The following is a 60,948-nucleotide window of genomic DNA, read 5'->3' as shown; positions in this document are numbered from 1 at the left end:
TCCTTTTACTGCAACAGTTATCCGCTCCTCAGGCAATGGGCAATAAGGATGAGAGGAAAACTAGAAAATGACTGTCTTCCTTTACTAAACATCCCACATGTAGGCGCACACATCCTGATTGACATATCCAGAGACCAGCCTCTGCGCATTGTTGGCCAATAGCGGCGCAGAGCTGGGTCGAGCCTTCAGATCCAACCTCTTATTTTAACTCATATAACACACACACCAGAAGTCATGTGACCGTAATATAGTACAACTCTGCCTCGCTGCTAGTCAGTCTGAACGGTGCTGCATGGTAAGTCTCAAGGGCAAACCATGCATTAGAGAGAGATTCCCCATCGAATGCAAAGGAAAAGTAAATGCATTGGAATTAAACAGGGATTTGTACATGCTCGACAGAATAAGGTAAGATCAGAGATTTCGTTTTCCCCACATGTTTTCCTTAGGAATAGGTTCTGCAAGAGAAATTGGGCGTGCGTTTCTCCTCCAGCCTACGGCCATATGCCGCAGCACGCTGCTGGACAAAAACATGTTTACGTTGTAGCGTTGGAGCTGCGCTTTCTTACGCGTTCTATAGCTGCTGGGATAGGCAAAATGTGTGCTCGTTTGCTTCAAAACTAGAATACATCTGTAGATTATGAGTTATGATCAAACGAGACAAGGAAATGTTTAAAAATATGACTTTTCTGCCAATAGTCGTTTGAGAGGTAAGGTGTTTAAATTGATTTTCAATTGATTTACATTTCATTGAAATTTAGGCCAATAAGCTTATTTTTGTTAAATCTTGTTTTATACTTTTCTTATTAGTATGTTGTAATTATACAGTGTTTATTATTGCAATAGCAAGTCATTGCGTGAATATAATTTGCACATGCGGGTTTACTAGGCAATACCAGGGGTGTCCTGTCAAACATATATATGGCCTGCTGGCCAGATTCGGCCTGCAAGGGGGTCCAATCCGGGTCCAAACACAATATATTGAAAAATGACTAACACGAAATCGAAACAGTATAAAAATAATAATGGACCTACATTCATACAGTGTATTGACTGTGTCTAGCTAATAATCCAATAATCACTGAAATTAAAGCTACAGTCAGGGAGCATCGACAATTCCAAAAACGATGATAGAGGACTATTATTTGCAAATTCTGACTGCTAGGAAATATAACACATTTTCAGTGCTGCCCCCTGGACCTCATTAAAGACTGAATGAGGCTGGGGGGCAAAATGAGTTTGACACCCCTGAGAGATTATAAATACATTTGAATGTATCTAGGTGAACAAGATATAAATGGTCAAGCAGAACAGATGAATGGAGTAATTATGCACTGGATTTGTCGCAATAATTGTGTGTCATTCCACTTCAAGTGCATTTCCAGTGATTGGAGTTGATTTATTGCGTTTTGAGTGTTCTGTAAATAGCTTGCATGTGATTTATGCACTTTTGGGATTGCTCGGTGCTCTTGGCTGCCCCACGCAGTGCTTTTTGTTAATCCTTTGACAGTTCCTTTGGTGGGTTACTGTCGGTCACTGAGTCAAGAGGCCCCGAGAAGGCGAAGGTGAAATATCCGGGCTCAGCTTTGCCTTACCTTCGCCTTTACTTGACACAGTGTTGCAAGGTTGTTGCAAGTTACAAATGACAATAAAGAAAATCCTTGCAATGTTTATAATTAAACAATTATAATTATTAACTATAGTAAAACATTTGTTAAAATTAAAGAATATCCAATAAGTTAATTCAATAAAAAAAATGCACTAAAAACCAATGTGTGCTTTGTCAGGAATAATTTCCATTGCGTATGGTCATAAAGTTATTTTAAATTATGTTTACTCCTGAAATACAAGTAAAGGAATGTGATAGCCAATAGCTGCATAGCTCTCTGGAAGTCGCTTCATCTCTCATGCCAACTGCTTCATCGCTCACACCAACCGCGTTCGAACTCGAAAGGGAAACATGCACCGCATTCCATATTTTTCACGTCAAGCTAGGAACTGAGTGGCTGAAGATCATTTGGTTCACAGATGGTGCATTGGAGATTCATGACTTGTGATTAGGTCTTGGCTATCTGTTATTTTCCCTGTAGGCTCTTGTCTGTGTGTTATTACAGTGAACATCAGTTTAGTAACCTTTTCTCTCTTCTTCTTTGCTTATTTATATTTATAGATATACAGTGTCTGAGCTGGAAACCTTTTTCTACCCAAGCTTATTTTTTATCTTGAGAGAGAGCAACAGGTGTTCTCTATCTCTCTGCGAAGCACGACCTTGCTGTGGTGACCTGTTCGTGGGTTTATTTGGTCCCAGTTTCCCAACAACAAGAGGAATAACCCTAACAAACTGCTGTATCAGCAAGACAATTTTCAACACAAAGTGGGAGACATTCTCTTGGCCCCTAGCCAGGAATGGTGGATAACTTCCTAGTGAGCGGTGAGGACACTTTTTTACCGTACGGTGGCTCCCCACCGGCATATCGCCTGTCGGACATGGTGACTGATGGGGGGACCTACCAGGTGATGCCCTCGCCCTTCTCCGAGGATGACCTGAGCGAGTCGTCCAGCCCTCGCTCCTGCTCCAGCCCCGACTCCCAAGTGCTCAGCTCCAGCTATGGCAGCAGCTCCAGTGCCGAGAGCTCAGACAGCATCCTGGACCTCCTGCTGTCCCAGACCTCCCTAGGCGGGGCAGGGAACGGTGCGACCATCCCCATGTCACTGCCCACCTTTCTGTGGGACTCACGGAGGGATGCGCCATCCCACCCCCACCCAGAGGCTTTGAAGGAGGAGAGCGTGGACTTTCCGGTCTGGTCCTTAGTGGACATGGAGGAGCCGTCCTTCCAGCCCACCTTAGAGGAGATAGAGGAGTTCCTGGAGGAGAACATGGAGGTGGTGTCGTCCATGAAGCAGGAGGCCCGGGAGGGGGCGTTGGGGCTGGGCCTGGAGGAGATCTTGGGGCTGGGGGTGGGACTGGAGGTGTACAGGGAGTCCTCATCCCCAGGGCCAAGGCCGGAGCCAGAGGCCAAGCATTCAGACCAAACTGTGCCGACCGCGAATGCCGCCACCATCACCGATACCAAAAGCACACCAGCCACATCATCACAGGAGTACAACGAAGGCCCGCACGACAACGGGTTCAAGAGTGGTTCATTATCCAGCAGGCCAGGTTCAACACAGAGCGGTGCAAATGGTGGCAGCGCTGGGATGCCGGTCATCCTGCAGCTCCAGCCCATTCAGATCAAACAGGAACCTGGTTCCACGGTTACTCCTCCTCCTCCCCCAGTCGTCCAGCCTCCTCCTCAGCTGGCATCAGACATCAAAATTGCCCAGCTGCTGGTCAACATCCAGGGGCATACCTTCGCCCTGGTGCCCCAGCTGCTTCCCTCCACCAGCCTCAACATCTCCTCTAAGTTTGTGCGCATCGCACCGGTGCCCATCGCGGCCAAACCTCTGGGCCTCGGGGAGGTGGCGGTCGGGGGCCAGGGCCATGGGCTGCTGGTGGGGGGTCAGAAGTTCCAGAAGAACCCGGTGGCGGACCTAATCAAAATGCACAAATGCACTTTCTCTGGCTGCACCAAGATGTACACAAAGAGCAGCCACCTGAAGGCCCACCTGAGGAGACACACGGGGGAGAAGCCCTTTGCCTGCACCTGGCCGGGCTGTGGATGGAGGTGAGTGGGTGCTCATTGACGACAATGATGATGATGATGATGTATTACTTTATGGATTTTCTATGTCAAAAAGCCTTCAGACATTCAACGTAGTAGACATACAGTGGCTTGCGAAAGTATTCACCCCCCTTGGCATTTTTCCTATTTTGTTGCCTTACAACCTGGAATTAAAATTGATTTTTGGGGGGTTTGTATCATTTGATTTACACAACATGCCTACCACTTTGAAGATGCAAAATATTTTTTTGTGTGAAACAAACAAGAAATAAGACAAAAAAACTGAACTTGAGCGTGCATAATTATTCACCCCCCCCCCCCCCCCCCCCAAAGTCAATACTTTGTAGAGCCACCTTTTGCAGCAATTACAGCGGCAAGTCTCTTGGGGGTATGTCTCTATAAGCTTGGCACATCTAGCCACTGGGATTTTTGCCCATTCTTCAAGGCAAAACTGCTCCAGCTCCTTCAAGTTGGATGGGTTCCGCTGGTGTACAGCAATCTTTAAGTCATACCACAGATTCTCAATTGGATTGAGGTCTGGGCTTTGACTAGGCCATTCCAAGACATTTAAATGTTTCCCCTTAAACCACTCGAGTGTTGCTTTAGCAGTATGCTTAGGGTCATTGTCCTGTTGGAAGGTGAACCTCCGTCCCAGTCTCAAATCTCTGGAAGACTGAAACAGGTTTCCCTCAAGTATTTTCCCTGTATTTAGCGCCATCCATCATTCCTTCAATTCTGACCAGTTTCCCAGCCCCTGCCGATGAAAAACATCCCACAGCATGATGCTGCCACCACCATGCTTCACTGTGGATATGGTGTTCTCGGGGTGATGAGAGATGTTGGGTTTGTGCCAGACATAGTGTTTTCCTTGATGGCCAAAAAGCTCAATTTTAGTCTCATCTGACCAGAGTACCTTCTTCTATATGTTTGGGGAGTCTCCCACATGCCTTTTGGCGAACACCAAACGTGTTTGCTTATTTTTTTCTTTAAACAATGGCAAGGGGGATGAATACTTTAGCAAGGCACTGTACCTATAGCAAACTTCCACCATTGACCACATAACATGATGATTCTTCACAGTATATTGAAATAGATGCAATAATCTCATCACACTCGTTATCATAATTGTATTCGGCAGGTGTCAGGGTTTTGAAGCTCAAGAATTTAAGACGCTTTATCTCGAGGGATTTGGACAACGTTGCTTTATGGTTATGGCAGGTTGTATAAAGAATGCTTAGGTGGTTTTGAGTGAGAGACCAGTCAGTGAGCACAAGCTTTGACAATCATGTGTGAGATATGGATTATAGATTATTGTTACCGGAAGGCCTTTCTGGACGCAGTGAGGTAATTATATGTCTGTCCACTATACAGTACACGCAGGATGTCATGTTCCTCAATGGAAGGAAGCCTTTGCACCACAGACCGTGACTGGCACTTGAATTGACCTGTCTGATGAGGTCATCAATTAGCGCCAGTGAGGGGCTTAAAGTGAGACTTCACAGGATCCACAGGCCCCATTACTTATTAGTAGAGACTCATTCTCTCGCAGCACCAAGCTATCAGATGAGGCTCAGTGTTCATGGTGCTAAACATGGAATTGAGTTGCTTGTTTCCTTGTGGCTATGTGGCTGTCACTCAACATGCTATTCCTTTATTGCAGTGCCACAATTCATTCCCCACAGTAGCAGTGCTGTGAATCATTATACATGTCTAGCACTTAGTGATATTTCCCCTTGTGGAAAAGTTGGATAACACTTCAAATGAAGAAAAAGTATTCAAGAAAGGAACGCATTTGACTTGCAGAACAGCCCACCATGGTCATCTACAGTATAGTCAGAAAATAGAAAGCGAGGAAGAAATGTATTTCAAATCATTGTTTGCTTTCTTTCTCTTCTCCTCATCAGCTTTTCCAGAGCTCTTGCAATCTTAATGGCTGTCAGGCTGCATTCAAAGTGTTAATTGGAGGGTTGTCAAGAGATATAAACGTGTTCTCTCAGATTGACACTTTTTTCAGGCACCGAGATATCTGGGACATGCCTCCTGTTCTGACTCGACAGCTGTGCAGTATTGTGCATGAGTGTGTGTTTGTGCAAGAGTCTGTGTGTGTGTGTGTGCGAGAATAAGTGTATGCGTTTGTGCGAGCGTGTGTGACTCTTGGCCCTCAGTACAACTGGCTGATTTCCTGAGGACACAGGGTCAGGCGGAGAGAGTGACAGGATCGGGTGAAATTGGCTTTCTAAGCCAGGGGGAATGTTATTCATATGCCCTACACAGACCTCACTAAGTACAAGTGGCTAGAAGAGCAGGGACAAGCCAACACATGGGCAAAGTAGGGATCTGTTAGTGGTGTGTGTGTGTGTGTGTGTGTAACAGTGTGCATTCTGTTCTGCCCTGACCAGGGATCAAACTAGCAACCTTCTAGACAACATCACACGCAATTCAAAGCCAACCATCTTAGCCAATAGAGCAAAAGACTAGTTTGTCATTGCGTGAGCGACAGTTGCCTTTAGATCTCAGGGAAGGTGTGATGTCACCAATGTATTCCAGTCAACATGCTACAGATTACTTTCACATCTACTACACGTACGTGCGTGTATGTGTGTATACATGCATGTCTACACTCTCCATACAGCATATTAGTTTGTAGTGCTGAGCGATTAGTGCTTTTTGAGGTCGGTTCGGTTTCAGTTAGATTTAAAAAAAATTATCATGGTTTTCTATTTCGGTTTCAATAATGTTTTTTAGGTTGAAGGCTGTAACAACACAGAATAAAACAATTAATAAAAGTCCAATGATGGTAGTGACTGCCCATTACTGCTTATTATACTGCTCACTTATTAACCATAATTTATTCACATTATTTTAATAAAATATTTTAGTTGTTGTGTATATTACATTTGTTTTATTTGATTACTTTATTATTTAATTCCAAATCATCATCTCATTTTTATAGAGCTGATGCCTATGCTGTATGACAAAATATAATATATAAATCAAAATTTTTGTAGTTCTTCAAAGTAAATAAGGCATACTTTAATGACTGCTGAATACCAACTATCAATCACTTAGATAATGATTTGTTTCAGGTAGAGATACCTCGCGAAGCAACTGCTCTCTATCCCTCTCAATCTCACGTTCTTCTGTCTTCCCTCCCTCTCCCTCTCCATGTCTGGCCCACACAGACCGGACAAGTAGGCGCGCGCAATGGGTTGTCATTGTAGTTAATTACCAAGTTTTCTGCACTAAACTATATAGAATATTGGCCTGTTGGAAACTACAACTCCCTACTACATTGTACAGTTCGGGCTTGATCCGATTTCTCTCTAGAGAAACTGCACATTGAGCTCGCAGACAAAAAAACAAATTAAATGGAATTCAAATAATTGAACTGATGTCAGTCAATTAGTTGTTTAAAAAATGAAAAATAACAACAATTTCGGTTAATCACTCAGCACTATTAGTTTGTATAGAATCATCTTTTTTTTAATTTTTTTTTACATTTTAGTCATTTAACAGACATTCTGATCCAGAGCGACTAGGGTAAAATACCTTGCTCAAGGGCATAACAACAGATTTTTCACCTAGTCGGCTCGGGATTTGAACCAGCAACATTTCGGTTACTGGCCCAATGCTCTTAATCGCTAGCCTACCTACCTCGTTCCCTCCCTGATATGCTCAATCATTCATGGACTGCAGTCCACTTCTTCTCCACTTACGCACACTGAGCAATCTATATTCCTGAAAAGGCCACTGCATCAGTCAATTTATTTATGTTGACTTTGGCACCAACTTGGCAACCCGCCAGCGGCCGTGTATTTGTAATGCTGTTCCAGTAGATGAGCTCGGCTGCAGCAGAAATCTCTCTAGTAGTTATCCAGGCAATGCATCTCGGCCCAACAAAGGGGGTCTTGTCTGTACACAAAAGACAGGATTTAGTTAAGAGTGGAGGCAAGACGATGGGTTGGATGAAGGGGGGGGGGGGGGGTGTAGAGAGGGAGAGAGATATAGAGAGAGAGTGGGCGAGTGAGAAAGCATAAAGAGAGTGAGAGGGAGAAAGAAGGTAGAGCAAGAAAGAGAGAGTGTATGAGTGAGGGGCCTGTTTCAGTTTTGCACACAATCAGACTGAGGGAAACTGGTGTGGAAGTGAGACGAACAATGGCTAAGCACTGAATAGTTACCATGACTGTGTGATAGGAACGTCTAGGCTGGCATACTGCTTGAAAAGGGAGAAGGATCGGTGTGAGGTTTCTGTGCTAAGGCTGACACTCTTAGAAAAAAGAGTTCCAAAAGGGTTCTTTGGCTGTCCACATAGGATAACCTTTTTGATTCCAGGTAGAACCCCTTTTTGGTTCCAGGTAGAACCCTTTTGGGTTCCATGTAGAACCCTCTGTGAAAAGGGTTCTTCAAAGGGTTCTCCTATGGGGACTGCCGAATAACCCTTTTTTTCTTTCTAAGAGTGTACAGTCACACGTGCAAACAGGTAAGGGAACGTTGGGAGCACACACAAACACATACACACACACATGCATGCACACCTACAGTATACACCCTCACGTACACACAGTCTCCCAGTGTTTCTGTCTTTCTCCTGCTCTCTGTCATATGTCTTATATGTGTACACACAGCAAAATCTAATTAATCCTCCACATATTTTCTCTGGAGCTGACATTGCTATCATAGCATCACAAGGCCAGGGGCACACACACTCCACACTCTGTTATTCCTGTGCTTCCAGTCAGTCAGTCAGAGGAATGAAGCAGGGGGACTCCCTGGAGAGGAAGGGGGGGGGGGGGGGTTCTTCTCAGAGTATTGTGCCCACACACGAGGAGTATCATGGTTCAGGAGAAGACCCAGATGCAGACAGTTTCGAAGTAACACAAGTTTATTACAAAAACAGGGGGGCAGGCAAACAACAGATCAAGGGCAGGCAGAGGTCAGTAATCCAGAACAGAGTCCAAAAGGTACAGAACGGCAGGCAGGCTCAGGGTCAGGGCAGGCAGAGGTCAGTAATCCAAGGCGGTGTCACAAGATACAGAACGGCAGGCAGACTCAGGGTCAGGGCAGGCAGAATGGTCAAAACCGGGAAAACAGGAACTAGAGAAAAACAGGATTATGGGAAAATGGTAGGCTTGACGAGACAAGACAAACTGGCAACAGACAAACAGAGAACACAGGTATAAATGCCCTGGGGATAATGGGGAAGATGGCCGACACCTTGAGGGGGGTGGAGACAAGCACAAAGACAGGTGAAACAGATCAGGGTGTGACAGTTGGGTCGGGGTCCGAGGGTGTAGCCGCGGGGCTTTAGCGGTGTGACAGTGCATCCGGCTTGATATTCTTGGATCCCGGTCGGTAGGAGAGGGAGAAGTTAAACCGGCTGAAAAGCAGGGCCCACCTAGCTTGCCTGGAATTGAGATGCTTGGCGGTGCGGAGATATTCCAGGTTCTTGTGGTCCGTCCACACAATGAACGGATCTTTCCATTCATCAATTGGCCACTGCACAGTTTGGATTGATTGACTGATTTTATTTGTCAGTTAAAAAAATACATATATACACAAAGATTTTTTTAAGTGACCGGGATTGCACAAGTCGGGGACTTATTTCCATTGTGGTTCCTATTTTGTACATAAATACATATACAATTACACAGATACAGACATTACATAGATACAGACACGTTACAGAGATAGAGATGGAACAAATGCTCAACCTCCAGATGAGTATGAGGGGGGAGTTTAAATACTATTCTTACAAGCTTGTTTGGCTGGTAGCTTATTCTTTAGATGTTTGGGGCTGCTGGTGAACCATGATGTGCAGGCATAATTAAAGTCATACTGGACTGGCGCACTTGCCAGAGTCTTTAGGGTGTCTATAGGTAGGTTTCCAACCAACTGGCGACAGATTTTCATGTGAATATTCTAAAATCTTCATTAAAAATAATATGCCATTTCAGTTTCCTTTAGGAAAATTTGGCGCCGGACAACATGACAGGGAAGATTTTAATTTACAGGACATTTGAGAAATGTAATGGACATCCATATGCATTCAGATCCAACCTGGCGCAGCCAGCGCCATCAATACATGAGGGATGTTGGCCAAATGAGCCACATTTAAAAACATCCTATAACAAATTACAAAAACACTATTCTTTGTGTTTCGATGTGTAGCAGACACAAAACTTTATAGCCTGTATATTTTTGGGTGGGAGGGGGTGGGGGGCTACTTTCCGAAAAAAAAATGTGTCCACTTCACGGTTCAGCTGTCAGAGATTTTAGCACTAAATGTATCAGGGTATTGCATGCATAGGCCTATAGGCTTAGGTGTCCACTGTATGATATTAATATTTGAATAAATAAATATACAGTGCCTTCGGAAAGTATTCAGACCCCTTGACATTTTCCACATTTTGTTACATTACAGCTTTATAATACACACAATACCCCATAATGACAAAGCGAAAACAGGTTTTTAGAACTTTTTGCAACTGTAGCTCAGTTGATAGAGCATGGCGCTTGCAATGCCAGGGTTGTGGGTTCGTTTCCCACGGGGTGCCAGTATGAAAAATGTATGCACTCACTAACTGTAAGTCGCTCTGGATAAGAGCGTCTGCTAAATGACTAAAATGTAAAATGTAAATTTACGTAAGTATTCAGACCCTTTGCTATGAGACTCAAAATTGAGCTCAGGTGCATCTTGTTTTCCATTGATCATCCTTGAGATGTTTCTACAACTTCATTGGAGTCCACCTGTGGTAAATTCAATTGATTCGGAAAGGCACACACTTTTCTATAGAAGTTCCCACAGTTGACAGTGCATGTCAAAGTAAAAACCAAGCCATGAGGTCAAAGGAATTGTCCATAGAGCTCTGAGACACGATTGTGTCGAGACACAGATCTGGGGAAGGGTACCAAAAAATTCTGTAGTATTGAAGGTCCCCAAGAACACAGTGGCCTCCATCCTTCTTAAATGGAAGAAGTTTGGAACCACCAAGACTCTTCCTAGAGCTGGCTGCCCAGCCAAACAGAACAATCGGGGGAGAAGGGCCTTGGTCAGGGAGGTGACCAAGAACCCGATAGTCACTCTGACAGAGCTCTAGAGTTCCTCTGTGGAGATGGGAGAACCTTCCAGAAGGACAACCATCTCTGCAGCACTCCACCAATCAGGCCTTTATGGTAGAGTGGCCAGACGGAAGCCACTCCTCAGTCAAAGGCACATGACAGCCCGCTTGGAGTTTGCCAAAAGGCACCTAAAGACTCTCAGACCATGTGAAACCTGATGAAACCAAGATTTAACTCTTTGGCCTGACTGCCAAGCGTCACGTCTGGAGAGAACCTGGCACCATCCCTACGGTGAAGCATGGTGGTGGCAGAATCATGCTGTGGGGATGTTTTACAGTGGCAGGGACTGGGAGAATAGTCAGGATCGAGTCAAAGATGAACAGTGCAAAGTACAGAGAGATCCTTGACGAAAACCTGCTCCAGAGCGCTCAGGACCTCAGACTGGGGAGAAGGTTCTCCTTCCAACAGGACAACGACCCTAAGCACACAGCCAAGACAACGCAGGAGTGGCTTCGGGACAAGTCTCAGAATGTCCTTGAGTGGCCCAGACAGAGCCCGGACTTGAACCCGATCTAACATCTCTGGAGAGACCTGAAAATAGTTGTGCAGAAATGCTCCCCATCCAAGCTGACAGAGCTTGAGAGGATCTGCAGAGAAGAACAAATACAGGTATGCCAAGCTTGTAGCGTCATACCCAAGAAGACTCAAGGCTGTAATTGCTGCCAAAGGTGCTTCAACAAAGTACTGAGTAAAGGGTCTGAATACTTATGTAAATATGGAAAAGGTCTGAATACTTTCCGAAGACACTGTATGTAGCCTATATAAAGGAAGAGAAGCTTAGGCCTAACCCCAGAGAGATAGAGATATGCCAGTGGCATGCTACGACAACGACATATATTCATTTATGACAGATGGCTACTGCGTCTGATGTTGATGTACAGAAGGAGGGTATTTCGTACATTTTCTATCCAAATATTTTGTATAAAGATAAGCATTATATTGTTAGATTATAGGAGAGGAGTTACTCTGGTAGGCCTGAAACAGTCTTCCTCACTTCAAGTTCATCTGTCGGAGTTAGTTGGAGCGCCGGGGCCCACTGCCTTCATATCATAGGCCTGTAGTATCTAAAGCTTAATAATAGCCACACCATACCAAATCTTAACAAACGTTTTATTAGGGTAATAAGTAAGTCAAGCCATTGTTCATAGGGAAAATACAACCAGAAGAGCGAATATAAACACCTCCCTCCCCCTGTGCCCAATAAAAAAACACACAACTCTCCCTAAAGCTAAAAAAATAGTTTTACAACCCTCCCCTATTTTGGACCACCCCTACTCTTAGTAAATTTCGATCTGTCCCTTAGCTTAGCCTTAGCCATGTGTTTTAAGCTAATTATTTTGCATTGTTAGCGTTACTTTAGGGTTCATCCATGTACTTTAAGCTAGCTGTACAGTAACTATTCAGCAATGACATATAGTCTGGTGGTCTTTGTCAGGGATGTTACATAACTAGCGAGGCTTGGTGAGATGCAGTAGGTCTTGCAAGAAAAGGGAGAAGCCCAGATTTACTGCAAAATAACACATTGGTTCAAGCAGACGTGTTGTAGCCAGTCACTTATTATCGGATACACTGCCCCAAGACTGCCAAAGTCAAAACGTGTCAAGCTACTTGCTGTAAAATGACTTTTACCATCATGACTGTACACAAATCTGTATATCCTACCATTTCGGAATCACTGTCTTAAACATTTGACAATAATATAGAATTAAACTAAAAGCAAGTTCTCTTGTATGTACAAAAATGTAATATTATGGAAACAATAATGTTTTATTCTATTCTAAAATGATTGACATCTCTCTCCTATCTGTGTGTGTCTCTCCCAGATTCTCACGGTCGGATGAGCTGTCGCGGCACCGGCGGTCCCACTCAGGGGTCAAACCCTACCAGTGTCCCGTGTGTGAGAAGAAATTTGCCCGCAGTGACCATCTGTCAAAACACATCAAAGTCCATCGCTTTCCACGAAGCCGGACACTGCGCACAGCAAACTGACCCCATCTGGATCACTCTTCAATGGACATAGGCCAAGGGAGCACAGAGAGTGTGTGTGAGATGGAATTTGTGTGAATGTGGATGTGTGTGAGAGTGTTGTATGAGAGAGAGAGAGAGAGAGAGAGAGAGAGAGAGAGAGAGAGAGAGAGAGAGAGAGAGAGAGAGAGAGAGAGAGAGAGAGAGAGAGAGAGAGAGAGAGAGAGAGAGAGAGAGAGAGAGAGAGAGAGAGAGAGAGAGAGAGAGAGAGAGAGAGAGAGAGAGAGAGAGAGAGAGAGAGAGAGAGAGAGAGAGAGAGAGAGAGAGAGAGGGTTTATGTGTGTGCCTTTTAGAGAAATCTTGTGCTATAATTTATTGTAGAAAGCAAAAACATGCAACAACCAAGTGAAACCAATAAATGACACTTACCATCTTCTTAGTAATCAACATTTCTTGAGATTCTTGATTCTTGTTGCTGTTGGTGCTGTTGTATGTTGTACTCTTTTTATTTGTTTTTCTGTTCTGTCTTTGTCTTCTATTTCAATGAAAGATAAGATAAGCTTTTTTAATTTGAGGTGAAATGTATAATTGCTTCAGTAACAGCCTTCTATTTTACCTGGATATGACTGCCTTTTATCATTTTAAGAGCCAATGTATTTGACATTCCTCATCTGTCAGGTTAAAGTTTTCCTGGAAACTTTCTCCAAGTCAGGTTGAAGTTTCCCCAGAAACGTTGTCCTTGTTTTTTTCATTGTCACTCATAGCTCATTGACAGAGAGGGTAGAGAATAGTTTACTCATTCAGCACACTGTTTATGCAAAGGGAGGGGCAGAGCCTATTTTCAATTCTGTACATGAACTACTGATAACAAATAAGAACACATCACTATAAGCTACTGGGACTCTCTCAAGTTTCAGAAAAACTTCACCGGCTCAGATTCTGATACAAGGCGGGTGAAAGTAAAAGAATGGCAGAGAAAATGCAAATCGAAAAGCAAAAAAGAAAGAATTGTGCACAGTAATGATTGTTTTATGTCTAAACAGGCCTTCCAATCAGTTGTGTATTTGTTGGTATTTTTCGTGTCAGTGGCTCAAGCCATTTGTTGGACACTTGTCTGGCCTTAATCCACCACAGCATCCTTACCAGGGGAGCAAATAGTAAAATGTCAAGTTATTCATCACAGTTTTATGGAGAAATGGTGATATGGTTTGAGACAATGAGGAAAGGGAATTGGAAATGTATCATCCTTTACTCGCTCAGCATTCACATCTATTTTGCTCTACTTTTTGCTGTTGACACAAAATCTGCCTGAACTCAGCTATCCAACCTGATCTGTTACTGGAATACACACAAGCCTATGTTGGCGTGAGGTCATCATGTATGTGGATACTACTACACCATGGTGCTGAACACCCGGAAGAACTGCTTTCTGGGAACTGTAGTCACAACACTTATTGAGGCCATGACACAGTCATTACTTTTGATGTTCTGTATGCTCTTGAAACTTGTTTGTTATATATGTCATACCCTGTTGTGAATATGTATGGTGTGAGAGATACCGTCAATGCAGAGTTCATGTAATGTTTGCAGATTAAAAAGCAGGGGTACACTATATTGTACATCATTCCTTTCATTCAATTTTTGAATTTTTAATACTTGTTTAAACACAGGTGTTTTATCGCATCCTATGAATGTATGTTAATACGCAGGAGTGTGCATAGCTGCATCCATGTGGAAGACACAGAAGACTATAATAACATATCTTAAGTCTGTGGTTGTGAAGATTTCTAGTGGAACCCCTAAATGTGTACATAACCGAACGTTTCAGTACATATGAATATATTATATATTTTTTCTTTGTTCTACCCAAGATGCATTTACAAATAAAAATCGAAATGATCCCGTGTAGATGACTCTATATTATTTCTTCACATTTTCTCATGTGACTTTATTACAGCAATAAATCATCAATGTTTGGAGGCAACACATCATTGTTTAACAAAATATATATGTGTTGTATCATTATTTTGGGTCAAAGTTTCTTGACCAGAGCTAAATATCCTTATGAATGTATTTACTAACACAAATACATGTTTCTATATAAACTATTTATTAAAAGTGTCAATCCTGTTATCATATACAGTGGGGTCCGAAATTATTGACACCCTTGATAAAGATGAGCAGAAATTACTGTATAAAATAAATAATAACAATACTGAGCTAAAGTATTTATCCCCCTTGGCATTATTTTGTTGCATAACAACCTGTAATTTAAATTTATTTTTATTTGGATTTCATGTAATGGACATACACAAAATAGTCCAAATTGGTGATGTGAAATGAAAAAAAGAACTTGTTTCAAAAAATTATAAAAAATAAATAACTGAAAATTGGTGCGTGCATATGTATTCACCCCCTTTGCTATGAAGCCCCTAAATAAGATCTGGTGCAACCAATTACCTACAGAAGTCACATAATTAGTCAAATAAAGTCCACCTGTGTGTAATCTAAGTGTCACATGATCTGTCACATGATCTCAGTATATATACACCTGTTCTGAAAGGCCCCAGAGTCTGCAACACCACTAAGCAAGGGGCACCACCAAGCAAGCGGCACCATGAAGACCAAGGAGCTCTCTAAACAGGTCAAGGACAAAGTTGTGGAGAAGTACAGATCAGGGTTGGGTTATAAAAAAATATCAGAAACTTTGAACATCCCACGGAGCACCATTAAATCCATTATTTAAAAAATGGAAAGAATATGACACCACAACAAACCTGCCAAGAGAGGGCCGCTCACCAAAACTCACGGACCAGGCAAGGAGGGCATTAATCAGAGAAGCAATAAAGAGACCAAAGATAACCCTGAAGGAGCTGCAAAGCTCCACAGCGGAGATTGGAGTATCTGTCCATAGGACCACTTTAAGCCGTACACTCCACAGAGCTGGGCTTTACGGAAGAGTGGCCAGAAAAAAGCCATTGCTTAAAGAAAAAAATAAGCAAGCACGTTTGGTGTTTGCCAAAAGGCATGTGGGAGACTCCCCAAACATATAGAAGAAGGTACTCTGGTCAGGTGAGACTAAAATTGAGCTTTTTGGCCATCAAGAAAAATGCTATGTCTGGTGCAAACCCAACACCTCTCATCACCCCGAGAACACCATCCATGGCGCTAAATACAGGGAAATTCTTGAGGGAAACCTATTTCAGTCTTCCAGAGATTTGAGACTGGGATGGAGGTTCACCTTCCAGCAGGACAATGACCCTAAGCATACTGCTAAAGCAACACTTGAGTGGTTTAAGGGGAAACTTTTAAATGTCTTGGAATGGCCTAGTCAAAGCCCAGACCTCAATCCAACTGAGAATCTGTGGTATGACTTAAAGATTGCTGTACACCAGCAGAACCCATCCAACTTGAAGGAGCTGGAGCAGTTTTGTCTTGAAGAATGGGCAAAAATCCCAGTGGCTAGATATGCCAAGCTTATAGAGACATACCCCAAGAGACTTGCAGCTGTAATTGCTGCAAAAGGTGGCTCTACAAAGTATTGACTTTGGGGAGGGTGAATAGTTATGCACGCTAATACAATTGTTCAGAGAAAGAGATTTTGTTTAAAACGTTTCTTTTTTTTATCTCCAAAAAGTAGGGGTCAGAATTATTGACGCCCCTGTTTTCAATACCTTTCAATACCTCACCTTGCGAGGATAACGGCACTGAGCCTTTTTCTAAAATGTTTTATGAGTTGGAGAACACATTGGGAGGAATTTTAGACCATTCCTCCATACAGAATCCTTCCAGATCTTTCATAGCCTTCGTCTGGGTTTATGAACTGCTCTTTTCAATTCAAACCAATAAGGGATCATACTGTACCTTTCACCTGGATTCACCTGGTCATTCTATGTCTAGGCCTCCTGTAGCTCAGTTGGTAGAGCATGGCACTTGCAACGCCAGGGTTGTGGGTTCAAATCCCACGGGGAGCCAGTATGAAAAATGTATGCACTCACTAACTGTAAGTCGCTCTGGATAAGAGTGTCTGCTAAATGACTAAAATGTAAATTTGGGGAACGCCTTAGCTATATTCGTCAAAATAAATATTTACTATGTTGATTTTTTTTTTTAAATGGTCCTCTGTAGCTCAATTGGTAGAGCATGGCGCTTGTAATGCCAGGGTAGTGGGTTCGATCCCAGGAACCACCCATACGTAAAAATGTATGCGCACATGACTGTAATTTGCTTTGGATAAAAGCGTCTGCTAAATGACATATTATTATTATTGTTATTATAATGTCATGGAAAGAGCAGATGTTCCTAATGTTTTGTGCACTCAGTGTATGTATTTATGTGATTTCCATTTTGATCAGCGTTTACGCCTATGCACGCCCTGACATATACAAGCAGCGGTCGAAAACATCTAGCGTTCCATGTCCAAAATGTGCTGACTCACCCACCATCAGGAGACCATCAAAATGTTGTTATGGACCGGGAGCGATGAGGAGGGGGGTCGGAGGACTTTAAAACGCTTACACTCGCCCAGGAACCTGGGTCTGGTTTGCTGAGTTGGGGAAAAAAAGTTATGGTGAGTGTTGAGGATGTACTGTATAGGGATATTTACAGTATGTAGTGTGTGTGTGTGTTTGTGTCTGTGTGTGTTTGCGTCTCTTTCTCTGTCTGTGTGTATGTGTGTGTGTGTGTGTGTGTGTGTGTTGTGTGTGTGTCCATGTCTATTGGAGGTACTGCTCGGGGGGTAAGGTATGATCAGAAGGAGTTGGAAGGTGGGGCAGTCAGGGTTGCAGAAACAGCTAATTCATCCCACATGTTGTGTCCCTCTTTATGGTAGCATTTACCTTGACATCGTCTTATGCTGATTTAAGAGTCTACATCCTACACTCCTGGTGGGTATTGTGGAACATCCCAAAGTCCAGGCAGGTTGTCGCAGTCTGGACCATACCACTTTATTATTTCCTCAGTTAAGTGGAGGATACAGGGATGCAGGGATTCCTAGACACTTGACAAATGCCTTCTCACAGTTAGCTAAGAGTGTTCAACATAAAATATCTACATCTGTTGTGAAGTCAATAAAATTGAATACTGGGACTGCTGATCCATTACATACAGTTGAAGTCGGAAGCTTACATACACCTTAGCCAAATACATTTAAACTCAGTTTTTCACAATTCCTGACATTTAATCCTAGTAAAAATGTCCCTGTCTTAGGTCAGTTAGGATCACCACTTTATTTTAAGAATGTGAAATGTCAGAATAATAGTTGAGAGAATGATTTATTTAAGCTTTTATTTCTTTCATCACATTCCCAGTGGGTCAGAAGTTTACATACACTCAATTCGTATTTGGTAGCATTGCCTTTAAATTGTTTAACATGGGTCAAACGTTTCAGGTAGCCCTCCACAAGCTTCCTACAATAAGTTGGGTGAATATTGGCCCATTCCTCCTGACAGAGCTGGTGTAACTGAGTCAGGTTTGTAGGCCTCCTTGCTCGCACACGCTTTTTCAGTTCTGCCCAAATATTTTCTATAGGATTGAGGTCAGGGCCTTTTGATGGCCACTCCAATACCTTGACTTTGTTGTCCTTAAGCCATTTTGCCACAACTTTGGAAGTATGCTTGGGGTCATTGTCCATTTGGAAGACCCATTTGTGACCAAGCTTTAACTTCCTGACTGATGTCTTGAGATGTTGCTTCAATATATCCACATAATTTTCCTTCGTCATGATGCCATCTATTTTGTGAAGTGCACCAGACCCTCCTGCAGCAAAGCACCCCCACAGCATGATGCTACCACCCCCGTGCTTCATGGTTGGGATGGTGTTCTTTGGCTTGCAAGCTCCCCCTTTTTCCTCTGAACGTAACGATGGTCATTATGGCCAAACAGTTCTATTTTTGTTTCATCAGACCAGAGGACATTTCTCCAAAATGTACGATCTTTGTCCCCATGTGCAGTTGCAAACCGTAGTCTGGCTTTTTTATGGCGGTTTTGGAGCAGTGGCTTCTTCCTTGCTGAGCGGCCTTTCAGGTTATGTCGATATAGGACTCGTTTTACTGTGGATATAGACACTTTTGTACCTGTTTCCTCCAGCATCTTCAAAAGGTCCTTTGCTGTTGTTCTGGGATTTATTTGCACTTTTCGCACCAAAGTATGTTCATCTCTAGGAGACAGAACGCATCTCCTTCCTGAGCGGTATGACGGCTGCGTGGTCCCATGGTGTTTATACTTGCATACTATTGTTTGTTCAGGCATTTGGAAATTGCTCCCAAGGATGAACCAAACTTGTGGAGGTCTACAATTTTTTTTCTGAGGTCTTGGCTGATTTCTTTTGATTTTCTCATGATGTCAAGCAAAGAGGCACTGAGTTTGAAAGTAGGCCTTGAAATGCATCCACAGGTACACCTCCAATTGACTCAAATGATGTCAATTAGCCTATCAGAAGCTTCTAAAGCCATGACATCATTTAGTCACAGTCATTAAGCACAGTCAACTTAGTGTATGTAAACTTCTGACCCACTGGAATTATTATTATACAGTGAATTTTAAGTGAAATAATCTGTCTGTAAACAATTGTTGGAAAAATGACTTGTGTAATGCACAAAGTAGATGTCCTAACCGACTTGCCAAAACTATAGTTTGTTAACAAGAAATTTGTGGAGTGGTTGAAAAACGAGTTTCAATGACTCCAACCTAAGTGTATGTAAACTTCCGACTTCAACTGTAAATATTTGACTATAACTGCACCATTTTAGATTAAAAGAGGGGACACTGTTTTCGCATTTCCATTTGCTGAGAGAGCTACTTATAAATTACTACAAACGAACAACAATTGCACACGTTATTTCTATTTGTTTTTAACGTGACAATATTTAAACTCGGTTTCAATCAATAGAAGATTATGGTGTCCATATTAGGACAACCTCAGTCTCGGGAAAAACCAACAGTAGGTATTCTCAATTCAAATGAAACTTTTATCCCCTTAGGGCAATTACTAGCTTCAGTAATTGATTCAGACACATACAACAAACAGTCACAGAGACAATACATAGACAAGAAACATGAAAGACAATGACTTAAAAGTGTGAGTTATATTATCTCAGTCAAAGGACACCAATGTTTTTGTGACCTCATTTATTTTTGATAACATTGTGTACACTCGCGAACATCTGGCAATGTCAGGAAGACATGTGTAACCGTGCAGTATCTTATCAGTGTTCCCATTGACTTTATGGTGTTCAGACAACCTCAAGGTTAACCGTGTATGACAAACATCAAGCGCTTTCTGTCTGAAATCAGCTCACTAGCCCCAGCCAAAGGACACTGATCTAGTTGATTGGTTTTGTATTGAAAGAGCCCAAGAGGGGCCTCCTGAGTGGCACAGCAGTCTAAGGCAAGGCACTGCATCGCAGTGCTTGAGGCGTCACTACAGACCCGGGTTTGATCCCAGGCTGTGTCACAACCAGCCGTGACTGGGAGTCCCATAGGGCGGCGCACAATTGGCCCAGCGTTGTCCGGGTTAGGGGAGGGTTTGGCTGGCGGGGCTTTACTTGGCTCATTGCGCTCTTGCGATGGGCCTGGTGCTCATTGCGCTCTTGCGATGGGCCTGGTGCCTGCAGGCTGACTTCGGATGTCAGTTGAATGGTGTTTCCTCCGACACATTGGTGCAGCTGGCTTCCAGGTTGGGCAGGTGTTAAGGAGCGTGGTTTGTCGGGTCACGTTTCGGGGGATGCATGACTCGACCTTCGCTGTTGGGGAGTTGCAGCGATGAGACAAGATCATAATTGAAAAAGGGGGTAAAAGAAAGAGCTCAAGAGTAGGGTGAAATCTCTCTCATCTAAAGTTGTTTAAAAATACTAGTAGTAAAAATAGCTAATGGAATGAGACATGTATGAGCCACTTATAGTTTGGTTGTGTCCAACAGAATAGGCACTTTTCCCTTCAATTAGAAAGACAATATATCCAGGTGTTGACATTTCCTGTTTGGGAGGAAATGATGCAACAAAGTGTGGCTCTGACACAAAATCCCATGCTCTCCTTTAGGCACCTCCCTCTCCATTAGTGGAAATCAGCCAACCACCACACACAATCACATCTGCATATTCAATTTACAGCCAAGCAATAAATGAATGTCACATTAATTAAACACAAGTGACAAAGTTAAGTATGATAATGGAATGCTTGCAACAACAGCAACATTCTTCTTATGCTGTGATGTTCAACTGGATCGCACCGCTCACACCAAATGAGGATAAGGCCAGGCTAAGGTTGCATCATCACATGCTCCAAGAATGATAACTCACATTCAACAAAACAATGTTTACAGTCTGGAAAACAAGAAACAAACATCTGTTTATTCCAATGCACAGCTGTCATATTGTGCACAAAGACTATTATTTGGACATCTCATAGAAACCTGGGTCCTGTTCAGAAGGGTGCAACATTGAAGAATGTTCAGATAGAAACAGTTAATGTAGAACCAGGAATTGCATCAAATCTATTAATTACATGTCCACAACGTTCTTAATGTTTCATCTCACAGAATATACCCAGGTCATTGGTGTTGTTGTTTTACCATAGGACCCTTAAACCCCCAAAAAACTAAAACATTTGGAAACAGGAAACATTTGGAGTGAGAACCTAAGAGAGGGAGCTTCATGTTCTATGTTCCCATTATCTTCCTCTGTGTTGTTGTCTTCAAGTCCAAGAAGACTTCTGACAGTAGGCCATGTGCCAACATATTAACTGTTAAATATTAACTGATGCACTCCTACCTATTTTCTCTGTCCAGGAGGACTCTGTGTTAACATTTAATTAACTTTTTTCGCTGGTTGTCATGGAAATCTGAGAACCCTTTGAACCATGGTTATAAAGCAAAAAATGGTAGCTCACGAAAGCTATACCATGAATATGAATATTTCAAATGAGTGAAAAGAGAGTTTCTCATTCACAGTATCTATGGTGTTGTCTGTTAAAAAATGTGGCAGTATCGATACTATGGCTGTCCAAAACTGCCCCTGTTCTTTATCATATACTAAATATTATCCCTCATGCAAATAATTGTGCCCATGCAATCATGATGTTACCCTGTGGATATTTAATCTCTTATAAATCAAACCATATCCTCTGTAATTACTGCTATGTAGCCTCGTGTCTAAATTCATTCTCTAGAACATTCTTTATTGTGTTCTAGCGTCAGGAAGACTGGGCTTATACTTGGATAATGTTCTCATATGGGGCCTGCTGTCTCTCTGCTATTTGTTTTGTGCTGTCTTTGTGAGGGTTTGGCAGGTACACCAAGCAGTCCATCAGGATATCCTTTTTGGAGAGCTAAACTCTTCGAACACATCTGTAGGCCATTACCAGAGTGTATGCCATTGTAAAACTTCCTCCCCATGCACTATGTCAGAGAGTTGACCTGTAAGAAGAGATGGAAGCCAGAAGCACCCCCCTTCTTTCTCTCTCTCTCTCTCTCTCTCTCTCTCTCTCTCTCTCTCTCTCTCTCTCTCTCTCTCTCTCTCTCTCTCTCTCTCTCTCTCTCTCTCTCTCTCTCTCTCTCTCTCTCTCTCTCTCAGATTGTGTTATGATATGGACTGGAAGTGTGGAAATAAATGATTAATTGGGTGTTAGTACTCAGGAAGTCCCAATAAGACCAACAGTGTATTTTCTCTTGAGAATTGCTGATTAAAGCCAAACCAGCAAATACATCTGCAAGTTATGGTAAGTCAGCAAAAACGCCTCACACAGTCAGAGGCTCATTCAGTTGACTAATCAAATAATGTGTTAAAATTGATAGCCTCACGGTTAAATAAGTATGTTTGTTCTATATTGCATGGAAACCCTTAGGGTTACTTTTCAGCTCACATGCATTGAAAAATAAACTGACCCGTTATAGTGTCATGCAAAATGTTGGATGTATGAGTTGAAAATAATGAGTTGTTGATATTTTTGCCAATAAAATTCCTATTCCTATTGGTTGGGTGACATCTCTAACCATAGTTTAAACCCAAAAGCATGGAGTTTATTGTAATAATGTTACATGTATGCATGGATAAAATAACTATTGGCATAAATAGAATACAGTTTGCTGAAAACCCTCACTGCTTCAAACTGGTACCAGCAAGTCTGACTAGGCACTATTTACAGAGGCTGTCTGTTGAAACTTTCTCCCCCATTGTGGTTTCAGGAGGAGTGAAAATGGCCTCCTTTGGCAATCGTGAATGAGTAGTCAGCCTGAAAAACATGGGTAGAAAATAGACTGAGCAGACAGAGTTATCTAAGCAGACAGACAATTGCAAAAGAGGAGAGGTTACAAATCTGCGTAGGAGAGGTCTGAGAGCAGACAAGAGAGACAGAAAGGGAGAGACAGAGAGAGAGAGAGAGAGAGAGAGAGAGAGAGAGAGAGAGAGAGAGAGAGAGAGAGAGAGAGAGAGAGAGAGAGACAGAGAGAGAGAGAGAGAGAGAGAGAGAGAGAGAGAGAGAGAGAGAGAAGAGAGAGAGAGAGAGAGAGAGAGAGAGAGAGAGAGAGAGAGAGAGAGAGAGAGAGAGAGAGAGAGAGAGAGAGAGAGAGAGAGAGAGAGAGAGAGAGAGAGAGAGAGAGAGAGAGAGAGAGAGAGAGAGAGAGAGAGAGAGAGAGAGAGAGAGGAGAGAGAGAGAGAGAGAGCAGACACTCAGCATCTTCTGGTATATTCTGTCTGCCGTGGATTGGACACAGATTAATTTCAACATGTCAATGTAGGTCATGGCCATTTGGAGAAATAATTAGTCATCACCCACTGGGCACAGCCTTTAGTTCAACGTTTAGTTTTGATTTTTTTTTAAATTAAGTTGTCAACTAACGTGAATTCAACGTGAAATCAACAACAAACGTCCCCATGTTATTGGATACAGGTTAAAAGTTGAGTGAAAAAAATATGAAATACCCATTGATTGATTTGTGCAAATCCAATCAGTTTTCCACTTTGATTCAACGTCATCACAATGATTGGAAGCTATCTGGACCCATACAAAGCAATGGGGAGATATTTTCTCTTATGGCTGAACATAAAAGGTACACAGAACTATGCTAAAGAGCAGACTGTGTGAAGTATGTGATTACAGATATACACATCTTAAGGAAGCATATACTAACAAAGCAATAGCAGCATATAACATGTATACAGATGAAATACACACGAACCCCTAACAAAGTCCACTTACATGTTCAGTGACACACTAACACACAGTTGGGGAAGTCCAAGGAAGGCTTGTCCCTTTAGGAAAGGTCCAGTGATGAGTTGAAATGAAGGACAGTGTCACACCCTGATCTGTTTCACCTGTCTTTGTGCTTGTCCCCACCCCCCTCCAGGTGTCGCCCATCTTCCCCATTATCCCCTGTGTATTTATACCTGTGTTCTCTGTTTGTCTGTTACCAGTTCGTCTTGTCTTGGCAGGTCTTACCAGCGTTCTTTCCCGTCTTCCTGTTTCTCAGGTTCTGTTTCCTAGTTTTCCCAGTTCTGATCAGTCACTCTGCCCTGACCCCGTGCCTGCCTGATTCTGACCTGATTACGAACCTCTGCCTGCCCTGACCCCGAGCCTGAACTGCCGTCCTGCACCTGCCTGACTCTGACCTGATGACGAACCTCTGCCTGTCCTCGACCTGCCCTTTGCCTGCCCCGTATTTATAATAAATTATCTGAGAACTGTACTATCTGCCTCATGTGTCTGCATCTGGGTCATATCCTGAGTCGTGATAGACAGGAGTTTACAGAGACCATCTCAACCTGCCCTCCTGGAAACAACTAAAGCACAAGCAGGCAGAGCCTGTGATTGGCTGGCCCTGGTCAGCTGACTGACTTCCCTGGCAACCTGGCCCCTAACACATACAGTGAGGGAAAAAGTATTTGATCCCCTGATTTTGTACGTTTGCCCACTGACAAAGAAATTATCAGTCTATAATTGTAATGGTAGGTTTATTTGAACAGTGAGAGACAGAATAACAACAAAAAAATCCAGAAAAACGCATGTCAAAAATGTTATAAATTGATTTGCATTTTAATGAGGGAAATAAGTATTTGACCCCCTCTCAATTAGAAGGATTTCTGGCTCCCAGGTGTCTTTTATACAGGTAACGAGCTGAGATTAGGAGCACACTCTTAAAGGGAGTGCTCCTAATCTCAGCTTGTTACCTGTATAAAAGACACCTGTCCACAGAAGCAATCGATCAATCAGATTCCAAACTCTACACCATGGCCAAGACCAAAGAGCTCTCCAAGGATGTCAGGGACAAGATTGTAGACCTACACAAGGCTGGAATGGGCTACAAGACCATCGCCAAGCAGCTTGGTGAGAAGGTGACAACAGTTGGTGCGATTATTCGCAAATGGAAGAAATACAAAATAACTGTCAATCTCCCTCGGCCTGGGGCTCCATGCAAGATCTCACCTCGTGGAGTTGCAATGATCATGAGAACGGTGAGGAATCAGCCCAGAACTACACGGAGTGTAGGACTGAAATCCTGCAGCGCCCGCAAGGTCCCTCTACTCAAGAAAGCACATATACAGGGCCGTCTGAAGTTTGCCAATGAACATTTGAATGATTCAGAGGAGAACTGGGTGAAAGTGTTGTGGTCAGATGAGACCAAAATGGAGCTCTTTGGCATCAACTCAACTCGCGTGTTTGGAGGAGGAGGAATGCTGCCTATAACCCCAAGAACACCATCCCCACCGTCAAAACATGGAGGTGGAAACATTATGCTTTGGGGGTGTTTTTCTGCTAAGGGGACAGGACAACTTCACTGCATCAAAGGGACGATGGACGGGGCCATGTACCGTCAAATCTTGGGTGAGAACCTCCTTCCCTCAGCCAAGGCATTGAAAATGGATCGTGGATGGGTATTCCAGCATGACAATGACTCAAAACACACGGCCAAGGCAACAAAGGAGTGGCTCAAGAAGAAGCACATTAAGGTCCTGGAGTGGCCTAGCCAGTCTCCAGACCTTAATCCCATAGAAAATCTGTGGAGGGGGCTGAAGGTTCGAGTTGCCAAACGTCAGCCTCAAAACCTTAATGACTTGGAGAAGATCTGCAAAGAGGAGTGGAACAAAATCCCTCCTGAGATGTGTGCAAACCTGGTGGCCAACTGCAAGAAACGTCTGATCTCTGTGATTGCCAACAAGGGTTTTACCACCAAGTACTAAGTCATGTTTTGCAGAGGGGTCAAATACTTATTTCCCTCATTAAAATGCAAATCAATTTATAAAATTTTTGACATGCATTTTTCTGGATTTTTTTGTTGTTATTCTGTCTCTCACTGTTCAAATAAACCTACCATTAAAATTATAGACTGATCATGTCTTTGTCAGTGGGCAAACGTACAAAATCAGCAGGAGATCAAATACTTTTTTCCCTCACTGTAGGTGTGAAGTGCCCTTTGCCACTGAACAATAGGGTCAGGCTGATGCAGGGGATGGTAGCCTACCTCAGCAGTAAAAGGCTACAACGTTTGTTTCTCTTCCAGGGCCAGAGAGAGGCTTGGGGTTGTTGGGTTTTACTATCCTTGTGGGCACCAGAAGTTCTCACAAGGATAGTAAAACAAGGAAAATTCAGACAAGTGGGGACATTTCGCCGGTCCCCACAAGGAAAAGGGCTATTTTAGGGTTAGAATTATGGTTAGGTTTATAGGGTTAGGATAAGGGGAATCATTCACAAGGACAGTGAAACAAAAGTGTGTGTTGGTTCTTCTATCCTTGTGGAGACCTAAAATCCCCCAAATTCCCCACAAGGATAGTAAAACAAGAAATTCTCCCCCGTGGGGACATTTCTCACGTCCCCATGAGGACAAAAGCTATTTTAAGCTTAGGGGTTAGAATTTAGGGTAAGGGTTACAATTAGGGTTACAATTAAGGTAGGAGGTTTATGGTTAGGAGTTAGGTTTAGGGTAAGGGTTAGGGAAAATAGGATTTTGAATGGAAATACATTTTAGGTCCCCACGAGGATATACAGTACCAGTAAAAAGTTTGGACACACCTACTCATTCATGGGTTTTTCTTTATTTTAACTATTTTCTACATTGTAGAATAATAGTGAAGACATCAAAACTATGAAATAACACATATGGAATCATGTAGTAACCCAAAAGGTTTTAAACAAATCCAAATATATTTGAGATTTGAGATTCTTCAAATAGCCACCCTTTGCCTTGATGACAGCTTTGCACGCTCAAAAGTTTGGACACACCTACTCATTCATGGGTTTTTCTTTATTTTAACTATTTTCTACATTGTAGAACAATAGTGAAGACATGATGACAGCTTTGCACACTCTTGGCATTCTCTCAACCAGCTTCATGAGGTAGTCACCTGGAATGCATTTCAATTAACAGGTGTGCCTTCTTTAAAGTTCATATGTGGAATTTATTTCCTTTTTAATACGTTTGAGCCAATCAGTTGTGTTGTGACAAGGTATACAGAAGATAGCCCTATTTGGTAAAAGACCAAGTCTACATTATGGCAAGAACAGCTCAAATAAGCAAAGAGAAACGACAGTCCATCATTACTTTAAGACATGAAAGTCAGTCAATACGGAAAATTTCAAGAACTTTGAAAGTTTCTTCAAGTGCAGTCGCAAAAACCATCAAGTGCTATGATGAAACTGGCTCTCATGAGGACCTCCTCAGGAATGGAAGACCCAGAGTTACCTCTGCTGCAGAGGATAAGTTCATTAGAGTTACCAGTCTCAGAAATTGCAGGCAAAATAAATGCTTCACAGAGTTCAAGGTACAGACACATCTCAACATCAACTATTCAGAGGGGACTGTGTGAATCAGGCCTTCATGGTCGAATAGCTGTAAAGAAACCACTACTAAAGGACACCAATAATAAGAAGAGACCTGTTTGGGCCAAGAAACACGAGCAATGGACATTAGACCGGTGGAAATGTGTCCTTTGGTCTGGAGTCCAAATTTGAGATTTTTGGTTCCAACCACTGTGTCTTTGTGAGATGCGGTGTGGGTGAACGGATGATCTCCGCATGTGTTGTTCCCACTGTAAAGCATGGAGGAGGAGGTGTTATGGTGTGGGGGTGCTTTGCTGGTGACACTGTCTGTAATTTATTTAGAATTCAAGGCACACTTAACCAGCATGGCTACCACAGCATTCTGTAGTAATATGCCATCCCATCTGGTTTGGGCTTAGTGGGACTATCATTAGATTTTTAACAGGACAATGACCCAACACACCTCAGGCTGTGTAAGGGCTATTTTACCAAGAAAGAGAGTGATGGAGTGCAGCATCAGATGACCTGGCCTTCACAATCCCCTGACCTCAACCCAATTGAGATGGTTTGGGATGAGTCGGATGGCAGAGTGAAGAAAAAGCAGTCAATAAGTGCTCAGCATATGTGGGAACTCCTTCAAGACTGTTGGGAAAGCATTCCAAGTGAAGCTGGTTGAGAGAATGCCAAGAGTGTGCAAAGCTGTCATCAAGGCAAATGGTGGCTATTTGAAGAATCTCAAATATATAATATACTTGATTTGTTTCAAACGTTTTTGGTTGCTACATGATTCCATATGTGTTATTTCATAGTTTTGATGTCTTCACTATTATTCAACAATGTAAAAAATTGTAAAAATAAAGAAAAACCCTTGAATGAGTAGGTGTGTCCAAACTTTTGACTGGTAGTGTATGTGTGTTTGTGTGTGTATTACTATCCTCATGGGTACCAGAAATCCCCAAAAGGATAGTAAAGCAAGGAAAATTCTCCCTCGTGGGGACATTTCCCAGGTCCCCACAAGGACAAAGGCTATGTTAGGGTTAGGGGTTAGTGAAAATATTTTAGGTCCCCACAAGGATAGTAAAATATATGTTGCATCAGCTAGCTAACATTAGATAGGTAGCTGCAGCTGGCTAGCCTATCCCCCAAGCTAACTAGCTGCTGTCAGCTTGGCTAAACACAAGGTCAGCGCCTGCTTTACTTTCTATTCACCTCTTCCTCTCTACTTTAGCCCACATATAGAAGTGAATTAGCCAGTGTTTGTTGTTGAATGACAAAGACACACCCAAAAAATACCAACATGAAACCACACCCCGAAGACAACTCTTGTTTGCCTTAAGTCATGGCCGCTAGCGTTTCTTAATGAGCATTGATGAAAAACAAGGCCAAATCAGGAAGTGCAGTTCTCCTTTAAATGGAAGTCCAAGTCCAAATCCAAATCCATTTTTGTAATCCAAAGGAAACCCCCCACCAAAAACAACAAAAAGGTAATCCCAACGGAATCCAAATGCAAAGGCAGTAATCCAAACGAAAGGTAAAGGTCCAATGGAAAGTGATGGCTCTGAGCTAATCAATGTCTACATCTCCCACCCAATTGTAAATGGCCTGAGTAAGACAGTCAATGCAGTCAATTCAAGATGGCACCTGTGAGTTGGAGATGCCTCCAACCACACCCATACCTACAGCCTTAAAGGCCTACTGCATGATAAGCGCTTATCATCACAACACAGTGTGTTAACATAGGGTTTCCCAAACTTGGTCCTGCGGCCCTCCTGGGTGCACGTTTTGTTTTTTCCCCTAGCACTACACAGATGATTCAAATCATCTAAGCTTTATGATGAGTTGGTTATTTGAATCAGCTGTGTAGTCCTAGGGCAAAAACCAAAACGTGCACCCAGGGGGGCCTCAGGACCGAGTTTGGGAAACCCTGTGTTAACATAGTCTTGGCCAAGTACGTACAGTGGCTTCAGAAATTATTCATACCCCTTGACTTATTCCACATTTTGTTGTGTTACAGCCTGAATTCAAAATGGATTCAATTGTTTTTTTCTCTCTCACTCATCTACACACAATACTCCATAATGACAAAGAGAAAACATGTTTTTAGAAATGTTGGCAAATTTATTGAAAATGAAATACATAAATATCTCATTTACATAAGTATTCACACCCCATTTGCTATGAACTCCAAATTGAGCTCAGGTGCATCCAATTTCCTTTGAGATCATCCTTGAGATGTCACTACAACTTGAATTGGAGTCCACCTGTGGCCAATTCAATTGTTTGGACTTTATTTAGAACAAACCGGTCTATATAAGGTCCCACAGTTGACAGTGCATGTCAGAGCAGAATATACCATGAAGTCCAAGGAACTGTCCGTAGTTCTCCGAGATATAATTGTGACGAAGCATACATCTGGGGAAGGGTATAAAACCATTTCTAGAGTGTTGAAAGTTTTCAAGAACACAGTGGTCTCCATCATTGGGAAATTGAAATAATATGGAACTACCCAGACTCTGCCTACAGCTGGCTGTCTGACCAAACTGAGCAACGGGGCAAGAAGGACATTGGTCACAGAGGTGACCAAGAACCCAGTGACCACTCTGACAGAACTACAGAGTTCCTTGGCTGAGATGGGGGTACCTTCCAGAAGGACAACTGTCTCTACAGCACTTCACCAATCTGGGCTTTATGGGAGAGTGGCCAGACTGAAGCCACTCCTGAGAAAAAGGCACATGAAAGACTGAGCATGAAAGACTCTAAGGTAAAATATTCTGTGGTCTGATGAGACAAACATTTTACACTTTGGGCTGAATGGAAAGCGCTATGTCTGGAGAAAACCAGGCACAGCTCTATGCTTCATTTATTTCATATGTTGTTAAAAAAAATATACAATTTAAAATACATTTGTTTCTGTATAGTTTCTGTTCATATTAGAAGCAATTATCGGGGTGATTATCAACTGGGCATGGCACATTCAACTATCGGAGAAGGAGCGGAACAGGCCGGGGAACACCATTAAAAAATGTACATGCCCTCCTAAAACTGGTTATAACTCCAGTTTTGTTTGTGATATTAAGATTCTAACAAGGACAGTGTGTTATATAGACGTATTTAGGAAGAGTCAAGGACTAGGGGGCCATTACTTTAAAAATGGCAGAATAATTAAACATTTAAATTCATTTTAAGTTATTAGGATTCTTGCTGCTTTTCTAGTGTTAATATACACAATCACAAATAAATCGATTAATATTTCATTTAGGAAGGTAATAAAAAACATGATAAAAGGCATTTTTCCCCTAAAGAACAAAATAGCATGTTTTAAGTTGTATTTATCTGAAACAGAGGCCATCCCCTCAATTTGTTTGGCAAAAACAGTTTCATTAGAAACCTTGGAATCTGCTCTTTCTGATAAGGTATAGCAAAACATCTGACCTGCATGGACCTTTGTAGGATGATATGGAAGAAGTGCTATTTGGTAAGCTCCTGGCTTCTTTGTCAATGCACACTGTCAATGCAGGTCATCAGTCTCTTCATTCTCTATTTGACAATTGATAATATTGTCACCCATCAGACCATTGTCAATTTAGTCTTTAAGGCCACATCTATTATTATTATTATATGTGTGAAATTAGTTTCAATATAGTTTAGGTGTAGTTTGGTTGTGCCAGCTTACAGTCAGAAGATACACTATCATCTTAGTATTTTAGTATTTTTAGTATTTACAGTCTATGCACTTCTGGGTGAATCAATACATTTTCTGACAGAATGTAATTTGCATTTGATGTCCTGAGGTTTCTTATGACCTGTTTTAACATAATAAATGCATTAACTTAGCAATGTATTATTTATTATGGAATATTTATACAATTGAAATATCAAAGTTCAGAATGACCATCATGGCCATTCTAGTAGTTATGGAATTCCTGCACTCTGAGTGTTAACAGAGATTGAGAAAATCTACAAGGAAGAATGGGAGAAAATCCCCATATCCAGATGTGCAAAGCTGATATAGACATACCCAAGATGACTCAAAGCTGTAATCACAGTCAACGGTGCTTCTATAAAGTATTGACTCAGGGGTGTCAATACTTATGTAAATTAGATATTTCTGTATTTCATTTTCAATACATTTGCTAAATTTTTGAAAAACATGTTTTGTCATTATGGGGTATTGTGGGTAGATGGGTGAGAACAAAAATCTGTTTAATCAATTTTGAATTCAAGCTGTAACACAACAAAATGTGGAATAAATCAAGGGGTATGAATACTCTCTGAAGGCACTGTACATCAACACATTATTTTAATATATTCGTAATTTCATTTACTTTAGGGGCAATGTTTTATTTAATTTTCCTGTTATGCTTTCTTGGTAACGCATGTTACACACTGGTGTCAGAAGTGGGATTGTTCTGTCAAGGGAATGGTTGGAATGGTTGTGGTGTGCTTGGGGGGACAAGATAGTGATGGGAAATGCAATGGCACAGTGTTTTCATCTGCAAGCATGAGACATCCATTATGGATTGGGATCCTCTCACAAACATGGATAATACATGGGACTGTCAGTTTGATGCCAAACCTTTGTGCAAATCAGGTCTCTCAAGTTCTCAACTTCACCACAGTATATAAAGATACCTAATAAGTCAACTTTCAGCATGTAAGCTGAGGTTTGAGAACATTTTGATGCGGTTACTGTGTTAGTGAAATATATTTAACAACATGTTCCTGAATGTTCCCAACATATTCCTGAATAGTTCCATACGATATTTTAAGTGGGACAAAAAGTCAAAATTAAGTGCTGCAGTTTTGAATGGGAACACCACAACAGTGACATGTGTTTCTGATAGGAATTCCATTACAGTACTTTAAACGAGCCTTATATTGAACTCCTGAACCCTGAGACACGGTTTATGTTTTTCTTTATGCTCTGCACAATAGATAAGTGCCAAAAAGTAATCGGAAAAGATTTCCATATGGGAAAAAGTACATTCTGTTAGCAACATTTTCTTCTGACTGAGAGGAGAGTTTGAAACGTACTCTGGAAACAATTGTTCTCAGTGGTCCTAAACAGCAACAGTTATGCATCGATGAAGAATTAACCATGCATCTCTGACAATAACATAATGTTACTATGAAGATGTTATGTACAATAAAGTGAGAATGAAGATGTAATGTACAGTCGTGGTCAAAAGTTTTGAGAATGACACAAATACTAATTTTCACAAAGTCTGCTGCCTCAGCTTTGATGATGGCAATTTGCATATACTCCAGAATGTCATGAAGAGTGATCAGATGAATTGCAATTAATTGCAAAGTCCCTCTTTGCCATGAAAATGAACTTAATCCCCAACAAAACATTTCCACTGCATTTCAGCCCTGCCACAAAAGGACCAGCTGCCATCATGTCAGTGATTATCTCGTTAACACAGGTGAGAGTGTTGACGAGGACAAGGCTGGAGATCACTCTGTCATGCGGAGGGTGGTGCTTGAAATCATTGTTCTTCCTCTGTTAACCATGGTTACCTGCAAGGAAACACGTGCCGTCATCATTGCTTTGCACAAATAGGGCTTCACAGGCAAGGATATTGCTGCCAGTAAGATTGCACCTAAATCAACCATCTATCGGATCATCAAGAACTTCAAGGAGAGGGGTTCAATTGTTGTGAAGAAGGCGTCAGGGCGCCCAAGAAAGTCCAGCAAGCGCCAGGACCGTCTCCTAAAGTTGATTCAGCTTTGGGATCAGGGCACCACCAGTGCAGAGCTTGCTCAGGAATGGAAGCAGGCAGGTGTGAGTGCATCTGCACGCACAGTGAGGCGAATACTTTTGGAGGATGGCCTGGTGTCAAGAAGGGCAGCAAATAAGCCACTTCTCTCCAGGAAAAACATCAGGGACAGACAGATATTCTGCAAAAGGTACAGGGATTGGACTGCTGAGGACTGGGGTAAAGTCATTTCCTCTGATGAATCCCCTTTCCGATTGTTTGGGGCATCCGGAAAACACCTTGTCCAGAGAAGACAAGGTGAGCGCTACCATCAGTCCTGTGTCATGCCAACAGTAAAGCACCCTGAGACCATTCATGTGTGGGGTTGCTTCTCAGCCAAGGGAGTGGGCTCACTCACAATTTTGCCTAAGAACACAGCCATGAATAAAGAATGGTACCAACATATCCTCCGAGAGAAACTTCTCCCAAGCATCCAAGAACAATGCCTTTTCCAGCATGATGGAGCACCTTGCCATAAGGCAAAAGTGATAACTAAGTGGCTCGGGGAACAAAACATCGACATTTTGGGTCCATGGCCAGGAAACTCCCCAGACCTTAATCCCATTGAGAACTTGTGGTCAATCCTCAAGTGGCGGGTGGACAAACAAAACCCCACAAATTCTGACAAACTCCAAGCACTGATTATACAAGAATGGGCTGCCATCAGTCAGGATGTGGCCCAGAAGTTAATTGACAGCATGCCAGGGTGGATTGCAGAGGTCTTGAAAAAGAAGGGTCAACACTGCAAATATTGACTCTTTGCATGAACTTAATGTAATTGTCAATAAAAGCCCTTGACACTCATGGAATGCTTGTAATTATACTTCAGTATACCATAGTAACATCTGACAGAAATATCTCATAACACTGAAGCAGCGAACTTTGTGAAGACCAATACTTGTGTCATTCTCAAAACTTTTGACCACGACCGTACAATAATGCAATCATCTATCACGATGAGCAATGATGAAAAGATGAGATGACGTCAATGTGGAGGAAAAAAATTGATAATAGAATTAGGATTTTGTCACAGTTTTGTGTTGTTTGTACAGAGAATCCTTGCTGACGATGCGGGTCAGTTGCAGTTGATGTTGAGTGGAAGGCAGCAGATACAATTGTTATGATGTGGTTGAGGCTGTAATGTGTCAAAATGTGACCTAAACCAATCTGAAAGACAAACACACAATGCCCTTCTTGAGTAGCATTTTCATTTAATGAAATTGTACTGCCCTAATTAAGTTGGTAACCAGTTTATAATAGCAATAGGGCACCTCAAGGGTTTGTGGTATATGGCCAATATACCACAGCTAAGGATTGTATCCAGGCACTCCGCGTTGCGTTGTGCTTAAGAACAGCCCTTAGCCATGGTATATTGGCCATGTACCACAAACCCCCTCCTGCCTTATTGCTTAAATATACTAGTCATTTGTATTCAGTGGAGGGCGGTAGCATTCATTGCAGAATGCAGACCTTGATTAAGGTTATACCATCATATCTAACAACAGTGTATCTTCGATATCCTACAGCCTACATAGTGTGACCTAAACGTTGTGCAACATGCTTCACTGACTGTCTGACGCTTGTCTCTCCTCATCGAACCTCATGTCAGTGACTCCTTCCCAGTTGATGACGATGGCTCTGGGCTCCAGTCAATATTTGTGCAGAGGAACAGTGGTCAAAAGGTCCCTTTAGGCCCTAGGTTTCACTGTTTGTCAATGGCAATCGCATAAACAAACAGGAGAAAAAACAGCCATTGACGACAGAGATGTCACAGAAAACCTTCAAAATTGGAACGCGTCGTCAACTCATCATCCGATAACTCCTACTCAGCCTAGAGTTTAAAAAACGAATCTGAGAGCGAACCTTGTTCTCAAATGCAACTACATGACCTTTGTATCCATGGGAGAACTGGTGCACAAAATCAAATACTAAGGAAGTCTCGAGGTTTTGCTCGCCTGAGGTAGAGTATCTTATGATAAGCTGTAGACCACACTATTTACCAAGAGAGTTTTCATCTATATTTTTCATAGCTGTCTATTTACCACCACAAACCAATGCTGGCATTAAGATTGCACTGAATGAGCTGTATAAGGCCATAAGTCAACAGGAAAACGTTCATCCAGAGGCAGCGCTCCTAGTGGCCGGGGACTTTAATGCAGGGAAACTTAAATCTGTTCTACCTAATTTCTACCAGCATGTTAAATGTGCAACCAGAGGAAAAAAAACTCTAGACCACCTTTACTCCACACATAGAGACGCAGACAAAGCTCTCCCTCGCCCTCCATTTGGCAAATCTGACCATAATTCTATTCTCCTGATTCCTGCTTATAAGCAAAAACTAAAGCAGGAAGCACCAGTGACTCGGTTAATAAAAAAGTGGTCAGATGATGCAGATGCTAAGCTACAGGACTGTGACTTCCGTCTCGCTTCCGCATTGTCTCCGTGATGTTGTTGCTGTGCTGTTGTTGCTACTTGGCTACCTGCCAAACTATTCACGTTTTACTTTTAATAAACGTTTAATCAATCTCTGTGTTCAACAAATTTACCAACTTTTTAGTTTTGTCCTCACTCATCTTTTTTAAAAACTTTTTCACCCCGGACGTTTATCCCGAGACAGAAGAGTCATTTTCCTGTGCGTTTTAGCTGCCAACTTTAAGTTATTTTCCTTTTTTCCATCGCAACTTTTTTCCCTTATTCAACTTTTTCACTCCGGACGCTTTATCTGGACATGATTCGTCAACATCTTCAACATCTTCAACAGCCGAAGCTAAGTAGTAACATTAACATGATGTCTTCTAATTGCAGTCGCTGTACTCATAATATACAGGAGAATTCTCGCCTTACGGCGAGAATAGCTGTGCTACAAGCCCAGCTTCAGACGCAATCGTTAGGCAAGGGCAATATCAGTGTAGGAAAGGAAGAAACAGCGTCTGTGCCACCAGTAAGTACAGACAGTAACGTTAGTATAAATCCCCCCGCACAGTCCCCGCAGCCGGACAACTTTCTCATGGCTTCTGGAGGGAAATACTGCTGGAATGCTCAACCGGTGTCGCTCATTCAGCCGACAGAAACCTTCAACCGGTTTTCCCCATTATGTAGCGAGTCGGAGTCTGAGTCTGAGTCTTCTCTAGTCTCTACTCCTCCCGTTACGGGGTCTGAGACTCCGAAGGCTCCCACCATTAGCTCTGACAAATTGAAAACCCTAGTCATTGGCGACTCCATTACCCGCAGTATTAGACTTAAAACGAATCACCCAGCGATCATACACTGTTTACCAGGGGGCAGGGCTACCGACGTTAAGGCTAATCTAAAGATGGTGCTGGCTAAAGCTAAAACTGGCGAGTGTAGAGAGTATAGAGATATTGTTATCCACGTCGGCACCAACGATGTTAGGATGAAACAGTCAGAGGTCACCAAGTGCAACATAGCTTCAGCGTGTAAATCAGCTAGAAAGATGTGTCGGCATCGAGTAATTGTCTCTGGCCCCCTCCCAGTTAGGGGAAGTGACGAGCTCTACAGCAGAGTCTCAGCACTTAATCGCTGGTTGAAAACTGTTTTCTGCCCCTCCCAAAAGATAACATTTGTGGATAATTGGCCCTCTTTCTGGGACTCACCCACAAACAGGATCAAGCCTGACCTGCTGAGGAGTGACGGACTCCATCCTAGCTGGAGGGGTGCTCTCCTCTTATCTACCAACATAGATAGGGCTCTAACTCCTCTAGCCCCACAGTGAAATAGGGTGCAGGCCAGGCAGCAGGCTGTTAGCCAACCTGCCAGCTTAGTGGAGTCTGCCAATAGCACAGTCAGTGTAGTCAGCTCAGCCATACCCATTGAGACTGTGTCTGTGCCTCGACCTAGGTTGGGCAAAACTAAACATGGCGGTGTTCACCCTAGCAATCTTATTAGGATAAAGACCTCCTCCATTCCTGCCATTATTGAAAGAGATTGTGATACCTCACATCTCAAAATAGGGTTACTTAATGTTAGATCCCTCACTTCAAAGGCAGTCATAGTCAATGAACTAATCACTGATCATAATCTTGATGTGATTGGCCTGACTGAAACATGGCTTAAGCCTGATGAATTTGCTGTGTTAAATGAGGCCTCACCTCCTGGTTACACTAGTGACCATATTCCCCGTGCATCCCGCAAAGGCGGAGGTGTTGCTAACATTTACGATAGCAAATTTCAATTTACAAAAAAAAAAATGGCGTTTTCATCTTTTGAGCTTCTAGTCATGAAATCTATGCAGCCTACTCAATCACTTTTTATAGCTACTGTTTACAGGCCTCCTGGGCCATATACAGCGTTCCTCTCTGAGTTTCCTGAATTCCTATCAGACCTTGTAGTCATAGCAGATCATATTCTAATTTTTGGTGATTTTAATATTCACATGGAGAAGTCCACAGACCCACTCCAAAAGTCTTTCGGAGCCATTATCGACTCAGTGGGTTTTGTCCAACATGTCTCTGGACCTACTCACTGCCACAGTCATACTCTGGACCTAGTTTTGTCCCATGGAATAAATGTTGTAGATCTTAATGTTTTTCCACAAAATCCTGGACTATCGGACCACCATTTTATTACGTTTGCAATCGCAACAAATAATCTGCTCAGACCCCAACCAAGGAGCATCAAAAGTCGTGCTATAAATTCTCAGACAACACAAAAATTCATTGATGCCCTTCCAGACTCCTTCTGCCTACCCAAGGACGTCAGAGGACAAAAATCAGTTAACCACTTAACGGAGGAACTCAATTTAACCTTGCGCAATACCCTAGATGCAGTTGCACCCCTAAAAACGAAAAACATTTGTCATAAGAAACTAGCTCCCTGGTATACAGAAAATACCCGAGCTTTGAAGCAAGCTTCCAGGAAATTGGAACGGAAATGGCGCCACACCAAACTGGAAGTCTTCCGACTAGCTTGGAAAGACAGTACCGTGCAGTACCGAAGAGCCCTCACTGCTGCTCGATCATCCTACTTTTCCAACTTAATCGAGGAAAATAAGAACAATCCAAAATTTCTTTTTGATACTGTTGCAAAGCTAACTAAAAAGCAGCATTCCCCAAGAGAGGATGGCTTTCACTTCAGCAGTGATAAATTCATGAACTTCTTTGAGGAAAAGATCATGACCATTAGAAAGCAAATTACGGACTCCTCTTTGAATCTGCGTATTCCTCCAGGGCTTAGCTGTCCTGGATCTGCACAGCTCTGCGAGGGCCTGGGATCGGGAGAGACACTTAAGTGTTTTAGTACTATATCTCTTGACACAATGATGAAAATAATCATGGCCTCTAAACCTTCAAGCTGCATACTGGATCCTATTCCTACTAAACTGCTGAAGGAGCTGCTTCCTGTGCTTGGCCCTCCTATGTTGAACATAATAAACAGCTCTCTATCCACCGGATGTGTACCAAACTCACTAAAAGTGGCAGTGATAAAGCCTCTCTTGAAAAAGCCAAACCTTGACCCGGAAAATATAAAAAACTATCGGCCTATATCGAATCTTCCATTCCTCTCAAAAATTTTAGAAAAAGCTGTTGCGCAGCAACTGCCTTTCTGAAGACAAACAATGTATACGAAATGCTTCAGTCTGGTTTTAGACCCCATCATAGCACTGAGACTGCACTTGTGAAGGTGGTAAATGACCTTTTAATGGCGTCAGACCGAGGCTCTGCATCTGTCCTCGTGCTACTAGACCTTAGTGCTGCCTTTGACACCATCGATCACCACATTCTTTTGGAGAGACTGGAAACCCAAATTGGTCTACACGGACAAGTTCTGGCCTGGTTTAGATCCTACCTGTCGGAAAGATATCAGTTTGTCTCTGTGAATGGTCTGTCCTCCGACAAATCAACTGTACATTTCGGTGTTCCTCAAGGTTCCGTTTTAGGACCACTATTGTTTTCACTATATATTTTACCTCTTGGGGATGTTATTCGAAAACATAATGTTAACTTTCACTGCTATGCGGATGACACACAGCTGTACATTTCAATGAAGCATGGTGAAGCCCCAAAATTGCCCTCGCTAGAAGCCTGTGTTTCAGACATAAGGAAGTGGATGGCTGAAAACTTTTTACTTTTAAACTCGGACAAAACAGAGATGCTTGTTCTAGGTCCCAAGAAACAAAGAGATCTTCTGTTAAATCTGACAATTCATCTTGATGGTTGTAAAGTCGTCTCAAATAAAACTGTGAAGGACCTAGGCGTTACTCTTGACCCTGATCTCTCTTTTGACGAACATATCAAGACTGTTTCAAGGACAGCTTTTTTCCATCTACGTAACATTGCAAAAATCAGAAATTTTCTGTCCAAAAATGATGCAGAAAAATTAATCCATGCATTTGTTACTTCTAGGTTAGACTACTGCAATGCTCTATTTTCCGGCTACCCGGATAAAGCACTAAATAAACTTCAGTTAGTGCTAAATACGGCTGCTAGAATCCTGACTAGAACCAAGAAATTTGATCATATTACTCCAGTGCTAGCTTCCCTACACTGGCTTCCTGTTAAGGCAAGGGCTGATTTCAAGGTTTTACTGTTAACCTATAAAGCGTTACATGGGCTTGCTCCTACCTATCTTTCCGAGTTGGTCCTGCCGTACATACCAATACGTACGCTACGGTCACAAGACGCAGGCCTCCTAATTGTCCCTAGAATTTCTAAGCAAACAGCGGGAGGCAGGGCTTTCTCCTATAGATCTCCATTTTTATGGAACAGTCTGCCTACCCATGTGAGAGACGCAGACTCAGTCTCAACCTTTAAGTCTTTACTGAAGACTTATCTCTTCAGTAGGTCATATGATTGAGTGTAGTCTGGCCCAGGAGTGTGAAGGTGAACGGAAAGGCTGGAGCAACGAACAGCCCTTGCTGTCTCTGCCGGGCCGGTTCCCCTCTCCACTGGGGTTCTCTGCCTCTAACCCTGTTGCAGGGGCTGTGTCACTGGCTTGCTGGTGCTCTTTCATGCCGTCCCTGGGAGGGGTGCGTCACTTGAGTGGGTTGAGTTACTGACGTGATCTTCCTGTCTGGGTTGGCGCCCCCCCCCTTGGTTTGTGCTGTGGTGGAGACCTCTGTGGGCTATACTCGGCCTTGTCTCAGGATTGTAAGTTGGTGGTTGGGGATATCCCTCTAGTGGTGCGGGGGCTGTGCTTTGGCGGAGTGGGTGGGGTTATATCCTTCCTGTTTTGCCCTGTCCGGGGGTTTCTTCGGATGGGGCCACAGTGTCTCCGGACCGCTCCTGTCTCAGCCTCCAGTATTTATGCTGCAGTAGTTTATGTGTCGGGGGGCTGGGGTTAGTTGGTTATACCTGGAGTACTTCTCCTGTCTTATCCAGTGTCCTGTGTGAATTTAAGTATGCTCTCTCTAATTCTCTCGTTCTCTCTTTCTCTCCGAGAACCTGAGCCCTAGGACCATACGTCAGGACTACCGGGCATGATGACACCTTGCTGTCCCCAGTCCGCCTGGCCTTGCTGCTATTCCAGTTTCAACTGTTCTGCCTGCGGCTACGAAACCCCTACCTGTCCCAGACCTGCTGTTTTCAACTCTTAATGATCGGCTATGAAAAGCCAACTGAGAGACCTGAGCCCTAGGACCATACGTCGGGACTACCGGCCGTGGTGACTCCTTGCTGTCCCCAGTCCGCCTGGCCTTGCTGCTATTCCAGTTTAAACTGTTCTGCCTGCGGTTATGGAACCCCTACCTGTCCCAGACCTGCTGTTTTCAAACTCTTAATGATCGGCTATGAAAAGCCAACTGAGATTTATTCCTGATTATTATTTGACCATGCTTGTCACTTATGAACATTTTTGAACATCTTGGCATGGTTCTGTTATAATCTCCACCCGGCACAGCCAGAAGAGGACTGGCCACCCCTCATAGCCTGGTTCCTCTCTAGGTTTCTTCCTAGGTTTTCGCCTTTCTAGGGAGTTTTTCCTAGCCACCGTGCTTCTACACCTGCATTACTAGCTGTTTGGGGTTTTAGGCTGGGTTTCTGTACAGCACTTCGAGATATTAGCTGATGTAAGAAGGGCTATATAAAATAAAATTGATTGATTGATTGATTTTGCTAGCACAGACTGGAACATGTTCCGGGATTCTTCAGATAGCATTGAGGAGTACACCACATCAGTCACTGGCTTCATCAATAAGTGCATTGATGATGTTGTCCCCACAGTGACCGTACGTACATACCCCAACCAGAAGCCATGGATTACAGGAAACATCCGCACTGAGCTAAAGGGTAGAGCTGCCGCTTTCAAGGAGCCGGACGCTTATAAGAAATCCTGCTATGCCCTCCAACGAACCATCAAACAGGCAAAGAGTCAATACAGGACTAAGATTTAATCGTACTACACCGGCTCTGACGCTCGTCGGACGTGGCAGGGCTTGAAAACGATTACAGACTACAAAGGGAAGCACAGCCGCGAGCTGCCCAGTGACACAAGACTTCCAGACGAGCTAAACCACTTCTAATGCCGCTTCGAGGCAAGCAACACTGAAGCATGCATGAGAGCACCAGCTGTTCCGGATGACTATGTGATCACGCTCTCCGTGGCCGTTGTGAGTAAGACTTTTAAGCAGGTCAACATTCACAAGGCCGCATGGCCAGACGGATTACCAGGACGTGTACTCCGAGCATGTGCTGACCAACTGGCAAGTGTCTTCACTGACATTTTAAACATGTCCCTGACTGAGTCTGTAATACCAACATGTTTCAAGCAGACTACCATAGTCCCTGTGCCCAAGGACTCTAAGATAACCTGCCTAAATAACTACCGACCCGTAGCACTGACGTCTGTAGCCATGAAGTGCTTTGAAAGGCTGGTCATGGCTCACATCAACACCATTATCCCAGAAAACCTAGACCCACTCCAATTTGCATACCGCCCCAACAGATCCACAGATGATGCAATCTCTATTGCACTCCACACTGCCCTTTCCCACCTGGACAAGAGGAACACCTACGTGAGAATGCTATTCATTGACTACAGCTCAGCATTCAACACCATAGTGCCCTCAAAGCTCATCACTAAGCTAAGGATCCTGGGACTAAACACCTCCCTCTGCAACTGGATCCTGGACTTCCTGACGGTCCGCCCCCAGGTGGTAAGGGTAGGTAACAACACATCTGCCACACTGATCCTCAACACGGGGGCCCCTCAGGGGTGCGTGCTCAGTCCCCTCCTGTACTCCCTGTTCACCCATGACTGCATGGCCAGGCACGACTCCAACACCATCATTAAGTTTGCAGACGACACAACAGTGGTAGGCCGGATCACAGACAACGATGAGACAGCCTATAGGGAGGAGGTCAGAGACCTGGCCGTGTCGTGCCAGGATAACAACCTCTCCCTCAACGTGACCAAGACAAAGGAGATGATTGTGGACTACAGGAAAAAAAAAGAGGACTGAGCACGCCCCCATTCTCATCGACGGGGCTGTAGTGGAACAGGTTGAGAGCTTCAAGTTCCTATCATGGTCCAAACACACCAAGACAGTCGTGAAGAGGGCACGACAAAGCCTATTCCCCCTCAGGAGACTGAAAAGATTTGGCATGGGTCCTCGGATCCTCAAAAAATTATACAGCTGCACCATCGAGAGCATCCTGACTGGTTGTATCACCGCCTGGTATGGCAACTGCTTGGCCTCCGACCGCAAGGCACTACAGAGGGTAATGCGTACGGCCCAGTACATCACTGGGGCCAAGCTTCCTGCCATCCAGGACCTCTATACCAGGCGGTGTCAGAGGAAGGCCCTCAAAATTGTCAAAGACTCCAGCCACCCTAGTCATAGACTGTTCTCTCTGCTACCGCACGGCAAGCGGTACCGGAGTGACAAGTCTAGGTCCAAAAGACTTCTCAACAGCTTCTACCCCCAAGCCATAAGACTCCTGAACAGCTAATCATGGCTACCCGGACTATTTGCACTGCCCCCCCCCCCCCCCATCTTTTTACGCTGCTGCTACTCTGTTAATAATTTATGCATAGTCACTTTAACTCTACCCACATGTACATATTACTTCAACTACCTCAACTAGCCGGTGCCCCCGCACATTTTCTCTGCACCGGTACCCCCCTGTATATATAGCCTCCCTACTGTTATTTTATTTTACTTCTGCTCTTTTTTGTTGTTTTATTCTACTTTTTTATTAAAAATAAATACACTGTTGGTTAAGGGCTGTAAGTAAGCATTTCACTGTAATGTCTGCACCTGTTGTGTTCGGCGCATGTGGCCAATAAAATTTGATTTGATTTGATTTGAACCGAAATAAGAAAAAAATCAGTTGCAGTTCACAGACTCCCCCAAATACTGCTCGGCAATATTTGCCCTCAAATCGGGAGAGCTTTCTTTAAATATTTTGCTCTCGCACTACATACTTTGTAATCACATGCACCGTTAGTTCCACTGCCTGCTTTTCATCTCCCTGCTGGTTAGCTTGGCGAGCGGCCTGAAACCCCCTGCTCCTGGCTTCATTCTTAACATGGCCAACATTAATAAACATGCTGTGAAAATGGCCGGGTTCACCCCAGCGCATGTCCGTGCACGCACGCTTACCGCAGACCTGGGTTGAAATACTATTCAAAATCTTTCAAATACTTTTAACGTTTGCTTTAGCCTGTCTGGATTGCCAGATGGGCAGGGTTTGCAGTTTTTCAGCTATTCTATTGGTTCCATCGTGTCAGGCAAGCTCAATCAAGCCCAGCTGAAGTATTTGAAATAATTAGATTTTATTTGAACCCAGGTCTTGCTCACCAACACTGGGAGGGGATGTCATGCTTATCCAGCTGCACCCACACTTTGATTCTTGAATCTCTATGGAGGCCCTATTGACTTGTATGGTTGTGATCCCGCTAACCCACTATGTAGCTATACTCATGGGCGGTGTGTTCAATAGGGCGATATGGGCGACGCACTGCCAAACGGGAAAAGGAAGGGATTTTTTTTCTAATCAATTATATCATGGCAACAGTAGTTCAGTGTTCACGTCTGATCTGCCAGCCACTAAATGTCCAATCAGGCTAAAGTCGTGCTTCAAATGTCCCCGCCCGTTTTGGGGCGATTTCAGTCAGGTTGAAAATCGCCCAGAAGTCTCTCATAGCCTCTAATGTAAAATATTTTTTTTTCAAATTTCTGAGCTTTCAATACATTCTCTATGGGTGTCTGAGGGCTTGCACTTACGCGCTTTCGTCATACGTAACGTAACGTAACCATGAACGGCAGACAGCAACGCTTGGACAGCGACTGGTGTAACCGACATGCACCATCTTTCAGAAAAGATTAAGAAAAATTAGCTGTCAAAGACCCACATATAGCTGTTTGAGATTGTCTGCTTTTGGGAGAGTGAATATTGCCACTCAACTGGATGAGGGATACAGGCTAGCTGTCCGCCGCCACAACGATGAGGTTAGCAACAGCAGAGTCGTGAACACTGTCTACGAGAATCGAGACGACCTCATAGAATGTTTTGAAGCCATCCGGACGGGTTCATTGGGTTCATTTGACCAGCCCACCGTACCAGAAGCTACAGAATAAGGACATCGATGCTGTCTTTATCAAACGTGCCCTCGACAGCTTCGCAAGCAGTGTGCAGGCCATAAGGTAAGATAAAGATTAAACAATATCATTCGATCTTTCTCAAAGCAGAGCTTTATTTGAAAATGTATGCATGAAAGGAGACTGCATTTGTGTTTGAAATTACATTATTGTCATTATATATGGCCAGTGGTGTAATCTATCTTATTTTATATACTATGTGTACTGTACAGTGGTGCTCATAAGTGTATGAACACATTCTAAAGCTGACTAAAAAGAGGAATAAAAAAAAAAAAAAATCTGTTCATGTTCATTTTTACAAATCTATACAATTGGCCAGAATATGGTTGTTCATATTTACAAATCTATACAATTGGCCAGAATATGGTTGTTCATTTTTACAAAGCCATACATATTGTTTATGCAGTGTTGAGGAATGTGAAAGAACACCCTTGATTATTTTTACTGTGATAACTTATTTTGCTTTTGTAAGCCAACACTTTTGAGATCAGTCAATAAATGCTTCTGGTATTGACTTATATGCTGCCCCTGTCTTCATGTTGTTGCTGGACATATCTTTTAAAAAATGTGTGTAGGTCACCTAAATCATCAGAAAAATTGCCCCTCCTGAGAATTTTTTCAGGAGCCGCCACTGGCTATACTACAAAGTGGTGTTATGCCTTGTTTGTTTTAATAGTGATGCTTGGAATCTTCAACAGACTAATTTGATGGAACAACAGATAGGCGTTCCGCTTTATGACTGAAATATAATGAAGCCACTGAAGCTACTGTCTATGAGGCGTTTATGAAGTGTTTATAAGCATAATTAATATATCATAAATGAAAACAGTTGATGAGTATTTATGAAGGAATGATGGTATGCCTTGCCAAACCTAAAGTGTATGTTTTTGGTAGCAAGTGCATGTCTTTGATAGCAAGTAATAACAGTTGCTATCAGAAGGATACCATGTGGAAGACACTGAAATGACCATATAATTGAATTGAATAGATCTCATTCCCTCCGAATAAGCTTTTGATAACCAGTCAACAAGCTACATAAGGCTACTACAACCGCCCCTTACTGCTTTGATAAATAATATGTACGTAATCATAGGCCTATGTCAAAAGGTTACGCAACCCTTAAAGGGTCAATCTGCAGTTCGGACAAAAGCAAAGTGTCACCCCGCTACTGATTCATTGTAAGCTACTATGCTATTCCTTGCTATTCCTCTCTTTTTTCTTGCTACAGTATTTCTCAATTTCCTTTCCCATAACCTATGTTTTAGTCTTTCATGTTTATAGCAATGTTAAAACAGGTAAAAACAACAAGACTTAGCATTTAACATGCCTTGATTTATGATTTATGATGGATTCATTGCATATTTGATTAACTATGTAGTTCATAACTGTGCTGTAAATGGATTTTCTCAGGATTGTAAAATTACAGATCTTTGTTAAATCGTTTTTTCCCAGACATTTTTATAATAAGATATACTTTTGGTGGTGCTTCTCTTAGAGTAAGTTACTGTGTGCACAGGGTCTGTTTTGACATTAAGGGTGAGTGTGTGTAAGATTTTCCCCCAGGCCTATTCCCAGAACCTGGCTTGTTTCAAGCACATGCAGTTAGAGTTGTGTAACTGAAGCAAACACACACACACACACCAGGCCCGAAAAAGTACCCTCCTCCTCCCCTTATGTAACCGCAAGACATTGTGGATCAATTTAGCAGAATATGTGTTTCTTGAGTATCACTCTCCTGATTGATTTCATACTTATATAAGGATGACAACAATGATGCAGATGATGATGATGATGATGCAGATGACAATAATGTCCTTGCCCATGAACATGATGATGAAACAAAATCATAGTTCATATCAAAGTACCGTAAGTTCTATTTAATGTCTCTGTCCTACATTTTAGTCATTTAGAAGACGCTCTTATCCAGAGCGATTTACAGGCGCAATTAGGGTTAACTGCCTTGCTCAAAGGTACATCGACAGATTTTTCACCTAGTCGGCTCGGGGATTAGAACCAGCGACCTTTTGGTTACTGGCACAATGCTCTTAACCACTAAGCTACCTGCCACCCCATCTCTATAATCTTCCATACTATTGCAATTTGATCAGATGTATGGATCAAATATATCCAAGTATCAGTGATGCCAAAGGCATTTGGATCAGGTTGCTTCTGTTCTCCATTATCAGATATCAAAGTACCCTGTTTATGCTCGATTCGTGCTTGAAGGCAATGCCTACAAGTTGTGCTGATACAGTGAGGGAAAAAAGTATTTGATCCCCTGCTGATTTTGTACGTTTGCCCACTGACAAAGACATGATCAGTCTATAATTTTAATGGTAGGTTTATTTGAACAGTGAGAGACAGAATAACAACACAAAAATCCAGAAAAACGCATGTCAAAAATGTTATACATTTATTTGCATTTTAATGAGGGAAATAAGTATTTGACCCCTCTGCAAAACATGACTTAGTACTTGGTGGCAAAACCTTTGTTGGCAATCACAGAGGTCAGACGTTTCTTGTAGTTGCCTTGGCTGTGTGTTTTGGGTCATTGTCATGCTGGAATACCCATCCAGAACCCATTTTCAATGCCCTGGCTGAGGGAAGGAGGTTCTCACCCAAGATTTGACGGTATATGGCCCCGTCCATCGTCCCTTTGATGCTGTGAAGTTGTCCTGTCCCCTTAGCAGAAAAACACCCCCAAACCACAATGTTTCCACCTCCATGTTTGACGGTGGGGATGGTGTTCTTGGGGTTATAGGCAGCATTCCTCCTCCTCCAAACACGGCGAGTTGAGTTGATGCCAAAGACCTCGATTTTGGTCTCATCTGACCACAACACTTTCACCCAGTTCTCCTCTGAATCATTCAGATGTTCATTGGCAAACTTCAGACGGCCCTGTATATGTGCATTCTTGAGCAGGGGGACCTTGCGGGCGCTGCAGGATTTCAGTCCTTCACGGCGTAGTGTGTTACCAATTGTTTTCTTGGTGACTATGGTCCCAGCTGCCTTGAGATCATTGACAAGATCCTTCCGTGTAGTTCTGGGCTGATTCCTCACCGTTCTCATGATCATTGCAACTCCACGAGGTGAGATCTTGCATGGAGCCCCAGGCCGAGGGAGATTGACAGTTATTTTGTGTTTCTTCCATTTGCGAATAATCGCACCAACTGTTGTCACCTTCTCACCAAGCTGCTTGGTGATGGTCTTGTAGCCCATTCCAGCCTTGTGTAGGTCTACAATCTTGTCCCTGACATCCTTGGAGAGGTCTTTGGTCTTGGCCATGGTGGAGAGTTTGGAATCTGATTGATTGATTGCTACTGTGGACAGGTGTCTTTTATACAGGTAACAAACTGAGATTAGGAGCACTCCCTTTAAGAGTGTGCTCCTAATCTCAGCTCGTTACCTGTATAAAAGACACCTGGGAGCCAGAAATCTTTCTGATTGAGAGGGGGTCAAATACTTATTTCCCTCATTAAAATGCAAATCAATTTATAACATTTTTGACTTGTGTTTTTCTGGATTTCTTTGTTGTTATGTCTCTCTCTGTTCAAATAAACCTACCATTAAAATTATAGACTGATCATTTCTTTGTCAGTGGGCAAACGTACAAAATCAGCAGGGGATCAAATACTTTTTCCCCTCACTGTATATGGGCCTGCCGGCTATCATATGTTGTGTTTGGAAATAAGCCTGAGTTCTAATGTTCAGTGAGAGAGGTGATTGAAGGAATCTCTCCCACCTTCAACATCAACAGTGGCGCGAGGCATGGTGAGGCATGGTTGGCACCTACCATGTAACGATGTCTCCTAGCTGCCCCTACCAGAGCCATTTGGCTAGATCCAACCCACCTCTGGAACCATTGTTACATAAGCAGCCCATCTCCTAACTGGCCACACCATAGAGTATCTAGGTCCTCTATCTAACTCATCAGCCTGGGACCTGGGCCAGAACAGGACAGTGTGGAGAGCCAAATGTCGAGGCGTTACGCTCTAAGGGGCCAGCAAAGATGAGTGAGTGAGTGAGTTAGATGAGTGAGTCCATTGTTAGTGAAACAACCTTTTCAGTGCACTCCTATTATGAGAAGACAATTAGATTTTCAAAACCAGTCGATTCTTAAAAGCAAAGTACATACAGCAGTAAGTAGTGCAGTGATTCTGTCCTATATTTTTTTACTTGACCCTTGACCCTAGGGCTTGACCCTTATATCCGTAATTCCTATAAAAGGAGTTGAAATCACTGCATCTGTTCCTCACAAAACAGAACTTTGTTTTAGTTCCCATAGTGACCTATTTAGCCCCTATCCCAGTTAGCACCGCCGCCTAGCGCTAGCTAAACGGACGGACTGTAGTGGAGGTTCTGGAGTGTATAGGTGCCAAATTCCCAGGCTTTGTGAACCGGGAACCATTTGGGATTGGGCCTTGTTGTGACAGTACAGCGCTTGAGGAATAGACAGTGACACAGTGAAGGGAAACAGAGGGGGAAAAGCGGGACTGGGACAATGGCTCTTTATTCCTCTGAGGCTCTGGCTGAGGTAGTGTAGTTTAGAATACAGAGAGAGAGATTTGTGTCCCCAATGGAACCCTATTCCCTATTAAGTGCACTACTTTTGACCAGGGCCCATAGGGTCCAGAGAGAGAGACCCATTCTGTCCTAATCTGTCCTGTAGAGAGAGCCCTAATGAGGTCTCATGGGAGTTGGAGTTTTTATTCATGTGTAGGTGTATAAGGCACTAAAGACGTGCTATGACAGGTAAGGTTAGCCCCTGTGTGTTTTAAGGAGTTTGTTTTTCTTTGTCATGATACAGAAGTGGAGCAGAGAGATTAGGGTTGACCAGACTAAGTAAGAGTTGTCATTCAGACCTGCTCCTGGATGTATGTGTGTGTGTGTGTGTGTGTGTGTATTTTCTGTATTTTTGTGTGTATTTCATACACATACGATAACACATATGTAACATGTGTTTGCGTGTGCGCAAAAGTGCGAGAGTGGTTGAAGTGATGTATTGTGTACATACGATAACACATGTGAAACGCGTGTGTGTGCACACAGATGCGTGTGTGTTTGTATTTGTGCATTGTGTACACACAAGTGTTATTTGATGTAGATACACACACACAGTGCCGTTTCTAGACATTTTTATATTCGAGAAGTCAGTGGGAATAGTAAAATACACAAGGTGCAATTTCAAAATGTGTTAGTGCGTCAGCAGTTTTCCTCTTGTTATGTCAGTCACTGACATTCACTCAATTAGCCCATGTCAGCTAACATTTTATAGATTGCTAGGTAAATTAGTCTAGCCAGCTATCTAAACCTTGAAGTAATCATGGCCGAATTACTGAACGGGCACGCAAGGCATGTGCCCAGTGGCCTGACCTTCAGGGGGACCCCATTGATTTCGTTAGTCACGCAGATATCATAATATACATAACGGAAGCAGGCATGCACATTGTGCCATGTTTTTGTCCTGTGCTCCCATTCCACAATTCTCTGGCCTCTTGAAAAAAGAGAGAAGCTCTGCATCTGGCTTCTCTTTCCCTGGTCAATATTTCACAGTGATAAAACAGCACACTGTGGCGTTAGAGAAGAAAGAGGGAGGAGGAGGAGGAGGTTCATGAGGGAAGGTATACAGATGAAGAGAGAAAGGTAGATAAAAGAGGAAAGGAAATATACAGAGGGGAGACATAATGTAACTCTGTCCAATCAAAATGAGTGGGGTCGTTTCCGGGTTAAGACGAAGCAACACTCATTTTTGTGCTGCCATCCATTTAATAACCAAAACAACATTTATTTAATGAATGAAACAAAGTTTGAATGATGAATGGATGTGAATGTGAATGTGTTTTCTTGTGGTATGAAGGGAAGAATATTGTGTTTGAGCTCGTTCTGGAAACTCCTCGGCCATATTCATAAAGCGCCTCAGAATAGGACTGCTGATTTAGGATCACTTTTGCCTTATAGATCAAAATTAATCTTAATAAGATTACATAGACAGGGGGACCTGATCCTAGATCAGCACTTAACACTATGAGGAGCTTTATGAATGTGGGCCCTGGTTACTGCTTTGGTTCGATAGGGCACTTCTTTGATTCAATAAGCTATTTTCCTTGCCCCACCTCTATTCTGCCTTAGCCTTGAATGAGAGGAGATGGATTACGCTATACAATGCCGTACAGTGAAGACCAGGGTTTCAAGGTGCACTTGCTAGTATGGCTCTCAGTTAACATTAGTGTCTAACAACCTCTCAACAGGGACAACTTGGTTTGAGTCAACGTACCATACACAAGGTTGCTGTTTTAAACCTCTGTGTGGTGTTTGTTTTCTAACCTTCCCATTAACACTAAAATTTTAATGAAAAATAGTAGCTGATCCGGCTCGAAGGACCATAAAGAGAAGGGCAATGCCAAAGAGATAAATAAGGGTCAGACTTTCTTTTTTTACACTTAACCAATCACATTTCTTGCAAAACTACTTTACAATCTTCCCTCAAAGCAGAGCTGCCATCAGAACACTACTGAATAAGGTACACTCCAATCTACATCAAATCTGACATTGTTATCATAAATAACTTTTGACATTTTTTACATATGTGAGAGGTAACCTCCCAGGTGACATGGCTGAATGTGTATTTTTTGAATTATCTCATACATTTTGTCAATAAATCAATACAAATGACCAGTCAGCTATCCCAGAGGGCAGTGGGTTATTTCACAGGGTTGAAAAGGTTGCGTCACCCCCAGTGCTCTGAGAGCCCCGTGTGCTCCACACCCGTCATGCTTGGTTTGGCCGAAACAGAGCCCCAAATAGAATCCAGACACACACTCAATATGGGCCATCTTTACAACGGCTGCCCCATGTCACATGTTTCCAAAAAAGGCACCAACTCCAGAATTCTCTATAATTATTCTTTAGACTGATATGATAGAATTCTGTACGCAACAATATGTACACACAAACACAAACATATGCACATATGTACTTACATACACACTCTCACACACACACAGTCCCACACACTGCAACACAAAGAAACAGTCATGATGAACATATGCATGTGTACACTGCCTGTGGTCCTTTTGTTTTTTAATCTAATGGGCTGCTGTTCACACACACACAACAAGCGCAGGGGAAGAAGTAGGGCATGAAATCTCTCGATTTGAAAAACGAATTGATTAATATTTCAAAAAAGAAGGTCAGCATGCAGTATGCCTACACTGGTTGCTTAGTAACACCTCAGAGAAACAAAATACATTGGGATCACCAACGGTGACTAACTAGTCTCTCGTGAAAATACAATATAATCCCTATTTGTTTTAGATATAATCATGATAATTGGATACATGATAATACTCCATTGTACTTCACAACAATTGTGGTATTTTTACATTGACTAAGTAGCCTTCAGTGGACTCCTGTTAAAACCAACGGCATTGGAACGGCAGTGACAGCGTGGAAAACCCGCACTCCACAGAAATTCACTTATCAGGAGCCAACTGTATCTTTTCACTGTACACTGTGTCTTCCAATAATTACAACTGTGACCATTCAGTTGCCATAATGTGGGTGCAGAGATATGTGGCTCTTTCCTAATGCAGCAGTTCACTCTCAAGTCAAGTGGTTAGAGTTTGAGCATTGGCTCTCAAGGGTAAGGTTATGAGCTTGTTAGTAGCAATTTTGACATTCACATTTGAATAAGAAATAGTTTGTACGCTCTATTTGAGAATGATTGTTGATGATCCTTGAAGAATACTGATTGGTTTCTCAGAAGAAGGCTCATCGTGTACAGGATTCCTTTTCCTCCCATCTGTGTGTGTGTTTGAGAGAGAGAGAGAGAGAGAGAGAGAGAGAGAGAGAGAGAGAGAGAGAGAGAGAGAGAGAGAGAGAGAGAGAGAGAGAGAGAGAGAGAGAGAGAGAGAGAGAGAGAGAGAGAGAGAGAGAGAGTGTGTGCTTGTGCGAGCGTGTGTGTATGAGGCTTAAGATTCCTGTTTCCATTATCAGGCCAGCTCATAAACGCTCTCCTCTTGGCTGTCAAAAGGCAAATAGCTTAATGCCATGTGAAAGACTTTATTCTCCCTTTGCTCTGAGTATTGCTGTGTGTGTGTGTGTGTGTGTGTGTGTGTGTGTGCATGTGCGCGTGTGCGTTTTTGGGAGTAACGCTGTGTGTGCAGTGCCGTATTGCAGTTTCACGTAACCGCCCCCCACCAACAAGGTCTGAGCAAGTTGCTGTTTTAAAGCTAATTTCCTACAATTCTACACATACTACCATGGGGCAGAGATAACTATGTGCAGTATAATAGGGAATCTCATGCTTTTCTATACATTTTGCAATGAGGCTGAAAGAATTTCTATTTTCTTAAGCTAATTTCCTGCTATTCTACACATTTTGCCATGAGGCTGAGAGAAAATTTAGCAGTTTTACAGCTAATTTCTTGTAATTCAATTATTTTTTGCCATGGCTTATGACCTGTTCATATGCTATCTGGGGAGGGGAGGGGGCAACTTCCAGGGGCCCCACAACAACCCCCCCCACTGTTGGTAAATGTCCAACAGGTTTCCTGGGGGAAATAGTAGACTTCCTGAAAACAGAGATGTTATGAAACATTGTTCTTGTGTATTTGTTTTATGAATTTCAGTTTTACATTTCAAATTCATTGTTACGTCTTGATTTCAAGCAGGACTCAAATGAGTGAGATGAAATGACAGGACAATTTCTCATATCCATGTAGCTTGCCCCTTCAGTGAATAAAAACAGTTTGTAACAAAAGGAGAACGGGTGAATTTCAAAGCCTTAATGTGGCATAGTGTATTTATCTCCACAACCCACGTGCACAGAGTCACTATCATAAAATAGTTGTTCGACGTCATTCTTCTGTTCGTGAACAAACAAAACGTTTCTAATGAATCAAGTGGCATGCGTGTGAGTCGTCGAGAGAAATAAAGTGCTATGTTAGCTACGCATATAACTACTACGTCATTATAGTTACATACTGTACTAGAAATATGTCACCACACATGACCTACAGTGCCTTCAGAAAGTATTCATACCCCTTGACATATTCCATATTTTGTTGTGATATTTCTGTATTTAATTTTCAATAAATTTGCAAAAATGTCTAAAAACAAGTTTTCACTGTCATTATGGGGTATTGTATGTAGATTTGTGAGATTAAAAAAATATATTTAATCAATTTTGAATTCAGGCTGTAACAACAAAATGAGGAAAAAGTCAAGGGGTATGAATACTTTACGAAGGCACTGTATCACTTATATGTCTACATATGTGATATATATGGTTCAATGTCACTATTTTGACAAATTCTAATGAGACCATGTTGAGCTACAAAGGCTTTGGGAAACTCAGCCCAGGTCCAGAAGCTAAAGATGGTATAGTGAAAGCATTTGTAATGAAATGAGTCTGACAGCTATAGCCTCACAGAGCCAATATGGGAACCTCACCTCACAGTCACACGTCGTGTCATGTTCGATCCCACCATTGGCTACAGTCTGTGTTGGAACTGAGGGTGACAGCTTGTTTATTGTTGACACAAATTCCTCTGTAGGGGGGTCAGGGGTAACATAGGTGTGTGTGTGTGTGACTGTGTGTGCATGTACAGTGGGGGAAAAAAGTATTTAGTCAGCCACCAATTGTGCAAGTTCTCCCACTTAATAAGATGAGAGAGGCCTGTAATTTTCATCATAGGTACACGTCAACTATGACAGACAAATTGAGATTTTTTTTCTCCAGAAAATCACATTGTAGGATTTTTAATGAATTTATTTGCAAATTATGGTGGAAAATAAGTATTTGGTCACTTACAAACAAGCAAGATTTCTGGCTCTCACAGACCTGTAACTTCTTCTTTAAGAGGCTCCTCTGTCCTCCACTCGTTACCTGTATTAATGGCACCTGTTTGAACTTGTTATCAGTATAAAAGACACCTGTCCACAACCTCAAACAGTCACACTCCAAACTCCACTATGGCCAAGACCAAAGAGCTGTCAAAGGACACCAGAAACAAAATTGTTGACCTGCACCAGGCTGGGAAGACTGAATCTGCAATAGGTAAGCAGCTTGGTTTGAAGAAATCAACTGTGGGAGCAATTATTAGGAAATGGAAGACATACAAGACCACTGATAATCTCCCTCGATCTGGGGATCCACGTAAGATCTCACCCTGTGGGGTCAAAATGATCACAAGAACGGTGAGCAAAAATCCCAGAACCACACGGGGGGACCTAGTGAATGACCTGCAGAGAGCTGGGACCAAAGTAACAAAGCCTACCATCAGTAACACACTACGCCGCCAGGGACTCAAATCCTGCAGTGCCAGACGTGTCCCCCTGCTTAAGCCAGTACATGTCCAGGCCCGTCTGAAGTTTGCTAGAGTGCATTTGGATGATCCAGAAGAGGATTGGGAGAATGTCATATGGTCAGATGAAACCAAAATATAACTTTTTGGTAAAAACTCAGCTCGTCGTGTTTGGAGGACAAAGAATGCTGAGTTGCATCCAAAGAACACCATACCTACTGTGAAGCATGGGGGTGGAAACATCATGCTTTTGGGCTGTTTTTCTGCAAAGGGACCAGGACGACTGATCCGTGTAAAGGAAAGAATGAATGGGGCCATGTATCGTGAGATTTTGAGTGAAAACCTCCTAAAATCAGCAAGGGCATTGAAGATGAAACATGGCTGGGTCTTTCAGCATGACAATGATCCCAAACACACCGCCCGGGCAACGAAGGAGTGGCTTCGTAAGAAGCATTTCAAGGTCCTGGAGTGGCCTAGCCAGTCTCCAGATCTCAACCCCATAAAAAATCTTTGGAGGGAGTTGAAAGTCCGTGTTGCCCAGCGACAGCCCCAAAACATCACTGCTCTAGAGGAGATCTGCATAGAGGAATGGGCCAAAATACCAGCAACAGTGTGTGAAAACCTTGTGAAGACTTACAGAAAACGTTTGACCTGTGTCATTGCCAACAAAGGGTATATAACAAAGTATTGAGAAACTTTTGTTATTGACCAAATACTTATTTTCCACCATAATTTGCAAATAAATTCATAGAAAATCCTACAATGTGATTTTCTGGATATTTTTTCCTCAATTTGTCTGTCATAGTTGACGTGTACTTATGATGAAAATGACAGGCCTCTCTCATCTTTTTAAGTGGGAGAACTTGCACAATTGGTGGCTGACTAAATACTTTTTTCCCCCACTGTATGTGAGCGTGTGTTCGATCCACTTCAAAGGCACCGACTGGCAGGCGTGACAGAGAGAGGTGTGTGTGAATGTTTGGGAGGTGGGAGGGGGAGAAGTCCCTGTATACAGCCAAGGTGAGATTCTTGGTGGTGTGATGGCTAGCAGCTGGTCCACTGGTCACTCAACAGGATGGCTATTCTCCTGCCACTCACTATCCCACAACAAACAACCAAGTATAGTTATTAGTATTGATATCACCACTAACCGTGGTCATATTACTATATACTGCATATATACAGTAAATACAGTATACAGTGGGGAGAACAAGTATTTGATACACTGCCGATTTTGCAGGTTTTCCTACTTACAAAGCATGTAGAGGTCTGTACTTTTTATCATAGGTACATTTCAACTGTGAGAGACGGAATCAAAAAAATAAATCTTAGAAAATCACATTGTATGAATTTTAAGTAATTAATTAGCATTTTATTGCATGACATAAGTATTTGATCACCTACCAACCAGTAAGAATTCCGGCTCTCACAGACCTGTTAGTTTTTCTTTAAGAAGCCCTCCTGTTCTCCACTCATTATCTGTATTAACTGCACCTGTTTGAACTCGTTACCTGTATATGGTCCTCTGTAGCTCAGCTGGTAGAGCACGGCGCTTGTAACGCCAAGGTAGTGGGTTCGATCCCCGGGACCACCAATACACAAAAATGTATGCACGCATGACTGTAAGTCGCTTTGGATAAAAGCGTCTGCTAAATGGCATATTATATTATTATATTATAAAAGACACCTGTCCACACACTCAATCAAACAGACTACAACCTCTCCAAAATGGCCAAGACCAGAGAGCTGTGTAAGGACATCAGGGATACAATTGTAGACCTGCACGAGGCTGGGATGGGCTACAGGACAATAGGCAAGCAGCTTGGTGAGAAGGCAACAACTGTTGGCGCAATTATTAGAAAATGGAAGAAGTTCAAGATGACGGTCAATCACCCTCGGTCTGGGGCTCCATGCAAGATCTCACCTTGTGGGGCATCAATGATCATGAGGAAGGTGAGGGATCAGCCCAGAACTACACGGCAGGACCTGGTCAATGACCTGAAGAGAGCTGGGACCACAGTCTCAAAGAAAACCATTAGTAACACACTACGCCGTCATGGATTAAAATCCTGCAGTGCACGCAAGGTCCCCCTGCTCAAGCCAGCGCATGTCCAGGCCCGTCTGAAGTTTGCCAATGACCATCTGGATGATCCAGAGGAGGAATGGGAGAAGGTCATGTGGTCTGATGAGACAAAAATAGAGCTTTCTGGTCTAAACTCCACTCGCCGTGTTTGGAGGAAGAAGAAGGATGAGTACAACCCCAAGAACACCATCCCAACCGTGAAGCATTCTTTGGGGATGCTTTTCTGCAAAGGGGACAGGACGACTGCACCGTATTGAGGGGAGGATGGATGGGGCCATGTATCGCGAGATCTTGGTCAACAACCTCCTTCCCTCAGTAAGAGCATTGAAGATGGGTCGTGGCTGGGTCTTCCAGCATGACAACGACCCGAAACACACAGCCAGGGGAACTAAGGAGTGGCTCCATAAGAAGCATCTCAAGGTCCTGGAGTGGCCTAGCCAGTCTCCAGACCTGAACCCAATAGAACATCTTTGGAGGGAGCTGAAAGTCTGTATTGCCCAGCGACAGCCCTGAAACCTGAAGGATCTGGAGAAGGTCTGTATGGAGGAGTGGGCCAAAATCCCTGCTGCAGTGTGTGCAAACCTGGTCAAGACCTACAGGAAACGTATGATCTCTGTAATTGTAAACAAAGGATTCTGTACCAAATATTAAGTTCTGCTTTTCTGATGTATCAAATACTTATGTCATGCAATGAAATGCAAATGAATTACTTAAAAATCATACAATGTGATTTTCTGGATTTTTGAAGTGTACCTATGATAAAAATTACAGACCTCTACATGCTTTGTAAGTAGGAAAACCTGCAAAATCGGCAGTGTATCAAATACTTGTTCTCCCCACTGTATATACCTTTTTCTTGCAGATGTTGAAAGTCACTTATTCTTTAACATTAAAATCACTATAACATTCATCAATTTGAGCTGCCATAAGAACAATATTGAATAAGGAAAACTGTGAGCTAGTTTGTCACAACAACTGTACATTATTGTGGTACTGTTTAGAGGTGATTTTGTTTGAAAACTTAAAACATAACATCACTGTAACATATCTATATGGCATTATATGAGTTTGAAATGAGGGTTCCTTGACCCAAAGGTGACCAATGGAAAGTGCTAACTTGGTAAATGAGTGCAATCAAGAGTTTCAATTAAGTCAATCAATCAATCCCCGCTAAACAGTTTCAGTTTTTAGGCTTAGAGGATTCACCCCTCCCCCCCTGGTTAAACCTCAGTAGCTCTACCCTCAGTGGGAAAGAATGCTTTGAAGTTGTATCCGGGGCGGCCTGCTGATGCCCCTTTGTTTACCTCCCCTTCGCCCTTTAAACCCTCGCAGCCCGCTGAAAATAGCTCCCCGCTTTTCTGTCTAGTGAAGCAGCACCGCAAAGACTTTGACTGCGTTCGAAATGGGACCCTAGTCTGTTTATAGTGCACTACCTTTGACCAACAAGGGCTCACATGTTCAAAAGTAGTGCAGTATTTAGGGAATACGTTGTCATCCTTTCTTGTCACCCTGTCTTTTCCAGCCCTAGGATACAACATTAAATGGATAACACCCAATAATGTTCACTGATGCCCACGTGGGGTAATGTAATTCCTACCAAATTGCATAAAAATACAATTTCCGATATGTCCATTTTCCAAGAAAATAGAATGCTAGCAATGCTAGCACCGTAAATGAGTTTCCTCTGGATAATTTGAGTTTCTGAAGAGGGATGGAAAGGCCCTACTCACAGCCAATCAGCCAGCAGCCGCTGGCAATCAGTGCTCCACTCATACCTCATTTTCCAATATGAAGTTCCACCTTCAACGTGAGTGAAGCATGAGAGCCGAAGCTATCTGATGAGTAGATTCAACAATTTGCAGACACTCTTTTAAGTTTTGTTTTTAATGAAAACTTTGATTTGGAGTTTAGGGCACATGGGGTCATTTTGACTAAGCATTTGCACAGGTACAAAGTGAACACCTGTTATTTGGTCTGAAGGAATATATATGTATATTTTTTACAATAGAACAAAGGGGTCAAATAAAGGTTAAGAGAAGAAATTGGAAAATAACTTTTAATAACTACAGTTTTTTTCTGTTATTCCATTCTGGAAATAACAGGTTCAATCTTTGCACTGGTGCACCCTGTAAATAAATCAGGCCTTAAGAAATCTGATCGCTCTGAAAGGTCTGGAAGAAGGTAAGTGGATTAGAAAGTATTCTTTATCCTATGTTATGTACTAGCGCAGGGAATTGCCAGGGACCTCACGATACGATATTATCATGATACGTAGGTGCCGATACGATATGTATTCCGATTCTCACGATTCTATATGTTTTGTGATTCGATACTGTGGTTTTATTGTGATTCATTCCAACATATTTCTCACCATATGTCTGCTGCAGAGGGACAAGAGAGAGCCATGAGATCAGTAATGGAAATAAAAGTGCTCAAAACAAATGGGCTCCCTATTTAAAAAGAAGATGGAGAAGAAGCTATAAAGGAAAAATTGTAGTGTTTTTGTGCAGGTACAGCCAACTAGCGCAAAAGTAATATTGCGATATTGCCAAAATGATACGATACGATATAACGTAAAAAATTATATCCCAATATGTAACTGTATACATTTTGCTCCCATCACTATGTACTTACTGTATGTGTCTATGAATTTCTACATTTCACTAAGCACATAAATGTAATGGTAAGCAATGACTGTATACATTCCAAGAAACCCCATCAAGATACAGTTGAAGTCGGAAGTTTACATACACCTTAGCCAAATACATTTAAACTCAGTTTTTCACAATTCCTGACATTTAATCCTAGTAAAAATACCCTGTTTCAGGTCAGTTAGGATCATCACTTTATTTTAAGAATGTGAAATATCAGAATAATAATAATTTAATTTCTTTCATCACATTCCCAGTGGGTCATACGTTTACATACACTCAATTAGTATTTGCTAGCTTTGCCTTTAAATTGTTTAACTTGGGTCAAACGTTTCGGGTAGCCTTCCACAAGCTTCCCACAATAAGTTGGGTGAATTTTGGACAATTCCTCCTGACAGAGCTGGTGTAACTGAGTTAGGTTTGTAGGCCTCCACGCTCGCACACGCTTTTTCAGTTCTGCCCACACATTTTCTATAGGATTGAGGTCAGGGCTTTGTGATGGCCACTCCAGTACCTTGACTTTGTTGTCCTTAAGCCATTTTGCCACAACTTTGGAAGTATGCTTGGGGTCATTGTCCATTTGGAAGACCCATTTGCGACCAAGCTTTAACTTCCTGACTGATGTCTTGAGATGTTGCTTCAATATATCCACATAATCTTCCTTCCTCATGATGCCATCTATTTTGTGAAGTGCACCAGACCCTCCTGCAGCAAAGCACCCCCACAGCATGATGCTGCCACCTCCGTGCTTCACGGTTGGGATGGTGTTCTTCGGCATGCAAGGACCCCTTTTTCCTCCAAACATAATGATGGTCATTATGGCCAAACAGTTCTATTTTTGTTTCATCAGACCAGAGGACATTTCTCCAAAAAGTATGATCTTTGTCCCAATGTGAAGTTGCAAACCGTAGTCTGGCTTTTTTATGGCGGTTTTGGAGCAGTGGCTTCTTCCTTACTGAGCGGCCTTTCAGGTTATGTCGATATAGGACTTGTTTTACTGTGGATATAGATACTTTTGTACTTGTTTCCTCCAGCATCTTCACAAGGTCCTTTGCTGTTGTTCTGGGATTGATTTGCACCAAAGTACGTTAATCTCTATG

The 60,948-nt window shown here is 42.7% G+C and overlaps 1 protein-coding gene and 1 long non-coding RNA gene across 2 annotated transcripts; both read left to right on the top strand.

Moving 5' to 3' along the window:
- The first annotated feature begins 246 nt into the window (after window positions 1-246).
- LOC311139041 (Krueppel-like factor 15) lies at window positions 247-12,934 on the top strand. The gene is made up of 3 exons (XM_084173887.1): window positions 247-405; window positions 2,168-3,662; window positions 12,602-12,934. Exons 2-3 carry the CDS (start codon window positions 2,404-2,406, stop codon window positions 12,765-12,767), a joined length of 1,425 nt encoding a protein of 474 aa, XP_084030013.1. The 5' UTR covers window positions 247-405; window positions 2,168-2,403; the 3' UTR covers window positions 12,768-12,934.
- Window positions 12,935-17,047: 4,113 nt separating this feature from the next.
- On the top strand, window positions 17,048-24,423 carry LOC311138226. Its single transcript, XR_014614034.1, has 2 exons — window positions 17,048-17,313; window positions 24,208-24,423. It is a non-coding gene; the product is annotated as an uncharacterized lncRNA (long non-coding RNA).
- Window positions 24,424-60,948: the final 36,525 nt, after the last annotated feature.

The sequence above is a fragment of the Coregonus lavaretus genome (assembly GCF_964263955.1).
Source record: "Coregonus lavaretus genome assembly, chromosome: 12".
NCBI lineage: Eukaryota > Metazoa > Chordata > Actinopteri > Salmoniformes > Salmonidae > Coregonus > Coregonus lavaretus.
The sequence above is the reverse complement of the archived record's forward strand: the minus strand, read 5'-3'. Positions and strand labels throughout refer to the sequence as shown.

Bases quoted from the DNA above. Each gene is read 5' to 3' on its own strand.
- LOC311139041 (XM_084173887.1), top strand. From the start codon at position 2,404: ATGGTGGATAACTTCCTAGTGAGCGGTGAGGACACTTTTTTACCGTAC. The intron at 3,663-12,601 runs GTGAGTGGGTGC...TGTCTCTCCCAG, and splicing joins TGGCCGGGCTGTGGATGGAG to ATTCTCACGGTCGGATGAGC.